This window comes from Tasmannia lanceolata, unplaced genomic scaffold (assembly GCF_043159265.1).
Source record: "Tasmannia lanceolata isolate RefF3 unplaced genomic scaffold, GAP_Taslan_0.1 ptg000020l, whole genome shotgun sequence".
Taxonomy (NCBI): Eukaryota; Viridiplantae; Streptophyta; class Magnoliopsida; order Canellales; family Winteraceae; genus Tasmannia; species Tasmannia lanceolata.
Genome location: NW_027518697.1, coordinates 28,246,954 through 28,319,042, shown reverse-complemented (window position 1 = coordinate 28,319,042; position 72,089 = coordinate 28,246,954). Strand labels below are relative to the sequence as shown.

The 72,089-nt window shown below is 40.8% G+C and overlaps 1 protein-coding gene across 1 annotated transcript; it reads right to left on the bottom strand.

Moving 5' to 3' along the window:
- Positions 1–28,447: 28,447 nt before the first annotated feature.
- LOC143853941 (uncharacterized) lies at positions 28,448–55,147 on the bottom strand. Its single transcript, XM_077363636.1, has 5 exons — positions 54,892–55,147; positions 53,649–54,094; positions 53,228–53,569; positions 29,176–29,243; positions 28,448–28,664 (listed from the first exon to the last, which is right to left on the bottom strand). The coding sequence occupies exons 1-5, from the start codon at positions 55,145–55,147 to the stop codon at positions 28,448–28,450; spliced, it is 1,329 nt and encodes a 442-aa protein (XP_077219751.1).
- Between the last annotated feature and the right edge of the window lie 16,942 nt (positions 55,148–72,089).

Sequence of the window (72,089 nt, the reverse complement as noted above, 5' to 3'; positions counted from 1 at the left end):
TTAGGCTATTAGGAGGTTAGTGAAAAATTTTCAAAAGATTTTACAAAGGTTTAATATGATTTCACAATTTTCTTTTTAAAAAACGGGTTTTAATTCCTAGGAAACGAAATCCCCTTTTTATTCAAAAATCAATTTGATGGAGGAGTATTAATTATAGGGTCTTGGAATTTTGATAGTAAATCATACAACATATTATATATCTACTGGAATTTGTACATGATTTTAGGATACCATTTAATCTACTTTTTAATTGATTCATTGATTTTATCTGAATTTTGTGTGAATTGTAGTTGGCATTAAATCTTGATAAACACCTTTGAAATTTTTTCAGTAGTCTAATACCATGATTCTATCTTTAATGTAACAGTTTTACTAGATTTGAGATTCGTTTACTATAAGTTGATTTGTTAATTTGTAATCTCACCTAAATTTTGGAAATTCAGAAATTGATAGCAAAACTTATTCCAAATTCATGAAACTCTTCCAGTAGTCCAAACTCATTCATATCTTGTTACAGAAAACGTTCCAATGAATTTGGAGTTGGATTTCTTAGGGTTACTGTGTAATCCTAGCAATCTGGTCTTAATGTTAATAAATCACAACATAATAGCAAATCAACACAAAAGTCAGTGAAAACTTTCAAAAAATCCTAATTTTTTATCATATATTTAACCTTAAAATTTTTTGAAACAGAAACCTTAGAGGTTATAGATTTCCTTTGTAAATTGACTATGCTGTGACGGTTTAACTGCCGAGATCGCATTCATAATCGTATACTAATTGTGATCGTTCCTGCATAATTTAAGCATGTAAACTATAGTATGTTGTTGGCTCCGAGGTCCACTGTCCATGGAAATCCTGAGAATCATGCCAGGCAATAATATACTATAATTTATGTGTTAAATTATACAAGGATTGAGAGCATGATGCCCTTCCATGGATGCAACTCAAGGCTGAAATTTACCAACCATAAAGCCTTTGGTATTCCTTAGATGTTAGGAATCGAAAATCTTTGAAAAATTAAAAATTATTTACTTAATAAATTAAGATCATTTGATCCATGCTTTTGGAACCGTTGGATGACGGTATCTCTTCGTAAAGACCTTTAGAACCAATTAGGAACACTTACCTCGCGTTGGGTCTTAGGTTTTAGGGTGTACTAGAGTTAGAGTTAGGGAGTTCAGCCTCACCACAACTGATTGCTATGGATAGTAACCGTGCCATAGATCTAGTTACACAAGTCACCCAATTTTCTCCTAGGACAAACCTAGTTACCTAGGATGTAGGTTAACCTGCATTAGTCTAAGGGACGTCTTGCACTTAGATAGGACCATATAGCATCTTAGATGCAGTCTTAGGATAATAAAATCTTCAACTTGAATTAAATAATTTCTCTTAAACTGTTAAAAAAGTCAATCCAGTCTAGGTCGGTGTCATAGATGATTTGGGCATAAGTAGCTTAGTTCAGGTGCACCGAACTACGTCGACTCTGATCCTAGTAAGGCTTGGGTACGTAGGCAGCTTGGATGCTTGATGGCAAACCAATCACGAGTCGGCCCCACACACAAATGGTGGGGTTTTGTATATTAGTTTTTTTTTATAAATTCTTAATTAAAATATGTAAGATTTCCCTCGAATTAACATTTTAGGAGAATATTACTTTGATTGAATTCAAACAAATTAAGAAAATCAAGATACTCATTAGGGAATACATTGAAATTAGATCTTAGGATGTATGTCACGTAGTTCGCACATTAATGTAGAGTTAAATGAGCCATTTAAAAGAAATTCAAAAGAGTTAACTTTTAGAGTTGAAGACCAATTATCGGGCAGGAATGGTGCATGTGGTGGTAACTCCCCATACCTTCCATTCTCGTCACCAAGTAACGAGTCTAGATTTCTGGTCAATTATGAGTCCTAGATCCCTCATCTAGGTGGCGACTCTGTCACTCTCTTTTCCGTGGAATTCGGATTGCCTTAGTGATCCCAAGTTCACGAAAAAGATGAATTAAATCACACATCGCTAGGCTCGGCGGCTTACCCATGCCCTTATGGGTACTGGGTTGCATGTTTGTTTGCACCCTATGGCTTGGTTGATGCCTGCTTGGTTGGGTAATTAAAATCAATAATAAAAAGTACACGCCATTCGCGTGGGTACGAGAGACCAAGAGAGACTGTAGCGCCTCATGCGCTCGCGACCCTTTCACGGGATCGGGTCCCACAGTGACTGCTATAGTGGGTGCCCTAAAACCCAGTATATTTCGCACGTTCATCAATAAAAGTTTCTTTTTATGACAAATTATGGGTACTAAAAGTTAAATATGTGTGATATATTCCTTATCATTGACATGTGTTTGTCCTTAGGTAGCAAAGTAGGAAACCCATGCTCATGGATTCACAGATCTTAGAGAGCAAGAAGATATGAGATTCCAGTTCTTTGCAGACCTTAGTAGTTTTTATTTTGGGTTGAGGTTGGACACCTCCTCCAGTATACAACTAGCGTCTATCTTGCCTACATGCATTAGATGTGGAGTGACTTATCTCAATCACTTGGGTAGTGGACCCTAAGTAAAATAGAATGGTGTGGACCCCGATCCAAGAGAGGCGGGAGACGAGCCCCCACGAGAATCTCTCTCTGATCATCCACGTGAATGGAGAGCTCTACCAAGGAACTCTCGAAAGAAGTGCCTCTCACAGCATGAGTGGTGATATAAGGTGAGATACCTCTCGATTCGGGGACTAGCCCGGATTCGAGGCGTACCTTAAACAAAGAAGAGTCGCCATCTAAGGAAGTGGGCCCTGGATCCCATACTACGCTCTGTTGCAACGGATAACCAGAGATATAAAAGAAGGTTCGTGCTTGGTTATGAATTTGGAAGGTCCGAATAGCACTTCATCCGCCCAAGTGCAAGCACCTGGTCTCTTATGCCATTTACTTATTGATTTTGAAGCGTTTTGGCAAAAGTCATGTGAAATGGGAACACATATCTCCGAAAAGACGTCTACCTAATCATGCATGTCTCGGAGATGAATAATAAGCACACAGAAAAGAAATGAAATAAGTGTCACCTAAGAATAGCTAGGTTATGAGTGTCATACCTAATTGGTGTCTAAATTCTGGTGTACAAGCACATGCATGCTACAGCTAAAGGTATAGGGTCTGTACTTGAAAGTAAGAAAACACAGCAAAACACACAACACAATTCAATTCTATACACGACTCGACAAGACGAATCCTAAAACTCTAATGCAATACTTGACTCGGACCAGAATGGCCATCCACCCTAGCTGCTCTACGTATCCCGGCCTCGGGAAGAATCAAAGTCAACGTAGTTCGATGACCTATTCTAAAATACGATGCCTAACCATTTAGAACCGCTATCCTATACTCGATCAACTAGACTTGATTAGTTTTTAAAGCTTTTTGTACGATTACTTAAGTTCATGTGAATTATAATTTTTACGTCTCCCTATATGCCCTAACTAATGCAAGTTGATTAGCCTTAAACTAATGCGGGGCCCTACATCCTATCTGTAACTAGGCTGTGCATCCTAAAGAAAACCATGGGCTGACTATATGCTTCTTAGTCTAGCCATCGGTTCGACTAAATGTCTAACCGACCAGGACTCGAGGCCTCCTAACTCTAGGGACACTCACACGACAAGACACACCAATCAATACAAATAAGATAGACTCCTAACTCTAAGACACCCCAAAACTTAGGACAGACTCCTAACTCTAGGGGAAGATCTTTTTAAAAACGTTTTGAATAATTTTCGTATTCTTGGAGGGTTTGAAATGATTATTTTGAAAGGTTTGGCTGGACCTAGGATAAGAATCTCAAGCTGCACTACGTACCATGTGGAAAGGGATCAAGCCAACGTAGTTCGGAAATTTTTTTCCTAACAACTACCAATGACTCAAGACTTTTGAGGTTTTTGATTTTTCAGATGTTTTTGATGTTTTTTGACTCAAGAGGACAGAATCCTATCATCATAAAGGTAGAACAGACTCCTGATACCCCGCAAAGGTTGGACAGCATCCTATGCTTTGCGGGGGAATGAAAAGAATCACAGCTGTGCAAGGGTTGGACAGCATCTTATACCTTGCATGGAACTGGATAAAATCACATGACTTGATGAGAGGTTAGAGGAAATCCTAACCCCTATGATGATAGGACAGACTCCTGAAAGAAAGATTCTCTGGCTAAGGACAGACTCCTATGCTAATGACCCTAAGAGGGGTGCTAATGAGACATGGCATGTCTCCTAGGGGTAGACTCATTAATGAGATGAAGCATGTCTCTAAATGATACAACTTTCTCTGCATGAGACATAGCCTGTCTCCCTGAGGGTAAGCTTTCTACGAGACAAAGCATGTCTCCTTAAAAGGATGTGACTTTCTATGAGACAAAGCCTGTCTCCTAACAGGGTAAGATGTTTTTGTACTAAACATAGCTTGTCCCCTAACAGGGTAAAACATTTCTACACGAGACATGGCTTGTCTCCCAACAGGGTAGGCTCCAGCTAGCACTATCATCGCCCTTGCAATGAACGGGCTTCTAATGCTCAAGGGTACACATTTAAAAGACTGGGCAAGTCTTTTAAATAAAAGAGGAGAGTGCTACTTAGACTGAGCAAGTCCCCTAATGATGGGCTTGGACTAAGCGCCTTCATCGCCCCTGCGATGACTGGGCTCTTATAATCTCAGGCACCTAAGAGGATAAGGGGTCTTTATCTAAAGAAAAGAAGAAGGAAAAGAACACTACCATGTCTAGGTAGGTTTCTGTAAGCCCAAGGGTTCCCCATGGGTTCATTCAATCAACTTGTTTTGATGATTAACAAACGCAAATTGATTAGTTGTTTATGGACTGATCATTTGCCTTGAGTGTTGTGCTTTAGACAGGTCCTACACAAGTCAAATCATACTAGCACCCACCTTGTTGGCCTATGCTTGAAGATGAACCAAACACAATGGCAAAGGAGCTTGGAACATACTTGGACCAATCACACCTTGGAAGTACCAAGGAGAAGCTCATCATCAACCATCTCAAAGCATTGAACAAACAAAGAAACTTCATGAAGGCCAAAGGTCGAGGATCAAGAACCTAATGCAAAGGACCAAGGAGCTTGTACCACAACTTGAAGATGTCAAGCATGGAAGCTCAACCATAAAAGATCCCAGCTCAAAAGAAGAGTTCAAGAGAGTGATAGAAAGGGTAGAATGTATTCCTATCTCTCTTGCATTTCCTCTTGTCAAGGCACATTGTTTAAACCCCTAAAAATATGTTTTTCAAAGAGACTAACACATCCTTTAAGGACTTAAATGGATAAGTGAATGGCCATGGTGGTGTACCAACATGTTGGGACCCATATGGCATTCAACACAAGAATGAACAAAACAGAGTTCCGAGCAAATTCTCGGAGTTCCGAGAATTCAAACAGAACCTTTAAGTTTAGAATCTGGTGCATTTCTCGGAGCTCCGAGAATGTTCTCGGAGTTCCGAGCTCGGAGCTCCGAGAATAATTCTCGGAACTCTAAAGGATGGGCTTGGGCTAGCGCCTTCATCGCCCCTGCGATGACTGGGCTCTTATAATCTGAGGCACCTAAGAGGATAAGGGGTCTTTATCTAAAGAAAAGAAGAAGTAAAAGAACACTACGATGTCTAGGTAGGTTTCTCTAAAGGATGGGCTTGGGCTAGCGCCTTCATCGCCGATGTAAAGAACTCCCTAAACAATCTTGAAGTCAAACCTAAATGAAATACCTTGTGCTGCCCAAACTGTAATGAAAATCCAATAATCAGAAGTATTACTATGCTTGAAAGAAGTCAAAATGAAATATGACCTGACAACTATATAACTTTTCTTGTTATTTTCTTCTATATACAACCACAGATAACTTGAAATGAAATAAGGACAACTTTCAGATTGTTAAATTTTTGGGTCCTCTTAAATGCTTACATAAGAAACCTCAAAATGAATAAGCATTAAACCCTAGATGATAATAGGAAATCAGATTTTCAATCAAGAAGCTATTACAGAAAATTGATAACAAGACCATAAGCTCATGTGCAAATATAGTATCCGTCAGTATCTGAGGATAGAAACACCAATTCTGTTTCGAATCACCATTCCTACTACTAATTTATGTAACAGTATTATTGTCGTTCTTACTTTTGAACTACCATGAGATTTTCCAGATTTATTTGGTTTTTGCATGAAAACCATCAACTATTCAGCTAAGAAGACAGCACTATGTATAGCAAATTTCATAATATTCTTCAATATAAACAAGAATATTCATCCGTCTAAAAAAAATGCACAGATAAAGGTGGCAAATGTCACTTCTTCACAACTTTGAAAGACAAAAAATAGTAGACTCTGACAATATCTAAGATAGTTTAATATCATTATTAGACAACGATATGAAAATCAAGAGTCATGATAAGACAATGTAAACTTGATCCTCAAATACACTTGACAAGAGTAGGGAGCTAATAAGAACAACAAGATGGATCATGACTAGAGAAGATAGAACTTGACAAGGACAACCATTATACAAATTATAGCTATAATGTATAGCAAAATTATAGGACAATAGATATATGCTTTGAAATCATTACAAATTATAGATACAAAGTGCAGGAAACCATGGACAGCAGCTACACTAATATTGGTATACCAAAAATGAAAGGAAATGAAACCCCTGTGATCAGTTATGAACTCTACAAAGTGCAGGAAATTATGGATAGCAGCTATATCGATATTAGCATACCCAAAATGAAAGGAAATGAAACCCCTGTGATCAGTTATGAGTTCTACAAAGTGCAGGAAATTATGGACAGCAGCTATACCGATATTAGCATACCAAAAATGAAAGGAAATGAAACCCCTGTGATCAGTTATGAGTTCTACAAAGTGTAGGAAATTGTGGACAGCAGCTGTACTGATATTGGCACACCAAAAATGAAAGAAAATGAAACCCATGTGATCAGTTATGAGCTCTACAAAGTGTAGGAAATTGTGGACAGCAGCTGTACTGATATTGGCATACCAAAAATGAAAGGAAATGAAACCCTTGTGATCAGTCATGAGCTCTACAAAGTGCAGGAAATTGTGGATAGCTGCTATGAGAGTTTTTTTTTTTTTTTTAACCAAACCAAAATCACAACTAGAGAATGTATAGACTTGTAATACAACAACTATGCAACTTGTCAAGTGACTACTCGTCACGCACAAACACACGAGTGAGTCAAACCAATTCTAATGAGGTAAGCCATGTTTCTTACAAGTAGAAAGGATCCATTCTCCTATTTGAATAAAATTTTCACAACAAGGTGACAATTAAACTGTCCAAAGAAGGGCAGATTATTCATATAATTCAAGGCATAATGATGAGCCTTCTTAAGCCCCACTTCAAGTCATGCATATAAAAAAAATTTGATTTTCGTTATTATATTTAAAGAGATTTAAGTGAAAATCAATGAAACATGAACCTTTTGTTCTTACAAATATAACACCAAAATTTTCAACCTAACTGTGATAAAAAGACTTACAAATGAGATGATTTTTTTATAAGGAATCTGTTATTGAAATAATGAGAGTAGTCTAAAAAAAAAAAATTCAAAACAAGAAATGAGCTCAACGCACATATCAACACAAGATAATGCTTACTCTTATACCTAACAATCATTAACGTTATTACTCTAACTAATTTTTTTCTCTACACTTGACTTAAATCATTGATTTTTATGAAAGAAACAAATAAAGAAACTTTCCAAAATGTAATAATTTCCACGACATAACTTGTGGATCAAATGTATTAATATCATCTTACTACACTAATAAAATTAGAGACAATACAAGTGACCAGTGAATCTGACACCTACACAATTTACAAACCAAACTCAACCAGCCATACTCACTCACCTTAACAAAAGAACCAGTAAACTATCCTAGCATAAAGACATCAAAATAAATCATGGCTGCTTTAACTGTGGACTGAAATATGCTAATAAAGAACCGAGCCCACATCCTTATTCAACTACATTATATACAGGTCCTATAAAATCCTAAGTATAAAATCAAAATCCACAGGAACAACGGCAACCTTACATTCATTAAGATACCTTAGCAAACTATATTACTATTATTGAGATAAAGTGTCCTAATGATATTGCCACATCTTTACAATACAAGCTTTTACAAGATTATCGCAAACATCCCCGAATCATGTTTCTATCTAAAAAAAAATCACGTTCCTTGATTACCACTAGCAAGTCATGAATTTTGAAGTAAAAAAAAAAATTCAAACTGCTCCAGCTGCTAATAATATAATTATTTACTACCCTAAAATTTAGCAAGCTAACACTTACACCCACACTTGCACAAATCATTCTAGTTATGTTCACAACTTCAAAGCCTGCAGTTTCAACTATTTTGAAAACTGAATGCCCTCTTATTTCAGAATTTCTTGTGAAATGAATATCTTATACCAACAGGTGAATTTGTGTCTACGTACAACTAATGAAAAACATAAAAAATTTGACTAAAGTTTGTCAAAATGCAAATAAAGCCTCTATACACAGCAAGAAATATAAAAAAAAAAAAATAATAAAAATCAATATGATCTTTTAGGTTCGTATCCTCTACACAATTCAAATACAAGGAGAAACAGAGCATTTATCTTTGAAATTTACATGTTACAAAGCCAATCATTAAACATCACATGTATCATAAAAAAAATCACAAACTCATAGGAGCAGTTATACACAAAATAAATAGATCAATATAGGCAAGCATCATAGAGGATAAAACACAAATCCAATTGACATACTTGGAACTTTGTTTCCACAACAATTGTCAAATATCTTTCTAGAATTATGAGCCGATCGGAACATTAGATCTCTTCTGCTCTGCTATTCTCTCTACTCCTGACCTCTATCTTTTCATAATTAAGGCAGATTGGCATATCGATCAAAGATTTACCAGAATCCGGCTGGAGAAGATCGGAAAATGAGAGAGAAATTGATAAGATCTGTAACAAGAATGACCGAATCTAAGTGAAAGATGACCAGATCTAGGGCATGAGATGAGAAGATGAGGGTTTCCCGTAAGGATTAGAGATTCTAAGGCTCAATGGAAGATTTCAACTGCAAGATTATTCTAAAGAAAACGCTTGATCGTAGGTCAGCCGGAGCTTTTGGCAGGAATTGTGGCGGGAGATTGACGGATCAGATCTTAAAAATGTGTAAATTGTGGAAGAAAATGATGATCCTCTTTTTCTACTGTTTAAAGAAATCAGAGCAACAACCTACAGAGCATGATGATCAAGGCAGAGAAAATCATCCGGAAAAGATAACGGATCTTGGCCAGAATTAGACTAGATTAGCCGGAGAAGATGAAGAGCAAAGTAGGGTTTCGCACCGTCTCTTTCTCTGATTTTGGGGAAATAAAACCCTAGATCCCCTTTTAATGAGAGCTTAAGTTGCAATATATAGGCAATCCAGGTCATTGATATTGACATTACCATTGATAAAGAGCGCGGTTTGCGCGAAAAAAAAATGATGAGCGCGCGATTGAATCGCGTCCCATCCGAAATCTGCTCTGCACCAATTAGGATAATTCACTCCCCTTATACGTATTCGCACCACGACACCGTCTCAGTTCGTTCACTAGGCAAACGCACTTGGATCTTGATGAAATTTTGCAGGGACCTAGATGGGACCCTAAGCTAGCCTAGGGTGAAGTTTGGGGCCCTAATGGAGTGATTTGGTAGGTTTTTGCACAAACACGAAAGGGTTAGGGCACGGTCAAAATGGGGTGTCTACGATGCCCCTCTTTGGCAGAGCGCGTTTGTCGCACGAATTTCAAAGCTGAACAGACAACACATTTTGACTGGCCCAAGACGGATTGAAGAAAACAATTTTTGTGAAGGTTGATTTTTTGGAAGGAAGTGATGCCTCAGGGGTCTTGAATGGAAAGGATTTTGATTAGTTGCTTGATGCTCTCAAAGAGACTTTGGTTCTTTCTACGCTCGGGGCGAATGCTCTTAAGAAGAATTTTGGTTTTACGCTCAGGACGAATGCTCTTGAAAAGAATTTGGTTTTACGCTCGGGGCGGATACTCATCAAGAGAAAATGTTTCCTACGCTCGGGACGAATGCTTTCAAATAGAATTTGGGTTCTACGCTTGGAGCGAATGCTTTCAGGAAGAATTTGGGTTATATGCTTGGAGCGAATGCTTTCAAAGAGAATTTGGGTTTTACGCTTGGAGCGAATGCTTTCAGAAAGAATTTGGGTTCTACGCTTGGAGAGAATGCTTTCGGAAAGAATTTGGATATTTCACTCAGGGCGAATGTTTTCTGGGATAATTTCAGTTTCTTCACTCGGGGTGGATGCTCTCTGGGAGGATTTGGTTTCTTCACTCGGGGTGGATGCTCTCAGGAAGAATTTGGTTTCTTGAATGCTTGATTTGATTACAAACTTCGCTTGTGAGAGGAAACTTCACTGAGGATAATGAGGCAGACTCTCAATGAAAGGATGAGAAAGACTCTTAATGGGATGGTGAGACAAACTCTCAAAGGATTGCTGAGACAGACTCTCAAAGGAATTTGACTGAGGAATTGAATTCAAAGACTGCGTTCAAACTCCTCCTAATTCCATTTGTTGAGAATAGCCATCTCAATCATCATTGTTCACTTGATATCTTTTATGACCTGATTGCTCAGGGCATAAAAGATGCCCTTGGTTTGATTTTACTTCCATGACAAATTCATAAGAGAGCAAAATACAGGGAAATGGTTAAAAAAGTTTTCATTTCTTGAATATTTGAGGTTACAAAGATTTCAGGTTTACAACAGACTGTATCTGCCAGACAACTTCCTTTCATTTTTGATGATCTCTACCATTTCGGATAGGCTTGAAAGCCTGCCAGATAGACCTGAGAATCTACCATCTTCTGAACTTCGTTTTGTGCTGCGTATCACCTTTGAAGAGACACAATTTCATCATTTCCCACCTTCGCCTTCTTGTTTTTTTGCTACCCCAACTTTGGGAGGGATATTAAACTACACAGGCTTCCCCACACATGACTCTGAAGCTTAACCTTAACTTGACAGAGAAAAGACTTGGACTACCAACAAATGAGGACTTCGATGGATGAAATTCCAAGGCTGTTCCCGACTACTTACTCTAATGGCAACTTATGAGGAGTGAAAGAATTAGGTTGCTAACAAGTTTTAATCTTTTGAAAATTCAAACCCAATTTTGAAGATTAAGAGATCAAAGATGAAAATTAAGCACACAAGTTAAATCCTAAGTGCAATAAAAGAAAAAGCAAGAGATAAGAGAGATTGCACCCGAGATTTAAAGTGGTTCGGTCCTCCAACGCGAGGCCTACTCCACTCCACCAACCAAACCCGTTGATGGCTTCACTAGTTTGATCTTCTTAACTTCGGCGAAGATCAATGCCGATTACAATTCCGATCGCCTTTAACCTTGATGGCACTCTTCACCACGGAGAGTGGGCTCCACTTCTCCGAACACTCGCCCGAATACAATGTTCTTGATAAGTAAGAAAGAACAAAAAAATCCCTCACAAGGGTTTACAAACTTTGAAGAAGATGTACAAATTGAGCCTATGATCCAAATCCTAATCTTAGAGGATGAGAGGCATAAACAATCTTGATTCACTCTTAGGATTTTCCAATAGGTTTTATGAGTGTTAGGATTCATCATTGGGAAGTTTAGAATACCCATATTTATAGAAAAAACCAAATATGACCGTTTGAGGGCATAGTGGTAATTTCTGTAAAAATCCCCAACGGCTATAATTCTTCCCGTTGTAGTGGTCTCAGAGTTCCGAGAGAATTTTCGGAGGTCCGAGAAATTCCTCGGAGTTCTAAGAATTTCTCTCGGAGTTCCGGGAATGCAAACAGAAGTTGGAAAATTTCTACTGGACAAACTCTCGGAGTTCCGAGAAGCCTATCAGCAGCAGATTTTCAATTCTATTTCTTTATTTGTTTGGGCTTCCAACTCAACACCAAGTTGGGATTGTTATGAGGGTTCCAAAGTGTTGGAACACCACAAGGACAATCACTTAAACATTTTAAGGGTGTGTGAGATTACATTATTTATGCCTCTTAAAATCTAAACTAAGATTGGATCCTTTACATTCTAAAACAACTTTGAGCTTCAATGCGATTCTTCAAGTCTTCATTCGTCTTGGATCTCTGATGTCTTTGGCCTCCGAATGTGGTCCAATGAGAGCTTCTTGGCCTCAATCCAAGCAATCTTGTCTTAACATACTTATGATCTACAACTTAGACAATCAAACACATTAGTGATCTTAAATCACTTGTGTATTGGAATTATCAAAATAAGATGGGAATGCCAAGGTGGGAACCATTGGGCTTACAATCTCCCCATTTTTTATGATGACAAGCACAAGAGATTTTCCAATAAAAGCACACATATATTTCCTTACACTAGATTTTTCTCCCCCTTTGGCATCTATCAAAAAGATGGGGTAAAAGAAAATCAAAGGGATAAAATTTACAATTTTAAAGCTCCCCCTTTTTCAAGGAAAAAGACAAACATAGACTCCCCCTATTTAGAGTTTTTATTCAACACAAGAGGGGATATTTAAACAACCATTCAAAAATATTCAATTTTAAGTTCAAGATCCTAATCTAAGCACATATGAAGAGAATCATATGGGGGCTTTGGGAACCCAAGCTTTCTTGGTTCCACCGCAATCCCTAATTTTAGATGCACATTGGAATTGGTAATGACCATTGATTCCAAAATAATGGCATCTAACATGAGGGTTAGATAGACTAGTCCTATCATAAAATGCATGATTAGGTCTATGACTAGCTTTCTTCAAGATTATGTCAATAATTTTATCACCATTTAAGAATCCATGAAGACATAATCTTAATCGTTAATTTTCATTATGAAGATGGGTTATTTGATTTAGAAAATCATTAGTGTCATCTTCATAAGATTTGGAAAAGCTTGCCACATCTTGAAGTTTAACAATTTGGCAAGTTTTCTCATCCAAACAACCCTTAAGGGTTTCAATCTCAAGTTTAAAATTTTCAATTTTTACTTTAGCTTGAGATATGGAAGAAGAAGATTCATTTTTCAAAACATCAAGTTCATTTTCTAATTTTGACATAGATTTTTTAAAAACTTTATTTTTTGAAATTTGAGAATGCAAGGTTATGCACAGTTCATCATAAGAAATGTCTCCATTATCACTACTTGATGAATTACAAGAGGGGTTAGAATTTACCTCATCTTCATGAGAGAGTGCCATGAGGCAAAGATCATCCTTATTTGCTTCCCCTTCACTTGAGCTTTGTCCTGAAGTGCTAGAAGCATCCCAAGCGGCTACAAGAACCTTGTTCTTCTTCCAATCCTTCTTCTTTTCCTTGTACTTTGAGGAAGATGACTTGAGAAGTGGACACTCCGGTCTTTTGTGTCCTGTCTTCTTGCAATTGTAACACCTTATTCCTCCTTGTACTTCACTTTCTTCTTTCTTCATCTTTTTATCCTTTTATGCTTCTTTCTCCATAAGCTTTTAAATTCTCTTAACGCTTCTTCCTCATCGCTATCCGCATCACTTGAGGATGATGTGTCCGTCTTGGAGGCCTTTAGAGCTAGAGATCGACTTTCTTTTTCTTTTCTATCTTTCTGATTCTTCTCTTCTTAACGGCTAGTGAGGAGCATCTCATGAGTGATAAGAGATCCTACAAGCTCCTCCATAGTTAGCATCATGAGATCCTTTGATTCTTGTATGTCAGTTACCTTTGGATCCCAATGTGGAGGAAGTGACCTAAGCAACTTACTCACAAGCTCATCAGTAGGATAAGATTTACCAAGATTTGCTAATTCATTTGAAATTTTAGAAAACCGGGTATACATTTCAAAAATATTTTCATTTTGACCCATTCTAAACATTTCATATTTGCTCTTTAACAAGTTTATTTTGGAATCTTTGACTTGTGATGTTCCCTCATGGGTAACGGCAAGAGTATCCCAAATAACCTTGGCGGAATAAAAAAAGAGCGACTATTAAACTCCTTCGTAGATAAGGCGCAAAACAAAGAGTTTATGGCTTTGTAATTTAAATTTGCATGCCTTTTCTCTACATCATTCCATTCTTCAAATGGCTTGGAACGCAAAATGTATCCATTTTTAACAATATGTCAAAGCTCCACATCTATCGAAAGAAGTTAGATGCGCATCCTTGTCTTCCAATGTCCATAGTTGGACCCATCAAAGAAATGAGGTTTAGTTGTGGAATGGCCTTCCGGAAATCCGATTCCATTTTTGTTTGCCATTTCACAGTTAGAAAGATGCCAAAGATCGTATGATCTTTCCCTTTAAATTAAAAAAAAAAAAAATTTACCAAAGATTTCAAGAAAAGAAAATCTTTTAAGAGCCAAAGCTCTAATACAAAGTGAAATTCCAAGGGTGGTCCCGAGTACTTACTCTAATGGCAACTTATGAGGAGTGAAAGAATTAGGTTGCTAACAAGTTTTAATCTTTTGAAAACTCAAACCCAATTTTGAAGATTAAGAGATCAAAGATGAAAATTAAGCACACAAGTTAAATCCGAAGTGCAATAAAAGAAAAGGCAAGAGATAAGAGAGATTGCACCCGAGATTTAAAGTGGTTCGGTCCTCCAACGCGAGGCCTACTCCACTCCACCAACCAAACCCGTTGATGGCTTCACTAGTTTGATCTTCTTAACTTCGGCGAAGATCAATGCCGATTTCAATTCCGATCGCCTTTAACCTTGGTAGCAATCTTCACCACAAAGAGTGGGCTCCGCTTCTCCGAACACTCGCCCGAATACAATGTTCTTGATAAGAAAGAAAGAACAAAAAAATCCCTCACAAGGGTTTACAAACTTTGAAGAAGATGTACAAATTGAGCCTATGATCCAAATCCTAATCTTAGAGGATGAGAGGCATAAACAAGCTTGATTCACTCTTAGGATTTTCCAATAGGTTTTATGAGTGTTAGGATTCATCATTGGGAAGTTTAGAATACCCATATTTATAGAAAAAACCACATATGACCGTTTGAGGGCATAGTGGTAATTTCTACAAAAATCCCCAATGGCTATAATTCTTCCCGTTGTAATGGTCTCGGAGTTCCGAGAGAATTCTCGGAGTTCCGAGAATTTCTCTCGGAGTTCCGGGAATGCAAACAGAAGTTGGAAAATTTCTACTGGACCAAATCTCGGAGCTCCGAGGAATCTCTCGGAGTTCCGAGCTCGGAGCTCCGAGGATTCTCTCGGAGTTCCGAGAAGCCTATCAGTAGCAGATTTTCAATTCTGTTTCTTTATTTGTTTGGGCTTCCAACTCAACACCAAGTTAGGATTGTTATGAGGGTTCCAAAGTGTTGGAACACCACAAGGACAATCACTTGAACATTTTAGGGGTGTGTGAGATTACAGTATTTATGCCTCTTAAAATCTAAACTAAGATTGGATCGTATACATTCTAAAACAACTTTGATCTTCAATACGATTCTTCAAGTCTTCATTCGTCTTGGATCTCCGATGTCTTTGGCCTCCGAATGTGGTCCAATGAGAGCTTCTTGGCCTCAATCCAAGCAATCTTGTCTTAGCATACTTATGATCTACAACTTAGACAATCAAACACATTAGTGATCTTAAATCACTTGTGTATTGGAATCATCAAAATAAGATGGGAATGCCAAGGTGGGAACCATTGGGCTTACAATGGACACAATAACTTAGACTCGAAGAGAGACTGAATCTGCTTCTTAGTCTGATAAGCATTTTAAAATGGTACAGTCTACCACTCTTAGAATCTTTTGAAAATTGTATTTAAAGGTGTTTCATTTCTCTTTTCGATATTTCCGTCATGGTTATTATTCCCTTGGATTGCTTAGTCTTAACCCCCTAGATTAGAGAGTGTCAGAAGAATCTCTACTAACGCTTACTCAGACTTTGGAGTATTGCCACTGAAGAAATGAAAGTTTTGCTGGCTTTCAGAGGTTTTGTCCTTTTTGAAGTCACTGTCACGACCAAATCGCCTTTTCAAGTTTTCTATTCAGTGGACCGCACGCCTTAATTTTTGCCTGGACTACCTGCCCTTGCAGGTTTTCCATCCAGCAGGCTCAGCACCCTAATTTTTGCCTAAACTGTCCTTTCGGGTTTTCAGCTTAGCGGGTGAATGACCCTAACTTTTGCCTAGACCGCCCTTGCGGGATTTCAATCTAGCGGGTCTAAGACTCCATCATTTTTTTCTTTTTCTTTCTGTTTCTCTACAAACCTGGGCCTAAGTACACCAGAAGGACTTTTAGGTAAGCTTGGGTTCAAACAGGTTAACCTTTGGTAAGTTTTCATGTATTTGACCGAATCTAGCCCTCCAGATCGCCTACGTTTCTCCAAAGAAAATGGGAATCAGGTCCGCATAGTTCGCCCTTTTGGGGTTTCAAAGATTGTTTGTTTTATTCTTTCTTTTCTTTTTTAAGGATTTGAAAGATTTGAAGGATTTGATCGAACCTGAATTGATCAGGCTACCTACATACCCTGTAGAGAGGAATCAGGTCATGACGTAGTTCAGGTTCAATATCTTTTATGACGCAAGTCATAAAAGATGCCCTTGGTTTGAGTTTATCAAAGAAAGAATATTTTTTTTAAGGCTCAAAGGGTTTGCAAACATTTTTTACTTTGAGGTTGTTGGCTTTTAAGCTCTGATCGACCAAAGACGGCCTCCTAGTGTATCTAAGCATAATATTTCTTTAGTTGGTCCAGGTTTGTAGGTTCTGTTAATTTTTCTCCATTTTCATTGAGGAGTCTGACGGCTTTTCCAGGCAGGACTTCATCAACAATGTAAGGACCAAACCAGTTTGGCCTGAACTTCCCTCTGGGATCAAATACCGGTGCCCTGCAGGACTTCAAGACTAGATCTCCTGGCTTCAAATCTCTGACCTTGACTTTCTTGTTGAAGGCCCTTTCGATTCTTCTCTGATACCCTTGGATGTGATATAAGGCTCTTAGCCTCTTTTCATCGATCATCTGTAATTCCTGATGTCTGGCTCTTGCCCATTCGAACTCTGGCAGATTTGCTTCCATCATAACTCTTAGGGATGGGATTCTCAGCTCAACAGGGAAGACTACTTCCATTCCATACACTAAAGAGTATGGAGTTACACATGGAGGATCTGATCGATGTCCTATAAGCCCATAAAGCAAAAGGAAGTTTGTTCAACCAGTCCTTATAAGTCTCGATCATCTTACTGATTATGACCTTGATGTTCTTATTTGCCGCTTCTACAACCCCGTTTGTCTGTGGTTTGTAAGGAGATGACTTGTGATGCTTGACTTTGAACTCTTCACACAGGTGTACTACCTCTTTCTTGAAATGAGATCCATTGTCTGAAATCAATTCATGAGGTACTCCGTATCTGCAAATGATATTAGCACGGATGAACTTCGCAACGGTATTTGAAGTTATGGAAGCATATGAAGCAGCTTCTATCCACTTCGTAAAATAGTCAATGGCTACTAGAATGTACTCATGTCCACTTGACGACTTTGGATAAACTTTGCTAATGATATCAATCCCCCATACTGAGAATGGCCATGGTGAAGTCAACGAGTGTAACTCCGATGGAGGCACATGAATAAGATTTGCATAGACTTGGCACTTGTGACATTTCTTAACGAATGCGAAGCAGTTTGCTTCCATTGTGGGCCAATAGAATCCAAGTCTTAGGATTTTCCTTGATAGCATCTTACCATTCATGTGAGGGCCATAAACACCTTCATGTGTTTGTTCTATGAGCTCTGCAGCCTGATCTTCATCAACACACAGAAGCTGTATCCCGTCAAACGACCTTCTGTACAACTCTTCACCACAGATAATGAAGTTAGCAGCGAACCTCTAAAGAGTTTTTCTTTCTTTACTGGAAGCCTCGGGCGGATGCCCCTTGCCTGAAATGATATTTCGAATGTCTGTTTACCACGGCTTTCCGTCTGGACATCTTGCTGATATCTCAAAGGCATTCACATGTGCTAGAGCCTATTGTAACCTCACAGCTAAAGGTTGAACCTCCATTGTCGTGAAAATGTCTAACATTGACGCCAGGGTGGCCAAAGCATCGACAAAGTGATTCCTTGTCCTCGACAGATGAGCGAAAGTGACACTCCTGAATTTCTTAACCAGGGATTCGAGATATGTGTGATATGAGATCAACCTTGCCTCTTTTGTTTTTCAATCCCCATTTATTTGACAAATAAAAAGATCAAGATTGAATCCCCGAACACATCTATGTCTTGAATTCGCAAAGCCAAAGCTGCCTCAAGTACTGCGATGCATGCTTCATATTCTGCCATATTATTGGTGCATTCAAACTGCAACTTGATGAAAATAGGGATATACTCTTTCTTCGGAGATACCAACACTGCCTCTATTCCTTGACCATGATTATTGACAGCTCCGTCAAAGTACATTAACCACTTGGTACTCAAAATCTCTTCTTCAACGTCCATGATCTCTTCATCAGGAGAGTCTGCCTTCAGAAAAGCATTCTCCTCAACAGGAGCATCAGCCAACTGCTCAGCGATGACCCGTCCCTTAATTGATTTCTGAGTGACATAAGTGATGTCAAACTCAGACAACAATAACAACCATCTAGCTGTTTTTCCGGTAAGAGCGAATTTCTCGAACAAATACTTCAACGGATCCATCCGTGAGAGCAAAAGTACCTTGTTCGACAGCAGATAATGTCTAAGCCTTTGAGTCGCCCAAACTAATGCTAGACAAGTCTTCTCTAAGATGGTGTACTTGATTTCATATTCTAGCATTTTCTTGCTGATGTAGTAGATGGGTTTTTCCTTCTTGGACCCTGCATCTTGCTGAGCAAGCATACAACCCATTGTTGTATCTGTGATGGACAAATAAATCAGCAATGGTTGACCAGGAATAACTAGTGATAAGACAGGAGGCAAAGATAAGCACTGCTTGACCTTTTCAAATGCTTCCTGACATTCTTCATTCCACTTCTTGGAAGAATTCTTCTTCAATAACTTGAAGATGGGTTCACATGTCATGGTTAGATGAGATATGAAGCACCTCAAGTATTGCATTTTGCCAAGGAATCCACGAATCTGCTTTTTCTTCTTTGGTGGCTGCATTTCTTGGATAGCCTTGATCTTTTGAGGATCCACCTCGATTCCTCTCTCGCTGACCATGAATCCAAGTAACTTTCCTGATGTGACCCCAAGTACACATTTACTGGGGTTCAAGCAAAGTTGATACTTTCGAATTCGCTCGAAGAAATTTCATAAGGAAATTGTGTGCTCTGACCGAGTCTTTCCCTTGACAATCATATCATCTACATAGACCTCGACCTCCTTATGAATCATTTCATGGAGAAGAGTAGTCGCAGCCCTCTGATAGGCGGCACCAGCATTCTTGAGCCAAATGGCATCACTCTGTAGCAATATGTCCCCCACTGAGTAATAAATGTTGTCTTCATCATATCCTCAGGCGCCATTTTGATTTGGTTATACCCTGAGAATCCATCCATAAAGGATAAGAGTGCATGTCCAGCTGTATTGTCAGGAGATCAATGTTCGGAAGTGGAAAGTCATCTTTCGGACTTGCCTTGTTCAAATCTGTGAAATCGACACACATCCTGACCTTTTCATCCTTCTTGGGTACCGGTACAATATTTGCAAGCCATTCAAGATATTCAACTACTTCGATGAATTTTACTTCCAGTAGTTTCTTAACTTCATCATGAACTTTCAACTCCCATTCTGTTTTAAGTTTCCGGAGTTTTTGCTTCTTCGGTTTGATGTCAGGGATTAGAGGTAATTTGTGTTGTACAATGTCCTCACTCAATCCTGGCATGTCATCGTAAGACCAAGCAAAAACCTCCTTAAACTTTTTAGCAAGGTGATTAATTCTTCGCGCTCCTCGGGAGATAAAATTTTGCCAATTCGTATTTTCCGAATCAAGGATTCATCACCTATATTTACGGTTTTAATTTTCTCTTCGAGTGGTTTCGCTCGGCGACTCTCCTGTTGTTGAATCATATGTTTGATTTCAAGAGGAGTTTCGTCTGCTTCCTCGTTAGAGGGCGAGTCTTGATTATCATTATTAATTACTTGATCAGGTTTAGAAGCAGAATCAGTAGAAGATCCAAATCAATTGAAACTTTTACAGAAGCAAGAAATATGCAATATAAGACTACTGTAAAAATTTTGAGAATTTTAATTATGATCTGATGTCAGTAAAAAATCTCACAAAATCTGACAATTTTCAAAGAAAGCATCAAATAATATACCAAACAGAATCCAAAAATTCTTAAAACTTCATGGAAAAATATATCAGTGCCATATTATTTTTCTTCCTCAAAAAGATATTTTCGAGGAGTTTTCTATTTTTAAAACATGATTTTTGAGAAAATCACGACTCCGGAAAATGTCCTTTAATCTTGTTCTGATGTGATGAACACAAGAAAAATTTAAAATTCCACAAAATAAATTATCCCGAGATAGCTATTTTTTCAAATTTTGTAATTTCTCAGCCATTATTTTAAATAAAATTCCACTCTTCACTCAAAATTTTGAAATCCTTTGATTCAATGTCCGATCCGATCCGATGGTTATTTTAGTCTATTTAAATAGATCAGTGTATTAAATTTCGGGATGAATCGGAATTGAAACACTCATGTAAATCATGATTTTGAGCACATACATATAATATGGAATTAAATTCAATTAAATGCTAAAAACCATGCAAAAATATATAAAAATACCAAATAATCCTGGAAAAATCTGAGAATTGTGCACCTACCTGTAATTGAAATCCTCGCCAAATCCAAGAGCCGAAAAATCCGAAAATCCCACGGACGTGCTTTCCGATCCGATTTTTTTTCTCTTTTTCTTTCTTTTTCTTTAAAACCACTGTGAAGAGGGAGAGAGAGATAGGGAGGGAGTAAGAGTGAGTAAGAGTGATTGAGAGCAAGAGAGATAGATAGGGAGCGAGTAAGAGTGAGTAAGAGTGATTGAGAGCAAGAGAGATAGATAGGGAGTTAAACACAGTTAGATAGATAGATAGAGGGAGAGACAGACATAGAGAGATAGAAAGGTAGAGGGAGACAAACACAGATAGATAGATAGAGAAATAAAGAGAGACAAACACAGATAGAGAATGAGAGAGACTAAGAGGGGATGGGAGATCGAGAAAGCAGAGAGGGATAACAAGTGAGCGTGAGAGAGCGAGAGAAAAAAACACAACACTCTGTTCTCTGTTTTTTTTTTTTTGAAATTAAATAAAAAAAAGAAAACCGATACTCTACCTTTCTGTTGAAATAGAGAGTGTGGAGAGTGGTGAGGAATTGATCGAAAGAGTGATGAACACAGCGATGGAGAGGGAAAACGTGAGGAACAGAGAGGTAGAGAGAGAGAGAGGGCGACGGCTGGTGAGGGAGAGGATGTAAGCACGATACTCTGTTTTTTTTTATATTTTTTCTTTTTTCTTTGTAATAACAGAGCTTTAATTTGGGAAGGTGTAGAGGGATGGGAGGTTGAGGAGAAAAACCGAGAGTGAGAGATTGAGGAGGAAAAACAGAGGGTGAGAGATTGAGGAGGAAAAACAGAGGGTGAGAGATTGAGGAAGAAAAACAGAGAGTGAGAGATTGAGGAGGAAAACCGAGAGTTGTGGGAGGTGGAAAAACCTTAGAAACAGATGGTTGTTCGGCAGAATGAGAGGCCGAGAGTCATGAGAAGAGGAGATCAAAAACCGAAGTTCCGAAGGGGAGAGGGGCAACACTCCAGTCTTCAAGGCCACGGATTTATTTTTCTTTTATCACCAATCCCTCCTTTTTTCGTAGCAACTTTCTTTCTTCTTTCCTTTTTTAAAAATAGCCACAAGCCATATCTATTCATTACCAGCTTTCAACATTTTTTTAAAGGATAAACAATCTCTCTCTTTCTAATATAGCTGCCCATGCTTCCACTTTGAAAGATACAAATGCATCTTTACACGTTGGAAAGAATTTTGGCCATCCTTCTACTATTTTTTCTTCCTAAATGGTAATTCCCTACGTGAACAAACCTTCTAAATGGATTTATGTGCCCATAATTATTTAAAATTCAAGCCTTTTATTAGGGGTGGACCCACTATGTTTGCTGCACTGCATTTATCCTTCAACACAAATCTCAAATGGGTCCCACTTGATGAACGATTTTAAAGAGTGTGGAGTCGGTGGGATTGAGATTTTGGGTGTGAGAAACGGATGGTTGAAATCGTTCTATATTGGCTTTTGATCACTATGGACACCCCTCGGCAAAAAGAGAACTAATGCACTCTATATTGGAAGACCCCTTCTTTCAATCTTGGCCGAACTCCACTTTTAAAAAAATTGTGCATCTTGACATAATCCAAACCGTTCACTTTATTGGGCCACTATATAACTTGGTTACGCCCCTCAAACTGTTTCCGAAGGATGATCTTAGTTGCCCCCTTGATGGCCATCTTTATGCATTAGATCGAAGTAGGCTCAACACTCATCTTTCATTAAAACAATGTGCGGACTCCCTGTTTGATCCAAATCTTAAACAAATGTTCAATGCGGGCCCACCGAATGGGTCCAAATTCTCCCCTGGTTTGGATTCTTCTGAATAACCCTTCTCAACACTTAGCGAAAAGAAAAATGCAGAACATTGCGGAAATGATCGGAAAGATTGAGAAAACATAAGAGGCGGACACGGGAATGGGAAACACTGAAAAACGGATAGCGAAACACTAACTTCTTTGTTGATTAAAGCGGAGCAAAATGGGGGTGTCTACACCCCTGCATACTCGTGATAAAATAGGTGGTGGACGATGGTTAGGCAAAACAAATGGGAGACTGCCTCTCTGTAAGCAGGGAGCCTTTCTTTTTGTCAGCCGAATCTTATCTAATGAAGATACCTGGTATTAGGTTAGGAGCTTCTTGTTTATAAGTTCATATTTTAGAGTAAATGAGACTTTGTAATCGGCCATAAACGACTTCTCTTTTGTAATTGTTTCCTTATCAATGAAAAATGAAGATTTCCATATTGTGTGTATGATTTGCCCCCCAGTGGTTATCGATCATATAGTTTATAAATGTATAGGCTTTGATGCTTTTTGCTAGTAATATTCCTGCCACATTTCATCTTTACAATTTTAATTTTTGTCGAGCGTAGGGGTGTCATTTCACGACTTAATGGCGTCGGGGTAATCATTTTTTGCATAAAAGGAAACCAAATATTTCAATTTCTGGAGTCAACCCGGAAGCGCCACCTGTAATATTTCCCATTTTTTAATGCGGTTGTACGTTTCCAGCGTGCAGACACAAGGAAACTCTAAAACAAACCCTAAATGCCGTCTCTTTGTTCTTCATATCTTTTCTTTGTGAGAAACCAGGAGTGTCCATCTTTTTTCAGCAAGCTTTTTGGAGAATTTCTAAGAGCTTTTACAAAGATTCCTGGTGATGAGACAAATACCATGCCTCTATCTAGGATGCTTCATTATCGTGAAAGTTCGATCGGGAAGGAAATCAAAATTTACTACCTGATGGAAGCTCGAGAGTCGGTGTGCACTTTAAAAGAATCCTCTTTAAAAAAGATCAGGGAAGATTACCGGATTCCGAAGGACTACAAAATTCGGATTCCTTCAAGGAATGAATATGTATGTAGAAGTTTGATTCCTGGTGAAGTAGCTTTCTATCTGGAAGCCTTCAAAGCTGGGGTTCAGTTTCCCTTATCAAGTTATTTAATAGAAATGTTGACCGAGTTAGGAGTAGCCCCAACCCAGCTTTACCCTAATAGCTGGAGGAACATGTAGCTTTTGTAACCCAAACTAGGGAAAAAAACCTTCTGCCTCATCCAGCAGTATTTAGAGCATGCTTCATGCCAGACCTCCACAAGAAGGGTAACTGTTGGTGGAATTTAGGTGAACGAAAGAAAGCCAATATTGCAATTGGAGATCCTAGTTCTATTAAAGGTGGAAAAATGAGTTTGTAATCGTCACACCTCCGGAGGGGACTAGATGGACTTTCCCATGTTCTTGGGAACCGGCACTGGAGGAACTTATAGGATTTGTTCCTAGGCTTACTACTAAGGAGGATTTAGAATCTCCCCAGAAATTCCAATAGGGCAACCAAGAGGGGGTGAATTGATTGTTTTATAAAATTTGACCTTTTAAAAACTTTTGCTATGTAGATTTCTAGTGTTGTTTTTAATAGCTTAAATAATGGAAGATTTGATTAGCAATACTTAACACTCATTAAGCATTCTACACTACTTTTAAGTTTGTTAACTTAATCAATGTAATTTGATTGTACAAATAAGCACTAGTTAGTTGATTGGACAAATCCAAGAGATATCTTCAATAAATACAAATCTAAGGTACTCACATCAATCAAGTATGAGATAATCCCAATAGAAATAAAACACAAGTAAAAGAGTAGGGATAGAGAGAGTGCACCAAGAAGGAGAAGAAGATTGCACACAAGATTTTTATAGTGGTTCGGTCTTAAACCCAATACTTACTCCACTCTTCCCAAGTTGATCTCTTGAGGAATCCACTAATAATCTTCTTCGCCACACCGGCCGATTACAACGAGCACCACTGCTCCAAGGGACTTAAATACAACGCCCCTTTTGCCAAATACAATCCGAGCACAAACGCTCTAAGAAACTTAAATACGGTGTTCCTTTCGCCAAAATACAATGAACAAGATGAAGAAAATGTAGTAGAACACTTGGCCTCTTTGTAAGCTTGATACAATGTAAAGCTCACAAAATTCTCTCAAAAAATGATTGCAAGTAAAGCTTAATCCACTCTCGAAAGGGTTTAATCAAGATCAAGGCACAAATGAGATGGAGAGATATGTTCAAGGCAAAAAAGGTTTGCAAGTGTTTGTATAGGCCTTAGATATGTTGGAAAACCTTTCTCTTGAGTTAAAATGCAAGTTTAAACTCATATATATAGTTAAAATGCAAAACTAGCCGTTACAGGGGCATTGCTGTAATTCTGGGCAACTTTCCAACGGATCTATTTCCAGGGCATTTTTGGTATTTTTCAGTTTTTGTTCCCGGTTTTGTAAAATTCATATCTCACTCGTTTCTTGTTGAATTTTGACGTTCTTATACTCTATGGACATGAGAAAAATGAGAGCTATATGTTAAAAATATTCTAAAAAATATTAGAAAATAGTTTGGATCTGTTATGATAGGATTTACGTGCTGGATCCATTTTTCAAGTACTAATTTCATGTCTTTCCATTTTTAAAACTTAACTTAGCACTTGGGCTTTGGGCCCACTTGATTTTGGGTCACTTTTGAAAATATTTTGGGGTGTTTTTAAGTGTGCTTGACAAAAACAAGTCCTAAGAGAGAGGGATATACATTCTACCATTCAAAGCACTGTCTTAAATGACTTTTCTCATAGTCTTCATTTGATCTTCGCTTTAAGTGCAAGGCTTACTTTGGTATCTTCAAACTTGAGTTTCTTGCTTTGACATCTTCCAAGGATGATGCCGCCAATGTGTTCAAGCTCTTTTCCCTTTGTCCATGTTGATCCTCAACTTTGGCCTTCATTGATCTTCCTTTGATTCTTCAAATGCTTGGTATGGTTTAGATAGAGCTCCTCCTTGGTTGTACCTCCAAGGAATGATGAATCCAAGTATGTTTCAGCTCCTTTGACTTTTGTTTGGTTCATCCTCAAGCATAGGCCATGTGTTGTGATGTGCTAGCATGAATCAACCTATAAATACCTGTCTATAGCACAACACTCAAGACAACACATTAGTCCATAAAAGAACTAATCAATTTATGTTTGTTAATCATCAAAACATGGTGAATAGTTGAACCCATGGGAACCCTTGGGCTAACATCCCTGAATGACAGAAGACGATCCCATAGATGTTAATGAGTTTAAACTAGAGGAAAACCTTAGGAAGTATAAACTATTTGTGTTTGAAGAAGAATCAGACAGGAAGAAATCAAGACAGACGAAGGAAAAGACTCTTGATCACAGCAATAGTCTTTATGATCCCGATTGATTATATTGCCTAAAAACCTTTTTCGTCCATAAATTGTTGTTTGATTCATTATTGTTGTTCGCAGCAATGGCTTCAAGGAGGAGAGCCGGGGTTGTTTCAGTTGACGATTTGATGGAGCAAGCATTAGAGATGTCTGCGAAAGGGGAATCCGGGTAGTCATCAATCCCTTCCCGTTCTATCAGGAAAAAGAGAGTGCCTAGCCCGATCAAGGAGCCTTCTACCAAGACGTCGAGAGTTTCCGGAAAGGTGGAAGTTTAAAGATTCCTGGAACTTCCCAAACCATCAATCAGGATAGATTTGATGGATGCGAAATGACTAAAAAGGTTATGGATCATTCACACCTTGAAGGAATTCAGGAGAGGATGAAGGGTACTGCTTATCACTTAGATTGAGAGATCGGTCAAGAAGATAATGGTCTACAGAATCCTAGAGTAGGGGTTGAAATGGGCTTTGCCATTGCACTTCGCAGAGAAAAAACAGAATTGGAAGCACTCTGCTAGCCTCTACCAATATTTGCATTGTGTAAGTGCCCATTTTTTAATCTCTACAAATTGAAAGAATATTTTGACTTTTCAAGTGCTGGATTCTAGGCTCAAAGTGTTGCAGGAAGGGTGGTGAGTCAAATGTTTGAATCTGGAGGAGAAGTAGCTCTACTGAAAGAGAGCAACCAAACTTTGAAGACTTCACTAGCCGAATATGCGGATGCAACTAATGTCCACAAGATTGAGATACTTTTGAATCAGTACTTAAGGATGAGAGGGTGGCTAGGGAGGCCATAGAATCAGAGCTAGCTATCCTTACAGTTTCAGTTCAGGAGAAAGTTGAAGCGGCCGAAGAAAGGGCAGTGGATCAATATCTTGAATCTAAAGATTATAGACTATCAGTTGCCTTGAGCTGCGTCCCTTTTATCCTTCGCGGGTTCAAAGATTGTAAAGAGCAAGTTCTGAGTATCGACTCCAAGTTCGATGTTTCCCCGCTCTTCTACAAATCGGAAAAGAAAACAATCGATCAAAAGGATGGATCTGCTACTGAGGTTATTCAAGAAGGAGATGTTTTGGAGGAGGAGAAAAAGAAAGAGATCGATGATGATGCCACTGATGAGAACAAATCAATCGGAAATGTCATCGAGGATGATCATGAAGGAGATCAATAGGTGGTTTTTCTTTCCTTTTCCTTTGATTGATATTTTGAACAATTGGTCTGTAATTATACTTGAATCCCTACAAAGGGGTAACTCTGGTTTAATAGTTTTATAATTAGTAGGTATGGTATGGTCGATTTTGGTAGGAATTGATCTTTTGGGCTTATACTTCTACTTTGATTCTTTTTGGAATAGGAAATTTGTTTGGTTTGGCTCTGTTATTTTCTTCCTGCCATAAGAATATTAGTTCTTTTAAAGGCAATGGTTGGTGAATGTCCGAACCTTATGTATAAGGAGAATACGATATGAAGTTCTCTTGGAAAAGTTGTGCTCGATTCCTTTTTCCTTGGTCGCTTTTTGGAGAAGGAATACCTCTACCAAGCCTCATAAGGTGCGGTGTCTAAGTACTCCTTTTGTGTTTTCTAACATGTCAGAAGCCTATCCTCACGAGTGATCAGCTTGGAGTTGGCATGCCCGCCTATCTTGAAAAGGACAGGGCCTGAATTGGGGAATGTATTACATTCCCTATTGCCATCTACAATTAGTTTAAAAGCTCAACTGAGTGGTTGTGCCATTTTCAGTTGGTGAGGCACGTCATGGAGATAACTTAGAAGATTCTTTGGAGAGACATGAAACATTCTCTTTATTGAAACTTCCTGTAAGAGATACAAACACAGAGCACAAACGAAAATTAGTTGTTTATAAAGTGAAACAAAGAAAAGCAACATCTTACTGATAGTACTTCTTTAAGTTTCCGATGTTCCAACTTCGGGGAATTGGCGTGCCATCAAGGCGTTCCAATTGGTAGGCGTTCGGTCTTAAGATTCTGGCCACCTAGTATGCTCCTTCCCAAGTGGGGGTGAGTTTTCCAGAATTTCGGGGATCAGAGACTTCTGCTCGTCGAAGGATAAGATCCCCTACTCGAAACACCCTCTCTGTCATCCGGGAATTGTAGTATATAGCAACCCGTTGCTGATAAGTTGTGTTCCTGATAAGTTACGTTCTTGATTCTGGCCTTTTCTCTCCTTTCTTCTACAAGGTCAAGATTGTTCCTCAAGATCTCCGGGTTCACCCATTCATCATAGGCTTCTATTCGTGGCGAGGGGATCCCAATTTCTACCGGAATGATGGCTTAAACTCCAAATGTGAGGCTAAATGAAGACTCCCCAGTAGCTGTTTGAGTAGTGGTTCAATATTCCCAAAGTACATTCTAGACTTCTTCTGCCCAAGAGGTTCCTGCATCACTCAACCGCTTCTTGAAGATCTGAAGAAGTGTTCTGTTAGTCACTTCCACCTGTCTGTTAGCTTGCGGGTGACCCACCGAAGAAAATCTCTGCTCGATTCCTAACCTTTCACAGAAGCTTTCAAAATACTCACTGGAGAATTGTGCTCCATTGTTAGTTACTAGGATCCGAGGGATTCTAAACCTACACACAATGTCATGATAAACAAACTTTTACGTAGCGTTGGAGTCGGCTTTGACCACCGCTTTTGCTTCCACCCATTTAGTAAAGTAGTCGATTGCTACATATAATATCGTGAAGCCTCCTTTGGATCGAGGGAATGGTCCTAGTAGATCCATCCCCCACATCACAAATGGCACGAGGCTTGAGACGGGTGTGTATGGGGCAGAAGGTTGGCGGGGTACTTTAGCAAATCTTTGACAACTCTTGACAAACTCCTTTGAATCTTTAAGAAGGGTCGGCCAAAACTAGATGTACCTGAGAATCTTTGGGGCTAAAACGATGCCCTCTGAATGATCACCACAAATTCCTTCATGCACCTCTCTTAGGGAATATTTCGTTTGGGGAGGCGTAAGGCATTTCAAGTATGGCCATGAATAATATGGTGAAATCCCAATAGGGCAACCCAAGAGCGGGGGTGAATTGGTTAATTAAAATTTTATGAACAATCAGGCAACCACATGGGACAACTTACCTTGCATGAACAATCAATGTGAAGCTCATCTCAATAGACTCAAGCAAAGTAAGCACACAATAGAAGATCTATGAAGACCAAGACCAAAGAGGAGCGTAATCATACTTAGACTTGTTGTACATCCTCTCTCTTTGGATTTCTAAGTCAAGGCAAGCTTTTTTAAAGAAAATATTTTCAAAAAGATTAAGACTCCCCGTATTAAGAACTTAAATGGTTAAGTGAATGTTTGTGTGGTGGACCAACATGTTGGGATCCTCATAACATTCCAAATTATAATGAGAATAGAGTTCCAAAAGCCCAAAAAAATAAATCAACAACAAAAATAGGAAAAGACTGCTGTTTTAAGCTTCTCGGAACTCCGAGAAATCTCTTAGAGCTCCGAGAAACTTTTCAGGAAGTTTTTTAAAAGTTCTGTTTGATTTCTCGGAACTCCGAGAAACAATCCAGAAAGCCTTCTGGTAGTTTTCTCGGAACTCCGAGAACGTCGCGACAGCAAAAAAAATAGTCGTTTTATTTCAAACGGCTAGTTGCTTTTTGGGGTCTTTTTGATACATCCACCCCCAAACGGTCATATCATTTTAAGGGCTTATAAATATACATTCAAGAGGATCATCTACCTCTCTTGAATGATTGAAAAACAACCTTAAACATTCAAAGCATTTGAAAACCCTTTTGGCTTAAGCTTTTGTTTTATTCTCTACCAAACTTGCCTTGCACTTGCAAATCATTAGACTTTGGATTTAGGGCTTTTATTTGCAATTCTTTTGTGGAGAATATTCAACGAACAATCATTGTGCATCAAGCCTTCAAGAGAGGCCAAGCAATCTTCTTTCCATTCATTGTAATGGTGGCTAGGGCATCATATTCTTAATACTCTAGGGAGTAGCGCTTAGAACTCGGCGAAGAAGGAGAGTCAGTGTAAAGGTGGCAAGGGCATCCGTATTTAATACCCTTGAGAGTGTAATCGCCTCGGAGTCGGGCATCGTGGAGGTCTCAAATTGTGGATATCCTTGAGGACGATCTCAAGAAGAGTGGAGTAGGGCTTTGCCCGAACCATTATACATCGGTGTGTTTGTTCTCTTATTCTCGCACTCTTATTTTTGTTTTTGGTATAGTATTTCCTTTTACTTTGATATTATTTGAACTAACCAAAAGAAAAACTATGCAAGAGAAGAAAAAATGAATTAGGTTAAAACTTTGATTTTAAAATGGGATAATTTTTTCATAAAAGCAATTCACCCCCCTCTTCGTTCCATAGACCTTAATTTCATTTGGTACCAAAGGCTCGCCTCTATTTTTTTTTTAAAAACCTTAACCAGTCTAGAGAAAAGATCCTAAAATGGCAAACTACCCTCAACACCAAGAAGGTTACTTAAACACTAGGCCACCTTATTTTGATGGAGCAAATTATGAATTTTGGAAAACCAAAATGAAAATCTTTTTAACCCAAGATTATCAAATTTGGAGAGCCGTTCATAATGGATATACCTTGCCCACTAGAAATCTAAATGAATGGACCGAGGCCGAACAACAAGCCTCAAACTATAATGCCAAAGCCATGAATTCTTTAATTTGTGCTTTGTCACTCGGAGAATTCAATAGGGTTTCAAACTTGAATTCGGCTAAAGAAATTTGGAACACCTTAGAAGTCACCCATGAAGGAACTAATCAAGTTAAGGAATATAAAATGAATCATCTATTTACGCAATATGAACTCTTTCAAATGACACCCGATGAAACTATTGCCGATAGGTATACTAGATTCACTAACTTAGTAAATGGACTAAGGGGACTTGGGAAACAATTTTCAAATAGAGATTTAGTGACCAAAATCCTTAGATCCCTACCTCTATCATGGGAATCCAAAACCTCCGCAATCGCCGAAGCCAAGGATATGAACACATTAAATGTAGATGAACTAATAGGGTCCTTGATAACCCATGAGATGATTTTCAAAACAAAAGCACCCGAAATTGAAAATAAAATGGAAAAAAGGAAAAGGTGTTGCTTTTACTTGTAACATAGGTGATGATGAAGAAATGAAAGGAGACGTGGAAGATGAGGTAGCCTTCCTAACAAGAAGAATCAAGTTCTTGTAAAGGACCAATCCTCCATTCAAGAAGAAAGAAGAACTCGGTGACGGATCATCTCAACCCCGATGCTACGAATGCAAGAAGCTTGAACACATTCGTCTGGATTGTCCACTCAACAATGAGCCTACTCCAGATGGACAATGAAAGTGAATGTGACAATGAAAGTGAATGTGAGCCGGATGATGGAGAAGATTGCATGATTGCACGGAATGTGTGCTTCATGGCTTCAACAAATGACAATCAATAGGTAAGCATTATAAATGATGTCATTATTTTAAAAGAAGTTCTTGATTCCTTGCAAAGTGGACATGATGAACTTGAAATTGAACTTGATAAAATGCATCTCTTGAAAACTCTCTTTCTAGCTTGACAAAAGAATTTGGTTGGTTAAAGAAAGATCATGACTTTTTAGAAGATGAAAATGAAAGATTTAAAATTGAAATTCATGATTTAAATGCTACCATCAAGATTTTAAATGAAAATCGACAAGAGCTATCCATTGAAAACAACAAACTATAGTATGAAAATAGTAAACTATCTCATGAATATGATGATTTAAAGAAACTATTTGAAAGATTTGAGAATGGTTCACTAAAATTGGATAGACTTGTTAATATTCAAAGATGGTCACATGATAAGAGTGGGCTTAAACATAAATGGGATACTACAATGTCAAACTATAAGAACAAAGTTGTGAAAGCTTCTTCCACTAAAAGTTATTTTTATTGTGGTCTAGAAGGACATTATAAGTTTGCTTGCATGTATGTTAAACAAGACAAAATCAAATTAAATGCAAAAGTAAAAACATATGGACATAGCAAGATTAGGAAGATTTGGGTACCTAAGGGATCTCTCTTGCCTATTCATATGTAGGTATGCCTTGGAAGCCACAATAAGAAGAACACATGGTACCTTGATAGTGGATGCTCTAGACACATGACCGAAGACCTCACTCAATTTGCATCCCTCTCACTCAAGGATGGTGGAGAAGTTACCATTGAAGATGATAAGAAAGCAAAGGTTAAAGGAGAAGGCACCATAGGTAACTCTACCTCTCATATTCATGATGTACTTTATGTTGATGGCTTATCTCATAATCTTATTAGCATTAGTCAATTGTGTGACAACGGGTTTGAAGTAGTCTTCAACCCCGACAAATGCATTGTTAAGAATAAGATAGATGAAAAAGTGCAATTCATAGGTTTTACAGACAATAACATTTACACAATTGGGCTAGATGATCTTAGACTCCAAAATGTAACCTGTCCTAATGCCATTAGTGAAGGTTCTTGGTTATGGCATATGAGGTTGGGTCATGCCGGAATGGAACTCCTTTCAACCGTCTCTTCAAAAGACATAGTTAGAGTTTTGCCTAAGCTTAAGTACATTAAAGATCACATTTGTAGATCTTGTCAATTTGGCAAATAATTGAAGAGCTCATTTGCCCCTAAAAATATTGAAATCCAAGTAGAGACTTGGTTTGGCAACCTAGAGGGGGGGTGAATAGGATGTTTATAAAACTTTTACCTTTTGAAAACTTTTACTAATTTCACCCTAGTTTTATCCCTTAGTTAATTAAGTTGAATTAGTTAAGCTTAACCAATTTTCACAAATGTATATAAGCTTAAAAACCGTTGTTTAAACAACCAACTTAATTAGGAGATTTAGTGGGCTAATTAGCAATGTAAAGATATTCACGTTGGATGGCAATGCTAACTCACTCAATTCTAAATAATAAGACAAGCACAAATAAGAGAGTGATAGAGGGAGTGAGAAATCGAGAAATACCAACGCAAGCGACATAAGGATTTATAGTGGTTCGGCCAACTGCCTACTCCACTCTACTCAAGGTCGCACTTGAGGATTTCCACTATTGAGACCTCCACGACGCCCGGCTCTAAGGCTTTTACACTCCAAGGGAATTAAATGAGGATGCCCTTCCCCCTTTACTATGACCCTCCTTCTCCGCCGAGTTCTAAGCGCTTCACCCAAGGGAATTAAAAACAACCGATGCCCTTGCCACCGATCGAATAAAGAAGAAGAAGAAGTACTAGCCTCTTACTAGGCTTGATTACAAGTTGTAGGTCCAAGGATGCTCTCAAAGATAAACAAGTTTAAACCTAACCAATCTCAAGTGGATTTTCCCGAAGTCAAGGCACAATGAAGGATTGGTGAGAGATTAACCCAAAAATGATTCACAAATGGATTTCTAGGGTTTATTAGAGTTGGACAATGTTCCTCATGTGTTTTGGACCCTTGAATGGGTATATATAAAGTCCCAACTCCATCTGAACGTTTGGGGGGTAAAACAGTCAAAACTGGGTCAAAAATTCAACTAGCCGTTGCACTACAACGGCTATATTTTTTTGAAGAAAAACATTTCTCGGAGTTCCGAGAATTCAAACAGAGCTTTTAATTTTAGAACCTGGACCATTTCTCGGAGCTCCGAGAATGTTCTCGGAGTTCCGAGCTCGGAGCTCCGAGAATAATTCTCGGAGTTCCGAGACTGGATTTCCAGCAAACACTGTTTCATTTGAAAAATTCATATCTCCCTCATTTCTCGTTGGATTTCGATGTTCTTATACTCTACGGATATGAGAAACATGAGAGCTATCTGTTCAAAATAGTTTCAAAAATATTTGAAAATGTTTTAAATAAGTTTTGATAGGATTTAGTTGCTGGTCCAGGTTGTTGCTTCGGAACTCTATTTTGTTCATTCTTGTGTTGAATGCCATATGGGTCCCAACATGTTGGTACACCACCATGGTGTAAGCCCAATGGTTTCCACCTTGGCATTCCCATCTTATTTTGATGATTCCAATACACAAGTGATTTATGATCACTAATGTGTTTGATTGTCTGAGTTGTAGATCACATTGGTGCTAAGACAACATTGCTTGGATTGAGACCAAGAAGCACTCATTGGACCACTTCATGAAGGCCAAAGACATCAAAATCCAAGACAAATGAAGACTTGAAGAATCCATTGAAGATCAAGTTATATTATATTGTATTAAGATCCAATCTTAGTTTTAGACTTGAAAGGCATAATTAAGTAAATAAACACACACCCTAAAAATATAAGTGATTGTATTTGTGGAGTTCCAACACCTTGGAACCCTCATAGCAATCCCATCTTGGTGTTAAGTTGGAAGCCCAAAAATAGAAATGAAAATCTGCTCAGACATAGGCTTCTCGGAACTCCGAGAGTTTTTCTCGGAACTCCGAGAGTTTTTCTCGGAACTCCGAGAGTTTTTCTCGAAACTCCGAGAATTATTCTCGGAACTTCGAGAAATGGTCCAGTGACATTTTTTCATCTTCTGTTTGAATTCTCGGAACTACGAGAATTCTCAGAACTTCGAGAAATATTCTCGGAACTCCGAGAACACTACAACGGTCGGAAAAATGGCCGTTGGGAATTTTGCTGGAATTACCACAATGCCATTGAACGGTCATATTTTGGTTTTCCTATATATATGGGCATTCCAAACATTACAATCATCAATCCTAACACTCTGAAAACCTACTTGAACATCCTTAGAGTGAATCAAACTTGTTTATGCCTCTCATCATCTAAGATTAGGATTCGGATCTATAGGCTATATTTGTACATCTTCTGCAAAGTTGTAAACCCTTGTGAGGGATTTTTGTTCTTTCTTTCTTATTCAAGAAATTCTATTCGGGCGAGTGTTCGGAGAAGTGTAGCCCACTCTCCGTGGTGAGGATTGCCACCAAGGTTAAAGGTGATCGGAATTTGTAATCGGCATCGATCTTCGCCGAAGGTAAGAAGATCACTTAGTGAAGCCATCAACGGGGCTTTGTTGGTGGAGTGGAGTAGGCCTCGCGTTTTGAGGACCGAACCACTTTAAATCTCGGGTGCACTCTCTCTTGAACTCTAGCTCTTTACTTTGCATTGCACCTCTAGATTTAACTTGTGTGCTTGAATTTCATTTTGATCTCTTAATTTCCAATTTAGGTTTGAGTTTTCAAAAGATTAAAACTTGTTAGAAACCTAATTAATTCTCACTCCTCATAGTTGCCGTACTCGGGACCACCCTTGGAATTTCACTTGGTATCAGAGCAAAGGCTCTGAAAAGATTTTCTTTTCTATAAATCTTTGGAAAATTTTTCTTTAAAAATTTCAACAAGGGAAAGATCATAAGATCTTTGGCAACTTTCTAATTGTGAAATGGCGGATAGAAATGGAACCGGACTTCCGGAGGGCCATTCCACAACTAGACCTCCCTTCTTTAATGGGTCCAACTATGGACATTGGAAGACAAGGATGCGCATCTATCTTCTTTCGATAGATGTGGAACTTTGGCATATTGTTGAAAATGGATACATTTTGCCTTCCACACCATTTGAAGAATGGAATAAGGTAGAAAAAAGGCATGCAAATTTAAATTACAAAGCTATAAATTATTTGTTTTGCGCCTTATCTACGGAGGAGTTTAATCGAGTTGCTCTTTTTTATTCCGCCAAGATTATTTGGGATACACTTGCCGTTACCCATGAGGGAACTTCTCAAGTTAAGGATTCCAAAATAAACTTGTTAAAGAGCAAATATGAAATGTTTAGAATGGATCAAAACGAAAGCATTTCCGAAATGTATACCCGTTTTTCTAAAATTTCTAATGAATTAGCAAATCTTGGTAAATCTTATCCTACTGATGAGCTTGTGAGTAAGTTGCTTAGGTCTCTTCCTCCATATTGGGATCCAAAGGTAACCGCCATACAAGAATCAAAGAATCTCAAGACGCTAACCATGGAGGAGCTTGTAGGATCTCTCATCACCCATGAGATGCTCCTCACTAGCCGACAAGAGGAGAAGAAGCCGAAAGAGAAAGAGAAAGAGAGTCGATCTCTAGCTCTAAAAGCCTTCAAAGCAAACTCATCATCCTCTAGCGAGGCGGATAGCGATGAAGAAGAAGCTTTGAGAAAATTTAAAAGCTTATGGAGAAAGAAGCATAAAAAGGAGAAAACGAAGAAGAAAGAAGAAAGTGAAGTAGAAGGAGGAATAAGGTGCTACAATTGCAAGAAGACCGGACACAAAAGACCGGATTGTCCTCTTCTCAAGACATTTTCCTCTAAATACAAGGGAAAGAAGGAATGGAAGAAACATAAAGCTCTTGCCGCCGGATGGGATGCTACTAGCACCTCGGGAAAGAGTTCAAGCGAAGGGGAAGAAAAGAAAGACGATCTTTGCTTCATGGCACTCACCCATGAAGACGAGGTAAACTCTAACCCTTCATGTTATTAATCTAGTAGTGATAGTGAAAAAATATCATATGATGAATTGTGCTCAACCTTGCACTCTCAAATTTCTAAAAATAAAGTTCAAAAGAAATCCATTTCAAAATTAGAAAATGAACTTAATTTTCTTAAAAATGAATTTTCTTCCAAATCTCAAGCACAACTTGAAAATTTTAAACTTGAGATTGAAACCCTTAAGGGTTGTTTGGATGAGAAAACTTGCCAAATTGCAAAACTTCAAAATATGGCAAGCTCTTCCAAATCTTATGAAGATGAATTTAATGATTCTTTAAATCAAATAACACATCTTCATAATGAAAATGAAAGATTAAGATTATGTCTCCATGGTTTCCTAAATGGTGATAAAATTATTGACATAATCTTGAGGAAGACTAGTCAAAGACCTAAACATGCATATGATAGGACTAGCGTATCTAACCCTCATGTTAGATGCCATTATTGTGGAATAAATGGTCATTACCAATTCCAATGTGCATCTAAGATTAGGGATAGTGTTGGACCCAAGAAATCTTGGGTTCCCAAAGCCCTCATATGATCATCTTCATATGTGCTTAGATTAGGGGTTTTTTGCTTAAAATTGAATATCTTTTCCAAAGTTAATTAAATATCCCCTCTTATGTTGAATAAAAATTATAAATAGGGGGAGTTCTAGGTTTGTCTTTTTCCTTGAAAAAGGGGGAGCTTTAAATTGAATATTTCATCCCTTTGTTTCTCTTTTACCCCAATCTTTTTGATTGATGCCAAAGGGGGAATTCTTGAGTAAGGAAAATATATGTGCTTTTTATTGGAAAATCTCTTGTGCTTGTCATCATCAAAAAGGGGGAGATTGTAAGCCCAATGGTTTCCACCTTGGCATTCCCATCTTATTTTGATGATTCCAATACACAAGTGATTTATGATCACTAATGTGTTTGATTGTCTGAGTTGTAGATCACATTGGTACTAAGACAACATTGCTTGGATTGAGGCCAAGAAGCACTCATTGGACCACTTCATGAAGGCCAAAGACATCAAAATCCAAGACAAATGAAGACTTGAAGAATCCATTGAAGATCAAGTTATATTAGATTGTATTAAGATCCAATCTTAGTTTTAGACTTGAAAGGCATAATTAAGTAAATAAACACACACCCTAAAAATATAAGTGATTGTATTTGTGGAGATCCAACACCTTGGAACCCTCATAGCAATCCAATCTTGGTGTTAAGTTGGAAGCCCAAAAACAGAAATGAAAATCTGCTCAGACATAGGCTTCTCGGAACTCCGAGAGTTTTTCTCGGAACTCCGAGAGTTTTTCTCGGAACTCCGAGAATTCTCGGAACTCCGAGAATTATTCTCGGAACTCCGAGAAATGGTCCAGTGACATTTTTTCATCTTCTGTTTAAATTCCCGGAACTCCGAGATTTTTTCTCGGAACTCCGAGAACACTACAACGGTCGGAAAAATGGCCGTTGGGAATTTTGCTGGAATTACCACAATGCCATTGAACGGTCATATTTTGGTTTTCCTATATATAAGGGCATTCCAAACATTACAATTATCAATCCTAACACTCTAAAAACCTACTTGAACATCCTTAGAGTGAATCAAACTTGTTTATGCCTCTCATCATCTAAGATTAGGATTCGGATCTATAGGCTATATTTGTACATCTTCTGCAAAGTTGTAAACCCCTGTGAGGGATTTTTGTTCTTTCTTTCTTATTCAAGAAATTCTATTCGGGCGAGTGTTCGGAGAAGCGTAGCCCACTCTCCGTGGTGAGGATTGCCACCAAGGTTAAAGGTGATCGGAATTTGTAATCGGCACCGATCTTCGCCGAAGTTAAGAAGATCACTTAGTGAAGCCATCAACGGGTCATTGTTGGTGAAGTGGAGTAGGCCTCGCGTTTTGAGGACCGAACCACTTTAAATCTCGGGTGCACTCTCTCTTGAACTCTAGCTCTTTACTTTGCATTGCACCTCTAGATTTAACTTGTGTGCTTGAATTTCATTTTGATCTCTTAATTTCCAATTTAGGTTTGAGTTTTCAAAAGATTAAAACTTGTTAGAAACCTAATTAATTCTCACTCCTCATAGTTGCCGTACTCGGGACCACCCTTGGAATTTCACATGGCCATTCACTTATCCATTTAGGTTCTTAAAGGGTGTGTTAGTCTATTCGAAAAACATATTTTTAGGAGTTTAAACAATGTGCCATGACAAGAAAACATGCAAGAGAGATAGGAATACATTCTACCCTTTCTATCACTCTCTTGAACTCTTCTTTTGAGCTGGGATCTTCTATGGTTGAGCTTTCATGCTTGACATCTTCAAGTTGTGGTACAAGCTCCTTGGTCCTTTGCATTAGGTTCTTGATCCTCTAGCTTTGGCCTTCATGAACTTCTCTGTATGTTCAATGCTTGTTGAGCTTCTCCTTGGTGGATCCTCCAAGGTGTGATTTGTCCAAGAATGCTCTAGCTCCTTTGTCAATTGGTTGGTTCATCTTCAAGCATAGGCCAACAAGGTGTGTGCTAGTATGATTTGACTTGTGTAGGACCTGTCTAAAGCACAACACTCAAGGCAGATGATTAGTCCATAAACGACTAATCAATTTGCGTTTGTTAATCATCAAAACAAGGTGATTGAATGAACCCATGGGGAACCCTTGGGCTTACAATCTCCCCCTTTTTGATGATGACAAACCAAATTAATTAGATAGGTGGGAGGAACCTCTTATGAGGATTAGATAGACAATTTAATCATTACTACTTCCCCTCAACATATGCATGAGTTATATTTAACAAGTTATAATACAAGAATGCATATGATAATGGATATAATCAATTATACAAATACTCCCTCTTTTGGCATTAGCAAAAATGAAGGATTAAGCGTTTAAGCACAATTACATAAAGCAGAAAAGATATTCAATGAAAATATGATGCTCCCCCTAACAACTTATCGTAAGTTACCAATTAAAATCAAATTATAATCCAAAGTATATTGGCATGATAAGAGCATATCAACATAGGAAACGAATCGACTAAGATAAATCAAGCCTATGTTAGAAAAACAAAGAGACATTCTAATTTTAGTACACATTCTTAGGGTATATTTTAGTATATATATAAATCCAATATAATTCTACCCTATGACCCGTAATATAATAATAGATTAGCAAGTTAAAGCTTATATTTTACTTATCATGAAAGAAAACAAGCAAGTTTAAAGTTTAGCATGATAAGCCCCCTTTTTTTTTTAAATAATAATTTAATGATATGCAATTTTTAGCATAATTAGTGGAAAAATGCTTGAATGGATAGTGTAAGCATCTTACAATGATCCATATAAACATAAAGATAGCAATAATTAGCTCTCCCCTTAGTATTTGTCATTGGCCTTAGATAAACCTAAAATTTAAAGCATGACATGACATAATAGGCCAAAGATATGACAATGGAATACTTGGCCACCAAAACTTATTCTTGGAATAGATGATATCATATTAGACCATCCAAGATAAGTCAAAAAGCCTAGAATAATATGTCACTAAGACCTAGGCTATGGGCTTCTTGTCTTAAACTCTAAAACACAAATAAAAGCACAAGACAAGCTCGAACACCCTATATGGAGCAATCATGCTCCAAATGAGTGAACTTATCATATGTGAGGTGATAACCACATTAGGAATCATATGATAAGTAACTAAGGACAATTTTACCTTTAAGCTCCCCCTTTGAAAATGAATCATGCAATGCATGAATCCAAAGGGATGTCCTTGCATAGACTCCAAAGGTTTTTGGATATATTTTCCAAAAGATGACATGTTAGACTCAACCCTTGGGCTATAATGACACTTACTCTCCAAGTGTTGGTTTATCATGATAAAATGATACCCATAGTTTAGCTCATCATGATAAACATGCATAGCACAAAAGATTTTCAATCTTTGGCTCATGCTCCCCCTAAATGTGATATCATATTTTCAAATTCACGCTTTACTTCCCGAAGTATGTAACATACATAACTAGCTAGGGAGATCACATATAAATGTATACCTATTCATGTTTGAGATGTTGGCACAAGGCCAATTTGTTAGATATTTTAATTAAGGTGAATGTACCATCTCCCTCTTAGAATCTAAGAAGGCTAAGGGCACCAATTGAGTGACTTTTAAGATTAAGGTTTAACATCTCATACATGTAGATATTATCAAACAAGGGGTGATAACTATAGAATATATATATATATATCAATTTGAGTTCAATTTTATAGGACTAAGACATAGTAAGAATGGTCAATAAAAAACAATGTCTTAGAGAGACATCCATGATTCATGAAGCTGAGAGTCTACTTTATGAGAAAGATATGATCATCAAGGTTTCTATGGATAATCTACCATGTTTGGACCCAAAGGGCATGACACATAATGTGCATGGTCCAAACATTACATCTACATCCACAACCACATGTAAAATGACAAGGCATTAGGCACAAGGTGCATAAGTCCTATTGAAAAACCAAAAATGTGTGGGAGACACATGTTCCCATCACAATCTAATGTATACAACCACCTTAGTGAATTTTAATTTTACTCATGATTCTACATTCCTATGATATTTTCATTTCAAGTCATACATTGAATCTAGATTCATGTTTCAACTTTCCTACATATTATATCATTTTGTGTTTCTAGGGAAAGATCCAAGGAAAATAGAGTTTAAAGAATAATATTTTGGCATATTCACAACTTTCACTCAAAAACTATTTGATTGCCAAAAAATTTCAATTTAAGTTCAAGTCTTTAAATCTATGGGTTTCTTTTCTTTTGGTTTTTCTAAAATGATGTGATCAATTAACCTAACTCATAGTAACTATCAAAACAGGTTCAAATTTTAAAGATGTACTTGAAGCTTTAATTTGAACACATGGGCAAGAGATGTTGTTGTATATTCTATAAGGATCAATTTATGGTTTTCGCATTGATTGCTCTATTGTGGTTGTCATGTGGATGAATGATATATTCTAAGTGCGATAAGATTTAAGTCATAGTGTGTGCACTTAGCAAAAATACATATAGATACATACAAGTCAAATAATATAAGTATATTGTATCTATAGGTTGGTTCGTCACAAATGATATGATCATGAAGCACATATCAACTAGATATCAAAAATAAAATATTTAGGGAACCTTTTCCAATACATATAACATTTTAGTACAAGATATCAAAGCCTTGGAAAAACTAAGTTTTAAGCATAAAGACTTTGAATTATAACAAAATAATTTCTCATTAAAGCACAAACATGGATACATGTGAATCAAACAAGAATAGCATATAGTATCCAAAGAACATTTTAAAATGATCTAACATTTAAGCACATCCCCTAATCTACTAATCATATGATGTGATTTAAGTAAGTGATTTTGGAACCCAAACCATGTTGGTTCGAAGCAAGTTTGTTCTAGTTGATGTATCTTTTCTAACGCAAACAAAGTTACTATTTGTTACAAATCTAAACATGCATTTAGATTTGTAATGTCCAAATCTACCACAAAAATCATAAGACATATATGAGTAGGTAGATGGACGGGATGGACATGATGATCTACAAGAATGGTCATGATGGCAATTATGTTTTACACTTTCTTGTAGTTTGTAATTTTCCAACTTAAGTTTCTCATTCTTGATTTTCAAATAATTGATTTCCATTTTGAAGTTATTTGTTTCAAGAGATGAGGAATTCTTGATTTTATCTTCTTCTTCTTTAAGGAGTTCATTTTCTTCTCTTAGTGATGTAATGGTTTCACTTAGTTCGATAAAATTATTTTTAAACATTTCATTTTCTTCACTAAGATGTGCATGGTCTATTTCTAGTGACCTAAACTCCTTGTGAATACTAGCTAAATTATTTTTCAAGTTTGAATTCTTAGCTAGTTGATCCTCACGTTTCTTATTCAAATCTTGAAAAGCACAATGTAGTTCTTCAAATGTGAAATCAATATTTTTCAAAGCATTTTCATTAGATTTCTCAATTATTCCACTTAAGCATAGGATTTCACTTTGACAAGATTTTTCAAGTTTGTTTAAAATCTCTTTAGCATTAGTACATGAGGATACCTTCTCATAAATGTGTGGTGGTAATGCACAACATGTTGCAATTAGGGCTATTGTATTTAGTAAAGATAATTTTTTATTATATTCATTTAATCCTTTAGATTTAGCATTTCAAATAAATATATTTTCAATTATCTTTACCATATCTTTATCTAGACCTTTTAAGTATGTCTTCATATGGATCAACCATGATCCATAATCCGAACCATCTAAAATAGGTAATCTAGATCCCATCTTTTAAGTTGCCAAAAAATTTGATCTTTTAACTATTAACCGGTTAGGGTCTTAATCAAGAGCCGAAGCTCTGATACCAATTGAAATCCAAGTAGAGACTTGGTTTGGCAACCTAGAGGGGGGTGAATAGGATGTTTATAAAACTTTTACCTTTTGAAAACTTTTAATAATTTCACCCTAGTTTTATCCCTTGGTTAATTAAGTTGAATTAGTTAAGCTTAACCAATTTCCACAAATGTATATAAGCTTAAAAACCGTTGTTTAAACAACCAACTTAATTAGGAGATTTAGTGGGCTAATTAGCAATGTAAAGATATTCACGTTGGATGGCAATACTAACTCACTCAATTCTAAATAATAAGACAAGCACAAATAAGAGAGTGATAGAGGGAGTGAGAAATCGAGAAATACCAACGCAAGTGATAAAAGGATTTATAGTGGTTCGGCCAACAGCCTACTCCACTCTACTCAAGGTCGCACTTGAGGATTTCCACTATTGAGACCTCCACGACGCCCGGCTCCAAGGCTTTTACACTCCAAGGGAATTAAATGAGGATGCCCTTCCACCTTTATAATGACTCTCCTTCTCCGGCGAGTTCTAAGCGCTTCACCCAAGGGAATTAAAAACAATGGATGCCCTTGCCACCGATCGAATAAAGAAGAAGAAGAAGTACTAGCCTCTTACTAGACTTGATTACAAGTTGTAGGTCCAAGGATGCTCTCAAAGATAAACAAGTTTAAACCTAACCAATCTCAAGTGGATTTTCCCGAAGTCAAGGCACAATGAAGGATTGGTGAGAGATTAACCCAAAAATGATTCACAAATGGATTTCTAGAGTTTATTAGAGTTGGACAATGTTCCTCATGTGTTTTGGACCCTTGAATGGGTATATATAAAGTCCCAACTCCATATGGCTATATTTTTTTGAAGAAAAACATTTCTCGGAGTTCCGAGAAATTTCTCGGAGTTCTGAGAATTCAAACAGAGCTTTTAATTTTAGAACCTGGACCATTTCTCGGAGTTCCGAGACTGGATTTCCAGCAAACATTGTTTCATTTGAAAAATTCATATCTCCCTCATTTCTCGTCGGATTTCGATGTTCTTATACTCTACGGATATGAGAAACATGAGAGCTATCTGTTAAAAATATTTTCAAAAATATTCGAAAATGTTTTAAATAAGTTTTGATAGGATTTAGTTGCTGGTCCAGGTTGTTGCTTCGGAACTCTGTTTTGTTCATTCTTGTGTTGAATGCCATATGGGTCCCAACATGTTGGTACACCACCATGGCCATTCACTTATCCATTTAGGTCCTTAGAGGGTGTGTTAGTCTATTTGAAAAATATATTTTTAGGAGTTTAAACAATGTGCCTTGACAAGAAAACATGCAAGAGAGATAGGAATACATTCAACCCTTTTTATCACTCTCTTGAACTCTTCTTTTGAGCTGGGATCTTCTATGGTTGAGCTTCCATGCTTGACATCTTCAAGTTGTGGTACAAGCTCCTTGGTCCTTTGCATTAGGTTCTTGATCCTCTAGCTTTGGCCTTCATGAACTTCTCTGTATGTTCAATGCTTGTTGAGCTTCTCCTTGGTGGATCCTCCAAGGTGTGATTTGTCCAAGAATGCTCTAGCTCCTTTGTCCATTGGTTGGTTCATCTTCAAGCATAGGCCAACAAGGTGTGTGCTAGTATGATTTGACTTGTGTAGGACCTGTCTAAAGCACAACACTCAAGGCAGATGATTAGTCCATAAACGACTAATCAATTTGCGTTTGTTAATCATCAAAACAAGGTGATTGAATGAACCCATGGGGAACCCTTGGGCTTACAAATATGATCTCAACCACTTACCCCTTGCAACTACTTCATATGGATCTTTTTGGACCAATGAAGACAAGTAGCTTAGGTGGAAAGAGGTATGTGTTTGTTGTTGTGGATGACTACTCACGATTTACATGGGTGATATTTTTAGCACATAAAGATGAAACCTATGAAAATTTCTCTAAATTGTGTAATCAAGTCTAAAATGAAAAGGGTATTGCCATATCTTACATTAGAAGTGACTATGGAACAGAATTTGAAATAATACATTTTAACACTTATTGTAATGATCATGGCATAAAACACAACTTCTCGGCACCTATGACACCTCAACAAAACGGGGTTGTAGAAAGAAAGAACCGAACCCTCCAAGAAATGGCTAGAACCATGTTGCATGAGAATAATCTCCCTAGATACTTTTGGGCGGAGGTGGTTAGCACCGCTTGCTATATTATAAATAGGGTGTATATGAGGCCACTTTCTAAGAAAACACCTTATGAGCTTTGAAAAAACTTGAAACCAAATATAAGCTACTTTAGGATGTTTGGGTGTAGATGCTACATCTTGATAATCAAAGATAACTTGCATAAATTTAATAAGAAGTCGGATGATGGCATATTCTTAGGGTATTCTACACATAGCAAAGCATATAGAGTGTTTAATAGAAGAACCCTAATTGTAGAAGAATCCATGCATGTCACATTTGATGAAAGAGAGCCAACACCTCATGAAATGCCACATGATGAGGATGAACACATTGAACACCTCATACCTAAGCCAAATGCTCCTCCCCATGCATCTACAAGTAATACATTACCTAGTGAGGAAGTTGAAAGTATAGAGGACAACTCATTACCTAGGGATAGAAAAATATTGGTAGATCATCTTGAATCCCAAATCTTAGGTGATGTCACATCGCCGGTGAGAACTAGATCATACTATAGAAGTGTGAGTAATAATTTGGCATTCCTATCCGAATTAGAGCCTAAGTCCATCAAGAAAGCCGAAAATGATGAATATTGGTTGGTGGCTATGCAAGAAGAATTGAGTCAATCCGAAAGAAACGAGGTGTGGAGGCTAGTACCTAGACCTACTGATCATCCAGTTATTGGCACAAGATGGGTGTATAAAAACAAAATGGATGAGAATGGAATAATCACTAGAAATAAAGCTAGGCTTGTAGCCCAATAGTACAATCAGGAGGAAGGGATAGACTATGATTAGACATTTGCTCATGTTGCCCGTATGGAAGCTATTAGGATACTTTTGGCATATGCATCTCATAAATGATTTAAATTATATCTAATGGATGTCAAAAGTGCCTTCCTAAATGGCTATATCCAAGATGAAGTGTATGTTGAGCAACCTCCAGGTTTTAAAAACTACAAACATCCAAATCATGTCTTCAAGCTTAATAAAGCTTTATATGGATTGAAGCAAGCTCCTAGAGCTTGGTATGAGAGGCTTTGTACCTTCCTAGTAGAGAAAGGTTTTGAGTTGGAAAAAGTGGATAAAATATTATTTATCAAAAGAGAAAATCAAGATATCCTCCTTGTCCAGATTTATGTAGATGACACCATCTGTGGCTCGACTAATCAAAGGATGCGTGATGAGTTTGCAACTCTAATGAAAAATGAATTTGAAATGAGCATGATGGGTGAGTTAACCTACTTCTTAGGACTCAAAATTAAACAATACCAAAATGGGATATTTATAAATCAAGAAAAATATACAAAGGAGTTACTGAAGAAGTATGGTACGGATAGCAGCAAGACATCAAGAATTCCAACGAGTACAGCTGCTAAGTTAGAAAATGATGAATTTGGCAAATCAGTGGACCATAAAATGTATAGGGGTATGATAGGTAGTCTACTCTACTTGACAGCTAGTAGACCAGACATTATATTTACTGTCTGTCTCTGTGCTCGGTTTCAATCAGATCCAAAGGAGTCTCATCTATCTGCAGTCAAGAAGATCTTCAAGTACTTAAGAGGAGCCCAAAGTCTGGGATTATGGTATGAAAGATCTAGTGACTTCACTCTCACTGGATATTCAGATGCAAACTTTGCCGGATGTAGACTGGATAGGAAAAGCATTAGTGGGACTTGTCAATTCTTGGGCAAATCACTTGTCTCATGGTTTAGTAAGAAACAAAATTCAGTAGCTCTATCCACAACAGAAGCAGAATATGTGGTAGCTGGAGCTTGCTGTGCACAAGTACTATGGATGAAAAGCACATTGATGGATCATGGAGTTAAATCGGAAAATATTCCCATCCAATGTGACAACCCTATTGCTATAAACTTGACAAAGAATCCCACACAACACTCTAGGACCAAACATATTATCAGGCACTACTTCATTAGAGATCACTCACAAAAAGGGGACATTTGTCTAAAGTATATCAATACCGAGGAACAATTGGCTGACATCTTTACAAAACCCCTTAGTGATGATAGAATATGTTATATTCAAAGTGCCTTAAACATTTGGAGTGCAGATCAGGTCTAAGAAATTGCTAGATAAATACTTTATGCCTTTCACATGCTTATCTATATAGTATATATGTGTCACCCTTGTTTGGTAGTGTCTGCATGAATGAGATGTCAAATCTTAATCTTAAAAGTCACTCAATTGGTACTCTTAGCCTTCTTAGTTCTCTAAGATGGAGAGGTACCTTCACCTTAATTAAAATACCTAACAATTTGCCATTGTGCCAGCATCTCGATCATGAACAGGTATATGTGCATTACTTGGCTATATATTTTATACCATAAGCATTGATTTAGGAGGAATATCTAACTCAATCACCATTTACTCTTGCTTATCATGTTAGTTTCACACTCATACCCTATCTCATTCTATGTTAAAAAAAAAGGATTTTTGAGGCTAAATTCACTACCATTTGCTATACATCTTCGTTTGCCTCATTCAACAGCTTAAAGGGGAGTTTTATAGAATCAACATGAATCACTTCTCGGATATATCCTTGTTCATGTATGCGCTTAAAACTTGATTAATTTGCCTTTTTGTCGATGCCGAAAGGGGGAGAATTTTAGAAATTGATTTTTTATTTATGTTCCATATGCACTATATGCTTTTACTTGTTATCTTTTATCGTTGTGCAAATGTTGAGGGGGAGTTCATGCTTTCACTTGCCTATTATGTCACTCCACACACACCTCATAATCAATTTTGTTTGTCATCATCAAAAAGGGGGAGATTGTAAGCCCAAGGGTCTACTCTCCTATCTTGTTTTGATGATTCTAAACTAAATTGATTATGTTTTTTAGTACTAATCAAATTTTCCTTAAAGTGTTGTGATAAGATAGGTTGATCATAGAAGGAACCATCACATCACTTGGTCATGCTTGAAGATGTACTACACATGGGTCAAAGGAGCTAGAGACCACATTGGACAACTTACCTTGCAAGAACAATCAATATGAAGCTCATCTCAACACACTCAAGCAAAGTAAGCACACAATAGAAGATATATGAAGACCAAGACCAAAGAGGAGCGTAATCATACTTAGACTTGTTGTACATCCCCTCTCTTTGGATTTCTAAGTCAAGGCAAGCTTTTTTAAAGAAAATGTTCTAAAAAAGATTAACACTCCCCGTATTAACTTAAATGGTTAAGTGAATGTTTGTGTGGTGGACCAACATGTTGGGACCCTCATAACATTCCAAATTATAATAAGAATAGAGTTCCAAAAGCCCAAAAATAAATCAACAACAAAAATAGGAAAAGACTGTTGTTTTAGGCTTCTCGAAACTCCAAGAATTTTCTCGGAGCTCGGAACTCCGAGAAATCTCCCGGAGCTCTGAGAAACTTTCCAAGAAGTTTTTTAAAAGTTTTGTTTGATTTCTCGGAACTCCTAGAAAATGTCTCGGAACTCCGAGAAACAATCCAGAAAGCCTTTTGGTAGTTTTCTCAGAACTCCGAGAATTTCTCGAAGCTCCGAGAACGTCACGACAACAAAAAATAGCCGTTTTATTTCAAATGGCTAGTTGCTTTTTGGGGTCTTTTTGATACATCCACCTCCAAACGGTCATATCATTTTAAGGGCTTATAAATACAAGAGGATCATCTACCTCTCTTGAATGATTGAAAACAACCTTAAGCATTCAAAGCATTTGAAAACCCTTTTGGCTTAAGCTTTTGTTTTCTTCTCTACCAAACTTGCCTTGCACTTGCAAATAATTAGAATTTGGATTTAGGGCTTTTATTTGCAATCCTTTTGTGGAGAATATTCAAGGAACAATCATTGTGCATCAAGCCTTCAAGAGAGGCCAAGCAATCTTCTTTCCATTTATTGTAAAGGTGGCTAGGGCATCCTATTCTTAATACCCTAGGGAGTAGCGCTTAGAACTGGGCGAAGAAGGAGAGTCGTTGTAAAGGTGCCAAGGGCATTCTTATTTAATACCCTTGAGAGTGTAATCGCCTCAGAATCGGGCATCGTGGAGGTCTCAAATAGTGGATATCCATGAGGATGATCTGAAGAAGAGTGGAGTATGGCTTTGCCCGAACCACTATACATCGGTGTGTTTCTTCTCTTATTCTCGCACTCTTATTTTTGTTTTTGGTTTAGTATTTCCTTTTACTTTGATATTATTTGAACTAACGAAAAAAAAAAACTAAGCAACAGAAGAAAAAATGAATTAGGCTAAAACTTTGATTTTAAAATGGGATAAATTTTTTATAAAACCAATTCACCCCCCTCTTGGTTCCGTAGACCTTAATTTCAGTAAGATAATAGAATTAGGATTTAGGTATTACCAAAACACCAAATGCATGCAGAGGAGAAGAAGCACACCACAAGGAACACAAGATTTATAGTGGTTTGGTCTTTCAACAAGACCTACTCCACTCTTCCAAGTTTGTCTCTTGGGTACTCCACTAATGGTGAGATTCTATACGCCAAATCTCCAAGCCGTACAAACACTTCTCCGCCTCCAAGGGAACAAACCCTCTTTGCACAATGCCTCCGAGGGGACACACCCTCTTAGCTCCGGATTCACCTTTCTTAACAAGCCGAATCGTAGACCCTCGATTACAATGAAGAACAAATAAAGAAAAACTCTCTTAACCTCTTGATAGGCTTGATACAAAGATAATAGCTCACCACTGTCCAAAAGAATAAGCAAATGAAAGGCCTATGGAGATCCTCTTGTTGAATGTGAAATGCACAAATCAAAGCATAAAAGAGGATTAAACTAAAAACCTTGGATTTGAAAGTGTAGGCTCAAATAGATTTGAAATGATCTTACAAAAGGTTGTTTAGTTGGTCATGGATAGGGTATATATAGCCCAAGAAGAAATATGACCGTTTGGGGCATTTTCGTAAAAAACTGGGTAGAAAAAGTCAAGCTGCGCAAGCCCCAACGGCTAGTTTTCCAGACGGGATCGGTCGACAGGGGTATCGCGATCGCCCGCCCTTTTGGGTGCTCACTTTTTATTCTCAAAATTCGAACCACCATGGTCGACCGGTGGTCTCGCGGTCGCCCGTCGTGAGCAATCTGGACATTTGATTTTTGGTCTACGACCCTATCCGCCGTCGCCCAGCCCTATGGCAGTCGACCGGCCCAACCATGCTGGATGGCTCAGAAATTTTCAGGAGCCCATCCGCTGTCGACCTCAGTGCCTCGATCGACCGGACCTCTATGTTTCAGTAGGTGCTGGATTTCCAGCACAATTACCGGTGCTGAGATTAATTTGATTTTTTTAAGTAAATTACAGTCATTTGGTAACAATTAAATTAATCAGGGCTGTCCCCAATCCTGATCAAGCATTGGATCACTCGACTAGAGAAAATTCCTACGAAAACCCACGGATCAGTACCAACAAATGAGAGCCGTCAAAATTATTCAATTCTATGATCAACAACAGATTTTAAACTTATCAATTGATGGTTTGAAGGCTCGGATCAACGATCCAAAGTTGATCAAGTTGGTTGGTCAAATCGGATCACCAATTTGATCAACGGTTAGAAAAACAATCGGCTGTTAAAAACCGACGGCTCTCGTTGGACGAAAAAATTATTTTTAGAATTTATATGGCAACATTGGGCTTAAAAGAAAGAGGAAAAATCAGGGATTCATAATTGGTAAATATCACAGAAAACTAGCGACAAAATCTCACAAAAGTCCCCAATTTTAAGTTTTCCATCCCTTTCTTCATTTGCTCTCTTTCTCTCTCACCCTCACTTTCTCTCTACTCCCTTTTGTAAACCACAGGTTTTATCCTCCATCGGAAAACATGTGGTTGCATTTTTCCAATCCCCCATTTCTTCCCTAGGCCACCCTTAGCTTATTTCCTAAATCTCCAAAAATTGCAGTAACTTAAAAAGATATATGTGTTGCATCTTTAAGATCGTTTCTAAGAATAAAAAGATTAATTAAATCCTAGCAAAAGGCGTTTTTTTAAGCAAGAAGTGGCTGGAAAAGTTTGTTTCCAAAAGTTGAAAATCCCATTGCAACTTTAAGAGTTATTATTTTAGAAAAGGCATCTTCATTAAAGCAATGTTTTCATGTTAAGGGTTTTCATGTTAAGAGATCTTTTTGGATATATGGCAACCATCTTGACCATTGAAAACATTTCCAAGTATGACAAAATGATCTCAACCATACGCATATATCTTTCGGTTTTAGGAACTTTGGGCCCTCATCACCTATAAATACCCTACACTCCCTTCCATGCAAGAGAACCCAATAGCTCTTAGCTTCCCTCTCAAAAAAACAAAAAGTCATCCCCCTTTCCTTTCCCCTAGCCGCATGGCCATTAAGGCCCAACCCCCACCTCATAGCCATGCCCCATTCACCAAATACCACAAGCATATCCATACCCCATAGCTTAGCAAGCCCATATCCCATAGCCCAGACTAAATATCACTCCCCAACAGCCCCGCTCTCACTCCCTTTAACACCTAACAATACTTATCTTTCAATTCCAAAATCCAACAGCATTACGAAGTTCATCCGAGGATTTTGAGCGAAGAAGGCCTACATCTCAAGCCCATCCATCATCGTCAAAAATTCAGGTAAGTCTCATCATCACTCTTAAATCATGAGACAGAGCGGCGAATTTAGTTTTGCGACTCCTCTTTGATAACTAGCAGTTTGGGTTTCTATCACAATATTTCCAAAATCCTAAGGAACGGGTTAGACTCATGATTTCTGTCCGGATTAGACCCATGATTTCTGTCCTAAGGACCCAACTGCGAGTTGTTGAAGAAGTTTATCTCTCATTCGGATTACATAAATTTAACTCGCTCCTGAATTGGTATTGGTTCGCCTCCTGCATTCCATTGTAAGGATCCGAAGCGTAGATTGTGTACAATAGTGGATTTCAACCAATGAAATAAGCACTAACATGTCATTAAGAATATGTGGTTATGGTGATTAATGTCTACACATCTGATGGGGTGTGAAAACACCAGCCTCTCACAGGCCGCCACCTGTCCCAGAGTAGGTGAGCTGCAGCCTCTCACAGGCCGCCACCTGTCCCAGAGTAGGTGAGCTGCAGCCTCTCACAGGCCGCCACCTGTCCAGAACACCTCACCAGATTTTCCTATAAATACAGGATCAAAGCTCAGACCAATGGGTAATGAAAAATCCCTTCTCTCCCTAAAAACTCTTAGACATCTCCCCTTCACTCCTGCTCATACTGACTTGAGTGTCGAAGGGCCTGTCCGGAGTAAAACCCGGTCTGGTCTTCTGACCTCGCTTGCCTTGTGCAGGACTCAGCCCTCATAGCAGGACTCGTTCTCGACCACCTCACTTCTCGTTCACTCCGGTCTCTCAGGACTTGGCTCCCCTAGTCATCCAGCTCAGCTCTCACGTCACTGCTGTACCTGTTACCGAATTTTTGCAGACTTTGTTTCACAAAACTCGGGTACTCACTGGAAACCCAGTTCTTAAACTTGGGTACTCACTGGAAACCCAGTTCACAAAACTCGGGTACTCACTGGAAACCCAGTTCTTAAACTTGGGTACTCACTGGAAACCCAGTTCTTAAACTTGGGTACTCACTGGAAACCCAGTTCACAAAACTTGGGTACTTACTGGAAACCCAGTTCACAAAACTTGGGTACTTACTGGAAATCCAGTTCTTAAACTTGGGTACTTGTTGTTCCTGAACTTGGGTACTTATTAGAAGACCAGCTCGTCACAATTCGACTATCAACAGCCTCAGTCCCAGGTTATCAAAATAAAAAAGACAAGTCGAGCAAATCACTCAGTTGAGAAATATCAGAGACAGACAAATGTGATTTCATTGATCAGAATATGTGGGGCCTCGAGGGCCATTACAAAATTCACTTTAAAGAGGCTGGTAAGAGCTGTAGGGTCTCAAGAACCATTACAAAATGAGGTCAAAATAAAAAATAAAAATAAAATAATACTAAGCATCTGGAAGAGAGGTGATGTCAGCAGGAGCATCAGTAGGAGCATCTGGCTCCTCATCAGTAATCTTCGGCCTGGCAGGGAGAGTCATGTTCTGCATTAATAAGTTTGGATTGCAGGCCTGGAGCTCCTGGAGGCAGTCGTAGTATCCAAGACTATAAGCCTCGCTCGACAAGCTGAAAAGTTCAGCCTCCTTCGCCTCTGTGGCCTCCTTCACTGCCGTCTCCTGCCTCTCTTTGGCTCTTCCTCTTTGAGCCTCCATGGCTTCAGCAGCCTTGACCAGTTTCTTCTTCTCTGCGGCCAGATCCTCCATCAACAACCTCTTCTCCTCCTCTACTCGCCCGATGCTCGTTTGAAGCTCCTGCACCTCAGCGGCCAACTTTCCGTTCACTTCTTCAGATGCAGTAATGGCTTGGGAGAACTTCTTACTCTTCTCCTTGAGGTCATTGTAGTAGAGCAAGATCTGAAGAAAGAAACAGGCATCAGTATGGTAAAAGGAAGAAATGGGCAGAAAGTTAGCAAACGGATCACCTCTTCCTTACCTGGTAAGCTGAGGATAACACAGCCTCCTCTCCTGTAGCTGGCGGCTCGTGAAGGACCTGTTGCTTGTCCTTCCGCAGCAAACACTTGCTCATGATCTCTGCTGCTACTCGGCTCTCGCCTAGGGCAGTGTCATCCTTCAGAACGGCCCAATTGGGTCGAAAGACGTGCTCACTAAGCCCCGTAGTAGGACGAGCCCCAGAACCGCTTCCGGTAGAAGCACCACCGGACTTAGAAGAGCCACCGCCCTGAGCAAAGGGGCCTATTAGCTTCACCGTAGTCTTGGCCCTCTGGGATGGGGGTGGAGGAGTGCCCTGTGATGGGGCCGGACTCGCCAGTACAGTCGCCTTTCTCTTCTGGCGCTCCTGTTGTGCCTGTGCAGCACCCTCCTGTGCCCGTGGCTGGGCTCCCTGTCTTATCTTCTCGACAGTCGATTGTTTCTTCATTTCTGCCAGACAAGCAAGCAGTTAGAAGCAAGCATATAAAAGTAAACATATTCTAAAGACAAGTCTAGCTACATACGTTCTGGAGTCGCGGCACTCACGCCCAGTCCAACTAGCACCTCCTCTCCTGAGAACTCTGCACAGCGGATAAGGCCTGATTGCTCAATCTCCTTCCGCATCAAGACGAAAGTCTCTCTGTCCTCACTCTCGAGGAGCGGCTTTCGACTTAATTTGGAAGTGTCCGGAGTGTCCCACACTAGAGGGACAGGCCAGGGCTCACTGACCTCCTTATCCTCGACGTAGAAGAACCTATTCTTCCATGAATGTATTGACGAGGGAATGCCGGTAATGATTTTGAGTTCAGGGCGCTGACTGATGTAGATCCAGCCCCCTTCCTTATGCCTCTTCAGATGTGCACAAGCACGGAATAGCGACAAGCTCACGCTCCTCTCTAACCGGCCGTGGACAAGATACAAGAACCCAGTCAGTAGTCTCCATGAGTTCGGAGCTACTTGAGCTGGGGCCAGTCCGTAGTATCTAAGCACCGCTGCGAAGAATGGGTGCAAAGGAAATCGGAGTCCCGCCCTCATCGACTCCTCATAAATACAGAGATCTCAACTCTCGTTATAGGCTCTGTCTCCCTCTATAGCTGCCTTCAGTTCAAATCTTGGAGGCACACAGTACTTATTCCTAATGTCGCCTAGCATGGACCTGGTGAGGTAGTTCTCTTCGACTAGAGCTCGCAGGTTGTATTTTGGGTTGGCATCCATCCGCGCTCTAGCGACTACCTCCACCGCCTGACCAGGAGGGAATGTTGTAGACGCCTCAGCAACGTCACTTTCAACACTCCCTTCTGCTCGGGAAAGACTACCAGTGGGGAGTGGAGTGGCGTTCAAGTCTAAAAACACCTCCTCCTTGTCCCCTTCGTCGTCACTATCTACAAGATCTACTCTAGCGGACGTCCTAGCCATTACAGGCTCCTGCGGCGGCCTAAATTCTGAACTACTGCTAGTGGAGGACTCCGTACCAGACTCGGAACTCGAATTACTATCAGACATGTAGTAAAGAGAAGGGCTGAGAGGAATACCGGTGAGTGGAGCTCGTCAAGTCCTTGCGTAACTCGAACTGCGAACTGCGAACTGAGAACTGAGAACTGAGAACTGAGAAGTCCAAGCTCCCAGAGCAAGAAAAAGAAGAAAAGATGAAAAGTAAAAAGTAAAAAATGAAAGGGGGTAAACCTCCTTTTATAGCTTTTCAGAGGCGGTGGGGCATTAAATACGACGCACGCATCTCGAGGACACTCGAATGTTGCCACGTGTCCCATATTTATGACGGATACATTCTCCCACTCAAAAATACAATCAAGCACGTGCGTGTTCCTACGTGCATGAAAATTCACATCTCCGCTCCGTACTACATGCTCCGCACTCCATGTTCCGTACTCCGTACTCCGTACTGGATCTTTAAATCCGAACTGGATATAACGCGTTTCAACAAAACGACAAAAACCAGTCCGGTCCGAACCGGACTGGCCGCAAGACGACAAAAATCAGTCCGGCAAAATCCGAACTGGATATAACGCGTTTCAACAAAACGACAAAAACCAGTCCGGTCCGAACCGGACTGGACGCAAGACGACAAAAATCAGTCCGGCAAAATCCGAACTGGATATAACGCGTTTCAACAAAACGACAAAAACCAGTCCGGTCCGAACCGGACTGGCCGCAAGACGACAAAAATCAGTCCGGCAAAATTCGAACTGGATATAACGCGTTTCAACAAAACGACAAAAACCAGTCCGGTCCAAACCGGACTGGCCGCAAGACGACAAAAATCAGTCCGGCAAAATCCGAACTGGATATAACGCGTTTCAACAAAACGACAAAAACCAGTCCGGTCCGAACCGGACTGGCCGCAAGACGACAAAAATCAGTCCGGCAAAATCCGAACTGGATATAACGCGTTTCAACAAAACGACAAAAACCAGTCCGGTCCGAACCGGAATGGCCGCAAGACGACAAAAATCAGTCCGGTCCGAACCGGACTCAACTTCCAGCCGGACTCCGGACTGGATCTCCAGATTCCACTTCCAGCCGGACTCCGGACTGGATCTCCGGACTCAACTTCCAGCCGGACTCCGGACTGGATCTCCGGACTCCACTTCCAGCCGGACTCCGGACTGGATCTCCGGACTGGATCTTCCAGCCGGACTCCGGACTGGATCTCCGGACTCCACTTCCAGCCGGACTCCGGACTGGATCTCCGGACTGGATCTCCAGACTCCACTTCCAGCCGGACTCCGGACTCCACTTCCAGCCGGACTCCGGACTGGATCTCCAGACTCCACTTCCAGCCGGACTCCTGGCTGGATCTCCGGACTCCACTTCCAGCCGGACTCCGGACTGGATCTCCGGACTCAACTTCCAGCCGGACTCCGGACTGGATCTCTGAACTTAGTTTTCTGGTTCATTCCCAGACAATGCCTACCCGTTAAGAGAATCGATTGATCACACTTTCCCAAGTCTCTCAATGACTTGGGAAACTGGGGGCAACTGATGGGGTGTGAAAACACCAGCCTCTCACAGGCCGCCACCTGTCCCAGAGTAGGTGAGCTGCAGCCTCTCACAGGCCGCCACCTGTCTTGGACACCTGTCCAGGACACCTCACCAGATTTTCCTATAAATACAGGATCAAAGCTCAGACCAATGGGTAATGAAAAATCCCTTCTCTCCCTAAAAACTCTTAGACATCTCCCCTTCACTCCTGCTCATACTGACTTGAGTGTCGAAGGGCCTGTCCGGAGTAAAACCCGGTCTGGTCTTCTGACCTCGCTTGCCTTGTGCAGGACTCAGCCCTCATAGCAGGACTCGTTCTCGACCACCTCACTTCTCGTTCACTCCGGTCTCTCAGGGCTCGGCTCCCCTAGTCATCCAGCTCAGCTCTCACGTCACTGCTGTACCTGTTACCGATTTTAGGTCTAACAACATCTATGTTTTGATGACTGCAAAAGTTTTGTCATTCTCCCCCTTGTGTGTAATTTGTCAATAATTACTTCATTACAATATCCAAAGGAGAGCACTATATAACCAAGTCAGAAGGCATAAAGAAACCCAATAAACCATTGAGGCCCACCCAGCCTAGCCGCAGCCCGAACCCCAAACTTGCAACCCGACCCCAACCTGAGTTAACCCGGTAGTTTGCCCGGACCCAACCTTGTCTAACTCGGACCAACCCGGTCCAAACCAAAACTGCCCCACCCTCGTCCAACCCAGACCCAACCCAACCCGAATCGCACTCAACCCAATCCAATTCAACTTGAGCCACATCCAACCTAACATGTTTCAATCTGAGCCATACCCAACCCATCCAACCCAACCACTTGTCCAAACCAAATCAGCACCCTCCATTCACCCCTAACCCAACCACCGACCACCATATTTCATCCACTCCAACAACCCATAATAACTCACCAAATCGACATCCTATGGCCCATCAAATTACATCCTATAGCTTGTATTATATGGCCCATCAAATTACATCCTATAGCTTGTATCCCATGGCCCATCAAATTACATTCCATAGCTTGTATCCCATGGCCCATCATATCCATTAAAGCTACATCCCATAGCCTACACACCATAAATCTACATCTATTAACATACTAGATCATTCGGTCACTCTCCCCTACCTATATATCCCACGGCATATCATATCCAATAGCCCACATTCATTAGCCTATAAACCATACCCTATATCCCCACACACATGCTCCCATCCTCCATCCCCATGTCCCATGAGGCCATCAGACCCCACCATCATAGCTCTCTGCCGAAATTCATATACCCTATGATACTCCAGTGTTCATACAAACCCATCTCCCATTCATCACATGCACGCATTCCTTGCTCCAATTCTACTATCAATTCACATAGGCCATCTTCCATCAACCCAACCTCATAGGCCAATTCTAATACCCATTCCCCAACAGCCCACGTACTCATTATGTCATACATCTCATCCTACACCTTACATCCTTTTCTCTCCTCCTACTTCCCCTAATCCATGTCACAACCTATGCATACATACTCATCATATCCCCTTCCATATACAACCCAGCAGTGCCATAGCCCATGTTCTTCATACCAAAACTACATGGCCGAAGCCCAGACCGCACCCAAGTTGCACCCCTTAACCAAACCTAAGGTTGCACCCTAATCCAACCCATACCGTAACCCAGCCATAGTTGCACCCCAACCGTCAAACCCAGACACACTCCTAACAACCCACACATAGCCTTAGTCGCGCCCCAACCCGAGCCCAACCCAAACCGTAACCCGAGTCTAATTCGGACCCAAACCGCAATTCGAGTCCAACTCGGGTCTGAACCACAACCCGCAGCCCCGATCCAACCAACTGGGACCCCAACCCAACCCAACTGAGTCAACCCTACTCAACCTCCCTAGTCGAGTTGACCCAACCCTTTAGCCGAGTAGACTCAACCTCTTTAACCAATTGGACTCTCCCCCTAATCGACTCAACCCAAGCCCCCGGCCAACTTGGCCTTGACCCCAAACCCCATGGCTCAATCGACCATGACCCTAAACCCCATGGCTCAATGGACCTTGACCAAAAACTCCGCGGCCTACTAAGCCTTGAGCACCACCTCACTCGCCCAACCGAACACAACCCAACACCCTACTTCCATCCATTAATATTCATATCCCCATCACATACACCATACATTACCTAGACCCCCCATCCATATCCCATAAGACCCCTTTCCAATGAAACCCAACCAAACCCACTATCCATATGCCATCACCTTCACAGCCCATCATAGCCATTATCCCATTCATCCATGACACCATGTGAACTGACCACCCTGTAGCTATTACCACATCTTAATAAATTTCCACCTCATCCCATGCCCATTCTACTGCCATAGCCCATCCCATCACACCTCACCTTATTAAAACCACACCCCATCAGTATACTATTCCCCACAGATAATTCCCATCATGCATACCCTTATTACCATACATCCATGATGGCGTCTGAATCCGGGTCTGCGATCGCGCGGTCGGTAGAGGGCCTCCGCGGAGTCTGCAATCACAAACAAAGGGGGTCAGAGGGTTTGGGGTGGGTCCCGGACGACCACTTCGACACCCAAGTCAGATCCTTCGACCAATCAATATAAAGAACAGCGTGAGGGGGAAGGGAGTTCCGATCAGGGTTACCAGGGGCAGCACGCGGGCTCTTTTCTGGGTGTGTGAGTGAGTGAGTCGGAGGGGACTAGCAGGGAGAGTAGGATTGGGTTCCTAGCCTCCTCTGTTGTTGCCTCGCCTCTTTTTCCGGTGTCCGGAGTGGAGAATGGGTAAAGTCCTCTTTTCAGCGAAAGGCCTCTACCTGTTCTTCCTTTTCCTCCCTTTTAAAGGGAGGCATGCGGCCCCTTTCATCATTATGGAGAGAAAACCTTCTTTCGCAGGATTGGGCTGTCCTCCTGCTTTGCCGGCGCGCACGGCTTTGGCGGTTATTTCCTTCCATAATTTGTGATGATGAGGCTTGGGCGGCGAGAGGGTGACACGTGTCATGATTGTGTGGTCTTTGCCGTTTTCCAACGTCTTTCTTCATGATGATTGGGCTCTGGTCGTGCATGGATGACAGGTGGCGATACCTGGGAGCGTAGCTGTATTTGTGTCCCATCATAACTCCCCCTTACTCCTTTGGTCCACTGAATGGGCCAAGGGAGTAACGTTTGGTTTGAGCGAAGTCATGATGAGGATATTAACGAGGGCTCCGGGGTACGAGGAGACGTGCTGTTTTATCTGGCGGCTCTCCTCGGGAAGCGGCAGTGTCGTTAGGGAGGTTCCGTTGTCTCGAGGCACCAGGATTTCTTTCCCGAGTTTTTAAAAGAAGGGAATTATCATGGTGCCCTTTTTTTTGTGGCGCTGCGCCGTTCTTCTTCTCTCCTTCTCAGTAGGGGTTCTTTTCGTATCTTCTTTAGCAACATGTCTGGTTCTTCTTCACGAGTTAGGGGCAAGGCCCGTTTCCTCCACGAGTCGTCGAGTGACCCTGACTTGTCCTCCGATCCGGGGGAGGATCTCGTGGGTCGTCGGAAGAAGGCTAGGAGGGGCCCAGGTCCTTCCTCGGGCTCCCCCCCCTTCGCCTTTCCTCATTGCCTAGGGAGGACAGATTGTCTCGGTCTCGCGTCGCCAGGGAGTGGTCGTTTTTCTCTCGAGTCTATCATCAGGGAACAGATCTGCGCGGCCGTGTTTCGAAGATGGGCAAGGAGATCGAGGACTTGAAGCGGGAGAACGAGGTTTTACAGAAAAAGGTTCACCTTCTCAATGAGCAGCTGTTGGAATATGAGGTGGACCCCTGCTGGAGACCTCTTGGGAGGAGGAGGGGAACCCTTCGGGAGAGGAGTCGTGCTCCGATTAAGCTTTGTGTTTCCTTGTTTCTCTGCGTGCCTATCCCTTTCTTTGTCGGGGATTTCTGAGGCCTGCGTGCCCTGTGCTGTGATTTCTTGTTTCCCTTTCTTTTTTGTAAGCCTGTGGGCCAGGAGGATGTGAATGGATGATCTTTATGAATTGGTGCCGTGCCCTTTTATGCTGTTTTTTTTCTTTTTTTTTTGCATTTGTTTGATAGGGATTATCTTTGTTGTAAGGAATTGAGACGTTCTGACGAAGCTTGCGAGGGGTTCCGAGCCTTTCTCTGGCGCTTTTAATCTCGTTTGCTCATTGTGCTTGCGTACCGTGGCCTTCGCATCCGGGCTCCGGGCCTCGTCCTTTTCTCCTTTTTTTTGTGTAGGTCTGCGCTCCGGGCCCCGAACCTGTATGGGGTCGGGATAGCGGTGCTTGTCGACTTCGTATGGTCTTGTCGTTTCCCCTCGCCTTTCCTTATGGAGTTTAAGCTTTATATAGGTGTGGGGGGCGACACGCGGCGTGTTCTGGGAATACCGCCGCCTTTATATCTCTTCATGATACTACTTTTAGTTGATTGATTGGCCTCGGGGAGCGGGCTTGCTCTCTTTTTTCGAGCACGAGATCGATGGTGTTCCGGAGGAGCTCGGAATTTCCCTGTTCGTCATAATTCGCGGTGCGGAAGCTGGGGAGGCCAATTTCCAACGGAATGACCGCTTCGGCCCCGAAGGTTAAACTAAAAAGGGATTCTCCAGTCGCGGTCCGCGGCGTCGTTCGATAGGCCCAGAGGACGCTCAGTAGCGCTTCTACCCAGTCTTTCCCAGCTTCTCCTAATCGCTTCTTGAGGCTCTGAAGCAAGATCCTGTTAGTTACCTCTACCTGCCCATTGGCCTGCGGGTGTGCTACGGAGGCGAAACGGTGTTCGATGCTTAGGTTATCGCAGAATTTGCCAAATTCGGCGCTTGCGAACTGGGGACCGTTGTCCATTACAAGTATCTTTGGAATGCCAAAGTGACAAACCACGTCGTGGTAGAAGAACTTCTCTGTTGCTTTCGAATTGGGTTTTGCCACGGCTTTGACCTCGACCCATTTGGTGAAGTAGTCGATGATGACGTACAACATGGTATGCCCCTCGGGGGCTTTCGGGAAGGGTCCGAGTATATCCATGCCCCACATGGCGAAAGGCAGGGGTCCTGCTATCGCGGTGTATGGTGTGGCCGGTTGGTGGGGGGTGTCTGCGTACCTTTGGCATGGGCTGCAGTTTTTGACGAACTCCTTGGCGTCCCTGAGGATCATAGGCCAGAAGTAGCCGTGCCTTACGATTTTCTGAGCCAGGGTCCTTCCGCCCCCGTGGTCTCCGCAGATCCCTTCATGTACTTCTCGCAGGGCGTAATCTGATTCGGAGGGCACCATGCATCGGAGGTACGGCCATGTGTATGACTGTTTGTAGAGCCTGGGTCCGTGGACCACGTACTGGGCGGCTCGTGCAGTTAGGCACCGGGCTTCCAGCTTATCTGCAGGTAGTATACCGTCCTTTAGGTATCGTATGATGGGGTCCATCCAGTTTGGTCCAGGTGAGATTTCCAAGACTTGCACCTCGTCGATGCTGGGGTGGGGCAGTATTTCTGTGAGCACGGTACCGAAGTCATGGGTCTCTTCGGCGGCCATCCTCGATAATGCATCTGCTCGGTTGTTCATGTCCCGTGGTACTTGGAGGATCTCTACCTCTCCCATTCCCTGTAGCTTTTCTTTTATCTTCTGGAGGTATCTCTTCATTCTGGGGCCCTTGGCTTCGTATACGCCGTTCACTTGGTTGCCGACGAGCTAGGAGTCGCTATGGATTTTTAACTTTCCTGCGCCGAGCTCCGCGGCTAGACTTAATCCTGCCAGCAAGGCTTCGTATTCAGCCTCATTGTTGGAGGCTTTGAAATCTAACCTGAGGGCGTATTCCAGTGTGAATCCTTCTGGGCCGTGAAGGACCACCCCCGCCCCGCGCCCATTTTGGCCTGCTGAGCCGTCAACGTGCAGGGTCCACTGAACCTCGTTGCTTTGTTCCGCCACGTTTTTGCTAGCCGTCTGTTTGGTGGGGCCGTCGCCGTTTTCCGTTGTCGCTGGTTCCTCGGCCAGGGCCGTGGATTCCACTATAAAGTCAGCGAGAGCCTGGGATTTAATGGCTGGTCTCGGGCGGACTTGTATGTCGAACTCTCCCAACTCGACGGCCCAACTGACCATCCTACCCGAGGTGTTCGGTTTCTGGAGAATTTTCCTCAGGGGTTGGTCGGTGAGAAGCACAATGGGGTGGGCCTGGAAGTAGGGGCGGAGCTTTCGAGCGGCGCTGACGACTGCGAGGGCAAATTTCTCTATGTTTAGGTACCGGATTTCTGCACCGTGGAGAGTCTTGCTCACGTAGTACACCGGGTGTTCCTTTTTGTCGCTTTGTTTGGCCAACACCACACTCACTGCCGTGGGGCTGACGGCCAGGTATAAAAATAGCTCTTTCCCCGGCTCGGGTTTGGCGAGTACGGGCGGTGTCTGAAGGTATTGCTTCAAGGAGTTGAAGGCCTCTTGGCAGGCCGGGGTCCATTCGAACTCCCGTATGTTTTTTAATTGTTTGAAGAAGGGTTGGCATTTTTCTGCCGGACGGGTTTAAGGGCTGGGTTCACATTTAACTTGTGAACGGCCAGTTCCTTGGGTATCCCGGGCATGTCCTTAGCGGACCATGCGAACATGTCTTCGTTTGTTCTGAGGAAGTCGATCATTTGGTCTCGCAGGGGGCCTTTTAGCAGGGAGCTGATCCGGACTTGTCTCTCCGGCTGATCTTTGGCTAGGGGGATGGAGTCTAGCTCCTCGGCGGGTTCTCCTCTGATTGTGCAGGCCCGCTCTCGGGGATCTTCACTACCGATCATGAAATTTTCGGCCGGGGCGTTGGTTCCTCTCAGGCTTGCGGCGTAGCACCGGCGTGCTATCATTTGCTGTCCCCGGACCTCCCCTACCCCGGTCGGAGTGGGGAATTTCATCTTGAGGTGGGGGGTGGAGACTACTGCTCCCAAATCTCTTAGAGCAGGGCGTCCAATGATGGCGCTGTAAGTGAATGGTATGTCTACGACCAGGAAGGTGGTCAGGATGGTTTTTTGGAGGGGGTATGTCCCGAAGGTTACTGGTAAGTCGATCTTGCCGTCGGCCGGTACGGACGCACCGGAGAACCCGTAGATAGAGTATTCCGCGGGTCCTAGCCTTTCTTTGCCCAGTTTCATTTCTTCGAAAGTCTCGAGGTGTAGCACGTTGGCGGAGCTTCCTATGTCCACCAGGATTTTTCCTATATCGAAGTTGGCGACGACCAGTGCGTCATTGTGCGGGACTTGTAGCCCGTCGAGGTCTTCGTTGGAAAAAGTGATGGTCTGGTTTTGTAGGGGTGGATCCGTTCGGGCCTTTTTGGAAGGCATATCCATGGAGAATATTCGTTCCGCGTATGCCCGCCGGCCGGCGGTTGTCAGCCCTCCCGCTGCTGGCCCGCCCGTCATGATATTGATTTTCCCGATAATGGTGGGCGGCTGTTCGCGGGCCTGCGGTTGCTCGAGGGGCTCCTCTTTCCGGGGGAGCTGGTGGCGGTGCGCGTCGCGTTTGCTTCGGGATCGGCGTCTGCTTCTTGAACGATGCCTGCTAGGGGATCGATGTCGGCTCGTGGATCGGCGACGGTTGTTGGACCGACGTCCATTGGGTGACCGATGCCTACCTCTGGGCTCGTCGGAGGGATGCTGGACCTCGCGCGAGCTTTTGTCAGGACTCCTGAGATATTGATTTAGGTGCCCTTCTTCGGCCAACTTTTCCAGTTGGAGGCGGAGGTGGAAACAATGGTCAGTTTCGTGGCCGTGGTCCCTATGGAATTCGCAGAATTTTCGAGCGGACCTCTTCTTTGGGTCTGTGGCCATTCTCTTGGGGGGGTCAGGAGACCCTGATCCCTGATGGCCAGTAGAACGTGGGAGAGGGGGAACTTTAGCGGGGCGGTTCCCAGTCTCTCGAAGACGGGGACGGGATTTCTGCCCGCTTGCCTCTCGTCGGCACGTGGCCTTATGGCCCTTCGGCCATCGTTTTTCCTTTCATCGGGGCCGGGCTGATTATGTTCTCAAGCGCAGGCTTCTTCTGCTCGTACGAACTTATCAGCCTTGGATTCAAGTTCCTGTAGGTCCCGTGGTGGCTTGAGGGTGAGGTCCAGCTTGAGATTCGGATCGGTGGTGGCATGCTTTAGTGTGGCGACCGCTATTTGGACGTCCATGTTAGAAAGTTGGGCTAATTCGGCGTTGAATTTCAACATGAAGTCTCTCAGGGTCTTGTTTCTTCCTTGCCGGAGGGCTAAGAGGGCATCTGCTGGATCATGGCGGAGGCGGTTGTTGGCGAACCTTGTGCTGAACTTCCTCCCAAATTCGTGGAAGGATGCGATGGAGTCAGGCTCCAATCTCATGTACCAGTCGTTGGCGGTTTTTCTTAGTAGGGACGCGAAGGCTCTGCACATGAATCCGTCCGACGCGCCTCGAAGCGTCATTACCCTTTTGAAGGTTTGGAGGAACTCGAGGGGGTCTGTACTTCCATCGTACAGACCGAAGCGGGAGAGGTCTATGCCTGCTTCTGCTGGGGTTTTTAAGACCTCCGAGGTGAATGGGGATGCCGTCTCCCTTTCCCACTCATCGAGGATGCTGTGGGCGTAGGGTTTTTTCATTTCTAGTCTTACCTCCCGGATTTGTCTTTGTAGGTTAGCTATTGGGTCCACGCCGGGCGTTTGTGCTGAGGTTGCCACTTCTTCCGCCCGAGCCAGGGGCGGTTCCTGGAGGCGGGTAGCTTGGACAGGGGGAGCGCAGCTGTTTGTAGCCTGCCTCCCGTTGTCTCGTTGGTATCCCCTTGTTGCGGGGGGCAGAGGGCTATTTGCTGACAGGGACGGCGTCCGGCGAGTCGGTGCTCGCTTCCGCCGGGGACGGCATTCCCCTGGTTGTTCCTCGTTGCCTTCGTCATAGGCCTCTGTCTGGTCCTGCGTTATCGGGGGCCTCTCCGAGGCCGGAGGAGGCAATCGTTGGAGTAGTTCTCGGCGAAGCTCGTTGAACATCTCCATGGTGGGGACCATCCGCAGCGTGCTAGAGGAGGGTTGGTGTCGGCCCGAGGGTGGTGAGTTGGGTTCTCAGGAGGTTGAGGTGCTGGTTTGTGCGCGTTGAGCCTGGCTTCGGGTCATTACCCCTATTCTTGCTCTTCGGTGTGGTTTCTCATCGCCATAAGGCATTCAGTACTCGACGAGTCCCACGGATGGCGCCAATATGATGGCATCTGAATCCGGGTCTGCGATCGCGCGGTCGGTAGAGGGCCTCCGCGGAGTCTGCAATCACAAACAAAGGGGGTCAGGGGGTCCGGGGTGGGTCCCGGACGACCACTTCGACACCCAAGTCAGATCCTTCGACCAATCAATATAAAGAACAGCTTGAGGGGGAAGGGAGTTTCGATCAGGGTTACCAGGGGCAGCACGCGGGCTCTTTTCTGGGTGTGTGAGTGAGTGAGTCGGAGGGGACTAGTAGGGAGAGTAGGATTGGGTTCCTAGCCTCCTCTGTTGTTGCCTCGCCTCTTTTTCCGGTGGCCGGAGTGGAGAATGGGTAAAGTCCTCTTTTCAGCGAAAGGCCTCCACCTGTTCTTCCTTTTCCTCCCTTTTAAAGGGAGGCGCGCGACCCCTTTCATCATTATGGAGAGAAAACCTTCTTTCGCAGGATTGGGCTGTCCTCCTGCTTTGCCGACGCGCATGGCTTTGGCGGTTATTTCCTTCCATAATTTGTGATGATGAGGCTTGGGCGGCGAGAGGGTGACACGTGTCATGATTGTGTGGTCTTTGCCGTTTTCCAACGTCTTTCTTCATGATGATTGGGCTCTGGTCGTGCATGGATGACAGGTGGCGATACCTGGGAGCGTAGCTGTATTTGTGCCCCATCAATCTATACTCGCCTCCATCATGCATAACAAGAACCATATACCTACCCACGGAACACAACAACTCCCACCTCCCATCCTAACCAAAACGACCTCTCTTGTCCCCTGTTTTAACCAGCCAAAACAACTCTCTTGACCACTGTTTTATCAGCCAAAACAACTCTATTGTCCCCTGTTTTACTCACCAGAGTCATGCTTCCTATATCCCCAACTTGAGTTACATCCCATGACTCACCCAAGTCATGCACCTAAACCCCAACCGAGTTATATTCCGTGACTCCCTTGCGTTATGCACTTAAACCTAACCCGAGTTGTACCCTTTAGTACCCAACCTGAGTTTTGCCCTTGTTCCAAACCAAGTTCCAACCTTAGACCCAACCAAGTTACATTACCCAATCCTTAACCGAGTTGCACTCTTATCTTTAACCAAGTTGCATTCCATCGGCCAAATATCATGAACCCATCTTTTGGACTCCCAAATTCAGTTCCTTGATGATTCCGTTATGATTCAGTCCTTTGAAGTTGATTCCCAATTCAAACATCTCATTCTCAAATTCGAGCTTCCAATACAAATTTCAAGAGTCAACTCTCGATTTTCAATCTTAAACCTTCAATCCCAAACTCAAATCTCCCAACGGAACTACGTGTGGCTTGATCCCAACCACGGGGTACGTAGGCAACTTGGCACTCTCAAGTTCAGTCACACCTTTCTCCATCCTTCTCCTTTCCTACACCTTTCTCCATCCTTCTCCTTACCCACACCTTTCTCCATCATTTTTCTTTCCCACATCTTTCTTCATCTTTTCCATTCCCTTATTCACCCTCTCATTTCCCTTAAACCTTTACGCATGTTAGATGTTTCTTTTGGCCTAATTGCATGATTAATGGTATGTTTAGATCTCTTTAATTGTTCTTATCATAGAAATCACATGCTAGTCGTTCTGCTTTGCTTGTCTTGTTACTTTGAATGTTAGTTATGTTGCATGTTTAGTTGTGTTTGTTTAAATTTGAAATTTAAAAGAATTTGAAAACCCTAAGAATCTAAAGAACTCAAGCTATTTAAGTTAGGAAAAGTTAAATTCAAAATCTTAACCTCCAAAATCTTAAGTTCTAGGTTCTAGGATTGGAAAACTTAGAAGTGGCACTCTAGGTTCCCTAATAAAACTTTTAGATCCAAATTCTCACTCAAATACTAAAAATGCAACTTAGGTCCATTGCATTAGATCTAGGTTCATATAGCATAGGTCACTTCACCTCAAATCAATCAATCTAATCCAACTCAAACCAAATCTCATCAATCTCATAAAATATAAAAAACACTCACATATGCACATAGGCATGTAGTTGCATGTAGGATGCACTCCTGGCCCGCATGAGTCTAAACTGTGAACGGCCAAATCATTAGTAATACTTAGGTCTCTCAATAAAAATAAGCATTTAACCCCTTTAGTTAAAACTTAAACAATTAAAGCTTTTAAAAGTAAAGACCGACATTTGTCGGGCAAGAAGGGTGCCTAATACCTTCCCTTCTTGTAACCAGGTAACTTACCCAACTTGTGAATCGTAGACCAAGTATATAGGGTTAATCATGAGTCCTAGATCTCTAATCTAGGTGGCGACTCTGGTCATGACTTCTCTCGTAAAGTAGGATTTTCATCCCAAATTTAAGAGAAAAGCATTCATATTCAAAATCAATGAACAAAGGCGTTATCGTAACACACACCCTCGTGGGTCATCTCCGGACGGGATCCATAGATTTGCAACTCTGATGGGGACTGATTACCTAACTTTATAACTTTTAAAAGCTTTAGTCATTTAGGTTATAACTAAAGGGGATAAATGTGAAACAAAAGATGGTTGTCAGACAAAGGATATTGAAATGGACTGAATATAGTCTGATACTAACACATGGTCACATGGATAAGAAAATAAACTGCGAATACACATCCATGGCAAAGAAAATGTCATGTATATATGTATATATATATATATATATATATATATATATATTATATATAGATGGATAAGACTGTATGAGGCACCACATACAAGACAAAAGATGGAAGAGACAGTCCCTCTTCTCATCCTTTCAAAAATCAGAGTTACATGGATGGGTGTGAGAGTCTAGTGCTTCTCATCACCGCTACATCAGCTAGAACCATATCAACTCTGAATCTAAACTCTACACAGACAACTAAAGAAACATAAAGCCCCTCTGGGCAACATCCCAAAATATCCACAATCATGCCACACACGGCATATCCATCCATATCAGCATGAAAATAAAAATAAAGCCCCTCCTAGGCACATATATCCATCCATAAAGCTCATACTGGGCAAGTCATACATCATTCAACCAAAAAGAAACATGAACAACTATAATAAAAAGCCCATCCTGGGCAGAAGAAGACTAACAAGAACTGGATGACCTAGCAGCAATATAGTATATCATCTCTGGTATAGCATCTACAGCATATCTGCTACCAAAAAGATGCTGGTACATCCATTACTGAGGAGGAGGCTGGTCATGAGGTGGAGTCCTGGAGTAGTATCTGATGCCTCGACTTCCTGAGATGGCCTGTAATAGCTCGGCATGCTCCTCTGCTCAGGCCCTCCTATTGGCAGCAAGCAACTCCATCAGCTGAGAGTGGTCAGTGGCTCTCTGACTCTCGGCCATCACACAGCTAGTAGTGAGGTTGTCGAGACCTGTCCTCAAGAACCCCATATCTCTAACAAGCTTCGCATATGATACCTGATGTCTGGTAGTAGGGATCTCGCGCTGCTCAGCCTGTGCCTGCTCCTCTACCTCTCTGACTGCCTCATCGATCTCATCCACGAGTACAACACTAGAACCACCTCCACTGCTGCCTGCTCTAGGAGTACCTTTGATTCCCATCTAAATTATGGTAGTGTGATTTAGTACAGGATCAGGCTTCCTGGCGAATGCATCCGTCAGGTTCACTTTATGAAGCCTTAAAAGTTTAGAGATGAGCATCCCATATGGCAATCCCCCTTGTCCCCTTTTTACTACCTCATCCATGTATCCTAGAATGATATATCCTAGGTTCAACTTAATCTTCTTCATAATACAATGAATCATGACTGCTTCAAAAGGCTTAACGGCATCAAAGTTTCCTGCTCATGGGGTAAAATTGTAGGCCACAACTTTATGAATGACCCTGGCTGTATCATTCATCTTATTGGCATTGATGTTTAGTTTCTCTCTTACAGGTGCGACAGTTCCTAAAGTCTCATACACTTCTTCTCTTGTGAAGTGTCTTTCTATCTCATCTTTTCCCCAAAAGTAAATCCTCCTACCTTCATTTGGGATTTCAATCCAACTGCAAAAGTTTGGCAAATTTTGCCCAAATTCTCTTGAACATATGCTTTCATCACTACTCCCCCATGTGCAACAACTAGATTCGCATAAAAGTATCTAACTAACTCAGGATAAACCATAGAACTATACTCAAGAAAGATTATCCAACCCTGTGCGGCGAATAGCGAAGCTAGGTCGTAGGCTTGAAAATCTCGAAACACAACTTTTCTTCCAGAGATAACGACTCGATCCATAAGAGTCTTGTATCGATCTTTCGCTTGTTTGTTGAAGAAGTGCTCGGTGGGGAATACTTCTTCTTGCTCAGTCCTAGCCCTTTTTCCTTTTTGTGCGATTGTCTTCCTTGAAGATGTCATTCTAGGGTTAGGGTTGTTGAAGAGGAAAATGAGAAGGAAGTAAGGGTTTTGGATTCTAACGAGAAAGGAGTGAAAAGAGAAGAGAGAATGATTGAAATCTAAGAGCTAAGGAGAGAAAATGTGGAGAGATTGAGAAGAGTGAAAGGAATGGAAGAGAAACAATGATTTTTTGAAAGAGAAAAAGAAAGAAAATGAGAGGAAACAAGAGATGGAGTGAGATTGATGGATTAATCTTACCTAACCACCCTAATCTTGAAAGATCTTGATGAAAAATAGCAAAGACGATGAAAGGAGCAAAAACCCTAAGAAAAAACGAGCGGCGGATGATAAAAAAATGAGTCATGGAAGGTCTTTAAAAAGCAGTTTTCGACACCCGTCGTCGACCAGGGTAGCGCGGTCGCCCGCCGCAACTTTTCTGTCCATTTTAATTTTTGGTCTCGCGACCATCCGCGGTCGCCCGCCACTGGGTCAGTCGACCTCCGCATGCGACCTGACCTCTCTTTTTTGTGTGTATTTAACCTACCGTGGTCGTCCGCTGAGTCTCGATCGACCGCCGCTTCCCTCTTTTCAATTTATTCATCTTTTTCAAAGGAATTTGAGGTCTATTCATTTTTCTCCTATTTTTTCATTTTTCATGGGTGTATAATGAACTTGTAAATTTGTTCCATGGGCCGTGTGAGGATATCAAAAATTTGTTTCCACTTTTCTTCCATTTGTCTTAAGTGGTTGAAGTGACATACATTTCTCTTAGTTCTATATATGGATGTTCTCTTATAGATTTTGCTAGGTGAAGTGTGTAAAACATGTTTGACTTATATCTTGCAAAGAATTGACATGTCGAGTTCTCTACTTGTGGATGCTAAGTGCGTAGTGGTGTGATTTTGCACTTAGAGGGATTGTTCAAAAGAATGTTCAATATAGCACAAAAGAAATAGTCTAGAACAAGTGTAATTTTGGTTTCTTCAAAGACTATAGCTAGTATATGATGTGATCATTAAGCTTCATGAATATAGATATATTCTATTGAAAATACATAGTCATAAGAATCTACATTTAAGGATAAAAAGATATGCCAATGAAGTTCATGTAATCTAGAAACAAGGATTAATGCAATGAGATGTAGTATCTAGAAGGAATGCATGTGAGATTACAATTAAGCACAACCCCTAAGACAAACATATTCAAAGAATAGCTTAAATGGGGAACTTTGGAACCCATATTATTTTAGGTTAGGTCTATTCAAGTTTATTTTTAGGGGAGTGTATCTTTTCTTATCCAAACAAACTTATTTGATTTCACAAATCTAAGTCTACATCTAGATTTGTGATGTCCTAATCTACCACCATATGTACACGGGTAAGAATTTGTAGATGGCAAGCAAATTGAGCTACAAGAGTGTGAGTGGGAACATACATGTTTATCTTTTTCTTCTTGTAGTCTTTTGTTTCTCAATAGGAGTTCTTCATTTACTTGATTTTCAAGATGATCTATTTTTTGAGATGAATTAGCTCTTACTTGTTCGTCATCTTTACCTATTAATTCTTATTTTTCCAATAGCTCAACATTCATAGTTTCTAAGCTTTTGTTTTCTTTTTCAAAGGTGTTGCACTTTTGAATGAAGTCATCATTTTTGTTTATCAATATTTTACTAAGTTTACTTAATTTTTCATTTCTTTTCAAGCTTTCATTAAATTCCATTTTCAAGTTTTCAATTTGATTTTCCAAATCTGAAATTGAATCTTTGAAAACATCTTCATTTGTAAATTTTTTTTGAGAAGTCTCATTTTGTTCAAAGATAACAGAGAGACAAAGACTATTCGCATAAATGTTTTCAAGAGTAGTCCAAATATCTTTCGCATTTGTGCACGAGGAAATTTCCTCAAAAGCATTTAGAAATACTCTACAGTATAATATGATCATGGCTTTT

Bases quoted from the DNA above. Each gene is read 5' to 3' on its own strand.
- LOC143853941 (XM_077363636.1), bottom strand. From the start codon at position 55,147: ATGTCTGATAGTAATTCGAGTTCCGAGTCTGGTACGGAGTCCTCCACT. The intron at 54,095-54,891 runs GTCAGGCGGTGG...CTTGTCTGGCAG, and splicing joins GTCTACAACATTCCCTCCTG to AAATGAAGAAACAATCGACT. The intron at 53,570-53,648 runs GTAAGGAAGAGG...TTCTTTCTTCAG, and splicing joins TGTTATCCTCAGCTTACCAG to ATCTTGCTCTACTACAATGA.